The 72,089-nt window shown below is 39.0% G+C and overlaps 2 protein-coding genes across 4 annotated transcripts in view; both read right to left on the bottom strand.

Moving 5' to 3' along the window:
* Window positions 1-23,982, bottom strand: part of LOC132489079 (disintegrin and metalloproteinase domain-containing protein 20-like) — a 25,752-nt gene extending 1,770 nt beyond the window's left edge. Inside the window, exons 1-2 of one of the 3 annotated variants that reach the window (XM_060098018.1) lie at window positions 23,774-23,982; window positions 1-836 (exon numbers count right to left, since the gene is read on the bottom strand). The exon at window positions 1-836 is cut by the window's left edge and continues 1,769 nt beyond it. In XM_060098018.1, the coding sequence (XP_059954001.1) occupies window positions 1-695 (695 nt within the window). In that variant the 5' untranslated portion in view covers window positions 696-836; window positions 23,774-23,982. Of the gene's footprint in view, window positions 837-1,568; window positions 1,617-23,773 lie in introns of those variants that run through there. The other 2 variants (XM_060098019.1, XM_060098020.1) reach the window with 2 other exon arrangements.
* A 12,563-nt stretch (window positions 23,983-36,545) lies between these two features.
* On the bottom strand, window positions 36,546-60,633 carry MED6 (mediator complex subunit 6). The gene is made up of 8 exons (XM_060095921.1): window positions 60,562-60,633; window positions 57,281-57,440; window positions 56,113-56,204; window positions 54,411-54,493; window positions 53,996-54,104; window positions 52,451-52,566; window positions 42,732-42,759; window positions 36,546-42,129 (listed from the first exon to the last, which is right to left on the bottom strand). Exons 1-8 carry the CDS (start codon window positions 60,581-60,583, stop codon window positions 41,999-42,001), a joined length of 741 nt encoding a protein of 246 aa, XP_059951904.1. The 5' UTR covers window positions 60,584-60,633; the 3' UTR covers window positions 36,546-41,998.
* Window positions 60,634-72,089: the final 11,456 nt, after the last annotated feature.

Here is a 72,089-nt window from a genome sequence, read left to right as displayed (position 1 = left end):
CGCTGCACTACTGACACATTTCTTTCCGAGTGAATGAATCGAAGATTGTCCACAACCACTACCAACTCAAGAAAACGCAAGTGGGTCCACCAGCCTGTGTAAGAACTTTGCATCAGAGTGAAATTATGCAACTCTTGCAACTCCAATTGGCGTGCTATTTCCTCTTCTGTTAACCCACATCTCATAGGTGGGAACTGTGTATCATCACTGTCTATCTTATACACCCAGTGTTCAAATGTGGCAGAAAACCTAACTGGTTCAATTTCATAAGCAAGATCATTTATCTGTAGTATTCCTCGAAAACCTCCAGAACAAGTACTGAGGGCAACCAGGGACTTGGGAACCCCCTCCACATAACCATGATAGTAGCAGTCATCAGGAACAAAAGGATGATCCTGGCGGAGGGCATGCTGGTCTGTGTAGGTGAACACTGGGAGGTGTCTGGAAACCAAGAACTTCTTGACCCTCATGTGGGCAATGTGTCTCTGGCCCCCAAACCGCAGGCTGTAGGAGAGCCAGCCTGGAGCCTTGGCATTTCTGCCTCTGCCAGTCACCTTCAAGGGGATCACCAATTCTGGAGAGGAGAAGTGCTGGGAGGCCCTGGCCTGAGAGTGGTCAGAAATGAACAAAGATGCCCCAAATGAGAGCAGCAGAAGAGTGACTCTGATGTGCACCAGGGCCTCACCCACTGCCATTATGGAGCCACCTGTTTAGGGTAGAAGAGGGCAGGGCATCAGGCGTTACTGGTCTGGCTCCTCCCTCTAAGCTGTTCAGGGTGCAGGGCTGACCTTTATGGATCTGTGTCCTGGAAGAGGTGAACCATCAGAGCTTCAGTGCTGAAAGTGAAAATAGAAAGAAGAGCTAGGATGGGGTGGCTGGTGCAGGGAGGGTGGGGGGCTGGAGAGAGAGAAGAAGGTGATTTCAATTGGGACAAGGCTTGAATCAATAAAATTCCTGAGATTGTTTCATATATAAGTAAGGGCAAGGGGTGGGGGAAGAGCAGGTTTCCTGGGAAAGAGATGAAGGAAATGCATCATATAGGTTGGTAATGATTGAACCTGATAAAGATTCATTTATATACTGTTCTCTAAACATGTACACTGGCATGACATTTTCCCTATTAAAAAGATTGACATCTGACTCCCAATTTCTCCTCCACCCAAAAACATACTGATACTCTGCTAGCTTCAGTAAGCATGGAGACAGCCCATCCAAAGCTCACCATTTTTTTATCCCTTTATTCAGACAGTTTGATCCATCTTTCCTTCTCTTCTACAGACATCTAGCTCCCATTTCTGTTTGATGTTAGCAGTCAAACTAAGCCTCACTTAATGGACTCATTAGTTTTGTAAGACCCCCTCCAATCAAGACAAATTTTTATTTTATAATGCATTCTTACCTGCAGAAAACCCCTGGACATTCAAAGGAAGGCATCCATACTGACGGAGTAATAGGGAAAGGGGCTGCTATTTGGGGACAGCCCCATTGCCTCCAATCACAGCATGGAAGCAGCAGCCTTCTCTCCACCCAGCCCAGGTGCATCATGTTCTGAATCATAAGAGACTCACCTTGGCTGTGTAAATATAGATTCCATTCTATATTTTACATGGCTGGTGCGTTAGCTGAATTCTCTAGAGAAAGCTGGATTGAAGAATTTAAAACTAGAATCAGTTCACTAAAATGTTCAAAGACTACAATTTGAATGGACTTTCTTCATACCTGTTAAAAACATAAATTTTACCTCAGGTAAAAGCTAATTTCATTCATTTTCTGATTTTCAGTTAAAAGTATCAATAATTTGTACTTCCCTGGTGATGCAGTGGTTAAGAATCCACCTGCCAATGGACCTCGGGCATGGATTTGATCCCTGGTCTGGGAAGATCCCACATGCCATGGAGCAACTAAGCCCGTGTGCCACAACTACTGAGCCTGTGCTCTAGAGCCCACGAGCCACAACTCCTGAGACTGTGAACCACAACTACTGAAGCCCATGTGCCTAGAGCCTGTGCTTTGCAACAAGAGAAGCCACTGCAATGAGAAGCCCGCACACTCGCAACAAAGAGTAGCCCCTGCTCACTGCAACTAGAGAAAGCCCATGAGCAGCAACAAAGACCCAACACAGACAAATAAATAAATAAATAAATAAATAAATAAATAAATAAATAAAATTTTAAAGTATCGATAATTTTCTTAATATTTAAAAACAAAAGTTGAACAAAAATTAGAGACACATTTGAACACATATTGGTGGCTGAATATTCTAAATAAGGACACAAATGGGTTCAGTAGTAGAGAGTGTAAGAAATATCCTCAGCATTATGATGTCAAAAACACCTGTACACTCATGGATACTTTTCCAGAACTAATGGATGACTACTGGAAGCCAAGAATACTAGATGAAACCTCTTAGGGAAAGCATCTCTGATATAGGTGAAATCCTAGTGACCAGATTTCCTTTCCATGTCTCTCTTCATGATATCCTTGGTATCTGCTACAGATTTGGGGTATTAAGATGGAAATGTGTGAGTTGGAAGAGGATTATTAAAGCATTATAAAGAGGAAAACAACCTACATTAAGCTTCATCAGAAATATGATGTGGTAATAATAGAAAATTTCATTGCCAAGAATCTTTGAGTCATACCAGTCTTTGTCACTATTGCACTATTTGAAAGACAAGTCCTGAAGGACCATCACATTACCATTAATTATGTGAACTGGTGTCACACCAAAGCCCTTCCTCTCTAGCATTACCTGCACTTCAAGCAGTGTAAGAACCTTCTTCTGTATCAGTAATTAACTCTTCTATTTCCAGCAGCTATTTCAAACTCCTCAAAACCCCTATTTTACCTTGTCTCCACACACTCTTAGTCACAGCTAATTCAGTGTTTCAAAAACTTAGGTCACAAACCATTCAGGGTCATGAAGTCAATTTAGTGAGCCACAACTAAATAAAACAACAGAAAACATCAGAGAGCTTCACACATATCAGTATCACCTGCTATTACCTGTCACCACAGAAACTACAGCAGCATTCTGCTGACACATCTTACGATGATTATCAATTATTTTCTGAACCCCAAAACTAAAATTTATACTTTGTCTATGTAGCTGAAGATGGGAATCTGCACATTATATTACCCCATTTCTAGCTGGCTTCCTGAACAGTTTTGTCAAGAAGGGCATTAGAGGGAGAATGAAAGGCAAAATGAAAGGACATGGGGCTCTACCTGTTTGCCTGCTGTTACTTTCAGTGACCACCACCTGCAAAGGGATCTTGCTCTGGTGGACAGAGTCAGTTACCACATTCCCAGAACCAGCTCCATCAAGCCCTATCAAAAGTAACCAGGGGACAGTGCCCTCTCCTCAGAAGTCTGAAAAACAGATGTACAGAGCCATCTTCCAGTACCCTGGGCAACCCACACCAGCCAGCCAGTGTCTCTTTCTCAGATGTTCCCTGGCTATACCACAAATCTCCTTGATACAAGCCCCATAAAAGAGCACCCCCCCTCTCTGATATCTGAGTCAGAGTTTTAGAGGACCTTTTTCCAAGTCCTTAAGGAACCAGCACCAGCTCAGCATTACCTTATAGTAGGTACAGCTATCAAGTCCACAGTACCCCTTTTCTGAGTTCCAAAATTACCAACATCACCTGGGCTCATAATGCCCTATCTTCTACACTCCAGGTCCAGACATATGAGGCCCATTGTGACAGCTTCTAGGTTATGATAACCCCAACCTCTTCCCTTTGTTGCCCCAATTTTAGGGGTGGAACTCCTTCTGGCAACTCATACTTCTGTGTACCTCAGTGTTCCCTTTTTACCTTTTCAGTCCTCTATTACCTTTTCAAGAATTCCCTATAGTAATTGCTCTTGGTGGGTTTCTCTTTTCTGAACTAGATCTTAACAGATACATGACTTGGTACCAAGAGTGCTGCCAAGAGAGACAGACAAAATGGGACTCTGGGATTGGCTTGAGTATGTTCATGGCCTTAAGACAATGCTGAACTTTGTGTGTGTGTGTGTGTGTGTGTGGTACGCGGGCCTCTCACTGTTGTGGCCTCTCCCATTGCGGAGCACAGGCTCCGGACGTGCAGGCTCAGTGGCCATGGCTCACAGGCCCAGCTGCTCTGTGGCACGTGGGATCTTCCCGGACCGGGGCACGAACCCATGTCCCCTGCATCGGCAGGCGGACTCTCAACCACTGCACCACCAGGGAAGCCCTTAACTCCTTTTGAATGGGGAATGGGCACATAGTAACATCACAATTAATTAAATTACTACTCACGTTGATTGTGATGAAGTGCCCTACTGAAGCAAGTATGTGGGGGACAAAGGGAAGGCTGTGATGATGCCTATAAGTATCTCAAGGACTGAGATGTGGAATAGCTATACTAAATTCTAATGGAGATTTTTCAAAATGAGGTTCAAGGCTCTAAATTCTCAACTCAGATACCTGATAATGGTGGACAACGCCCACCCCCCAAATCTCTCTTTTAGCCACATGGCCAACTTCAAAGAAAATCAAAATTTAACTGTGGAGTTACAGAATCACAGAGTAAGTTGAATACAGAGATTTGCCAAGACTGTAGTGGGAAATCTGATTGAGATGGGAAAAAACCTTGACACTTGAAAAGAGGAATTCTAGGTGGACTGGATTGGTTCTGAGTATCTAGATGCTCTCAAGTATCCCTGACTCTCCTTTACCAGGATGGAGACTACACCTTTCCTGTCTGAGAAGTCTAACCACCTCTAGCTGGAGATGCTGTAATTATCTCAGCTGGGAAAATTATCCTGCTAGAGGATGCCTAGTATCCTCAAGATATACTCCTACTGCCCCTTATTGGCTCTAAATGCAAATCAGAATCTAATTCAACATGCTCCAGAGAAAAAGGTTCAACATCTGAACTGAGAGGAAAGAAAAGGTACTCTAAAATAATAACAATAGTTTACTAATTTATATTGGCAAAAGAAAGGAAACAAACCATATTAGTAGCAGAAAAGACGAAGCAATTACAGAGATAAAGATATATTTAATATGATAAAATTCAAGAGGAATTTGTATCTACTTAAAAAATAGCTTTGAAATACATAAAGCGAACACTGACAAAACAAAAAGGAGAAAGAGAAAAATTCAAAATCTACTTGTAGGTATTAGCATACTGTCAGCAATGGATAGAACAACACCCCTCCCCCAAAAAATGAATAAGGAAGTAGAAGATTTAAGCAAAGATAATCAAGTTAATCAAGTTAACCTAACTGACACATAAAAAACACCCATCAAAAAAAATGAGATGACAAAGAAATATGTTACAGATGAAGGAGCAAGGTAAGAACCTACAAGACCAAATAAATGAAGAGGAAATAGGCAACCTACCTGAAAAAGAATTCGGAGTAATGATAGTAAAGATGATCTAAAATCTCAGAAATAGAATGGAGGCATGGATCGAGAAAATACAAGAGATGTTTAAGAGAGATCTAGAGGAACTAAAGAACAAACAAACAGAGGTAAATAATACAATAACTGACATGAAAAATACACCAGAAGGAATCAATAGCAGAATAACTAAGGTAGAAGAACAAATAGTGAGCTGGAAAATAGAATGGTGGAAATAACTGCCGAGGAGCAGAATAAAGAAAAAAGAATGAAAAGAATTGAAGACCGTCTCAGAGACCTCTGGGACAACACTGAACGCACCAGTATTTGAATTATAGGGGTCCCAGAAGAAGAAGAGAAAAAGAAAGGGTCTTAGAAAATATTCAAAGAGATTATAGTCAAAAACTTCCATAACATGGGAAAGGAAATAGCTACCCAAGTCCAGGAAGTGCAGAGAGTCCCATACAGGACAAACCCTAGGAGAAACACACCAAGACAAATATTAATCAAAATAACAAAAATTAAAATCAAAGAAAAAATATTAAACATAGCAAGGGAAAAGCAAAAAATAACATAAAAGGGAATCCCCATAAGGTTATCAGCTGATTTTTCAGCAGAAACTCTGCAGAAGGGAGTGGCAGAATATATTTAAAGTGATGAAAGAGAAAAACCTACAACCAAGATTACTACCTGGCAAGGATCTCATTCAGATTTGACAGAGAAATCAAAAGCTTTACAGACAAGCAAAAGCTAAGAGAATTGAGCACCACCCAAAACAGCTTTACAACAAATGTTAAAGGAACTTCTCTAGGCAGGAAACACAGGAGAAGAAAAAGACCTACAAAAACAAACCCAAAATAATTGAGAAAATAGTAATGGGAATATACATATCGATAATTACCTTAAATGTAAATGGATTCAATGCTCCAAACAAAAGACACAGACTGGCTAAATGGAGACAAAAACAAGACCTGTATAAATGCTGTCTACAAGAGACCCATTTCAGACATAGGGACACATACAGACTGAAAATGAGGGGATGGAAAAAGATATTCCATTCAAAGGGAAATCAAAAGAAAGCTGGAGTAGCAATACTTATATCAGATAAAATACACTTTAAAATAAAGACTGTTACAAGAGATACGGAAGGACACTACATAATGATCAAGGGATCAATCCAAGAAGATATAACAATTATAAATATTTATGCACCCAACATAGGAGCACCTCAATACAAAAAGCAAATGCTAACAAAAATAAAAAGGGAAATCAACAGTAACACAATAATAGTGGGGGACTTAACACCCCACTTACACCAATGGACAGATCATCCAAACAGAAAATTAATAAGGAAACACAAGCTTTAAATGACACAATAGACCAGATAGATTAATTGATATTTACAGGACATTCCACCCAAAAGTTGCAGAATACACTTTCTACTCATGTGCACACAGAACATTCTCCAAGATAGATCACATCTTGGATCACAGATCAACTCTCAGAAAATTTAAGAAAACTGAAATCATATCAAGCATCTTTTCCAACCACAACACTATGGGATTAGAAATCAATTACAGAAACAAAAAACTGTAAAAAACACAAACACATGGAGGCTAAACACTGTGCTACTAAATAACTAAGAGATCAATGAAGAAATCAAAGTAAAAAATACATAGAAACAAATGACAGTGAAAACACAATGACCCAAAACATATGGGATGCAGCAAAAGCAGTTCTAAGAGGGAAGTTTATAGCAATTCAATCTCACCTCAAGAAACAAGAAAAACCTCAGATAAATAATCTAACTTTATACCTAAAGGAACTAGAGAAAGAAGAACAAAGAAAACCCAAAGTCAGTAGAAGGAAAGAAATCATGAAGGTCAGAGCAGAAATAAATGAAATAGAAATGAAGAAAACAATAGCAAAGATCAATAAAACTAAAAGTTGGTTCTTTGAGAAGATAAACAAAATTGATAAACCTTTAGCCACACTCACCAAGAAAAAAAAGGGAGAGGACACAAATCAATAAAATTAGAAATGAAAAAGGAGAAATTACAACTGACACCACAGAAGTACAAAGGATTATAAGAGACTACTACAAGTAACTATAGGCTAATAAAATGGACGACCTCGGGCTTCCATGGTGGCGCAGTGGTTGAGAGTCCGCCTGCCGATGCAGGGGACACGGGTTCGTGCCCCGATCCCGGAGGATCCCGCATGCCGCGGAGCGGCTGGGCCCGCGAGCCATGGCCGCGGAGCCTGTGTGTCCGGAGCCTGTGCTCCGCGGCGGGAGAGGCCACAGCAGTGAGAGGCCCGTGTACAGCAAAAAAATAAATAAATAAATAAATAAATAAATAAAATGGACGACCTCAAAGAAATGGACAAATTCTTGGAAAGGTACAATTTTCCAAGACTGAACTAGGAAGAATTAGAAAATATAAACAGACCTATCACAACTAATGAAATTGAAACTGTAATTAAAAGTTTTCCAACAAACAAAAATCCAGGACCAGATGGCTTCACAGGCGAATTCTATCAAACATTTAGAGAAGAACTAACACCTATCCTTCTCAAACTCTTCCAAAAAATTGCAGCAGGAGGAACACTCCGAAATTCGTTCTACGAGGCCACCATCGCCCTGATACCAAAACCAGAAAATGATATCACAGAAAAGAGAAAATTACAAACCAATATCACTGATGAACATAGATGCAAAAATCCTCAACAAAATGCCAGCAAACAGAATCCAACAACACATTAAAAGGATCATACACCATGACCAAGTGGGATTTATCCCAGGAATGCAAGGATTCTTCAATATATGCAAATCAATCCATGTGATACACCATATTAACAAATTAAGGAATAAAACCATACGATCATCTCAATTGAAGCAGAAAAGGCTTTTGACAAAATTCAAAGCCAATTTATGACAAAAACTCTCCAAAAAATGGGCATAGAGGGAACCTACCTCAACATAATAGGCCATATACAACAAACCAACAGCAAACATTATTCTCAATAGTGAAAAACTGAAAGCATTTCCTCTAAGATCAGGAACAAGACAAGGATGTCCACTCCCGCCACTCTTATTCAACATAGGTTTGGAAATCCTAGCCATGACAATCAGAGAAGAAAAAGAAAAAACAGGAATCAAAATTGGAAAAGAAGTAAAACTGTCACTGTTTGCAGATGACATGATACTATACATAAAAAATCCTAAAGATGCCACCAGAAGACTACTAGAGCTAATCAGTGAATTTGGTTAGGTTGCAGGATAGAAAATTAATGCACAGAAATCTCTTGCATTCCTATACATGAACAATGAAAGATCAGAAAGAGAAATTAAGGAAACAATCCCATTCACTACAGCAACAAAAGGAATAAAATACCTAGGAATAAATCTACCTAGAGAGGCAAAAAAACTTTACTCAGAAAACTATAGGATACTGATGAAAGAAATCAACGATGACACAAACAGATGGAGAGATATACCATGTTCTTGGATTGGAAGACTCAATACTGTGAAAATGACTATACTACCCAAAGCAAACTACAGATTCAATGCAATCCCTATCAAATTACCAAAGGCATTTTATACAGAACTAGAACAAAAAAAGTTTTAATTTGTATGGAAACACAAAAGACCCCAAATAGCCAAAGCAATCTGCAGGAAAAAAAAACGGAGCTGGAGGAATCAGACTCCCTGACTTCAGACTATACTACAAAGCTACAGTAATCATGACAATATGGTACTGGCACAAAAACAGAAATATAGATCAACAGAACAGGATAGAAAGCCCAGTGTTAAACCCACACACCTATGGTCAACTAATCTATGACAAAGGAGGCAAGGATATACAATGGAGAAAGAAAGTCTCTTCAATAATTGGTGCTGGGAAAACTGGACAGCTACATGTAAAAGAATGAAATTAGAACACTGCCTAACACCATACACAAAAATAAACTCAAAATGGATTAAAGACCTAAATGTAAGGCCAGACACTATAAAAACTCTTAGAGGAAAACATAGGAAGAACACTCTTTGACATAAATCACAGTAAGATCTTTTTTAACCCACCTCCTAGAGTAATGGAAATAAAAACAAAATAAACAAATGGGACCTAATGAAACTTAAAAGCTTTGCACAGCAAAGGATACTATAAACAAGACAACCCTCAGAATGGGAGAAAATATTTGCAAATGAATCAACAGACAAAGGGTTAACCTCCAAAATATATAAACGGCTCATGCAGCTCAATATTAAAAAAAACAAACAACCAAATCCAAAAATGGGCAGAGGACCTAAACAGGCATTTCTCCAAAGAAGACAAACAGATGGCCAAGAGGCACATGAAAAGCTGCTCAACATCACTAATTATTAGAGAAATGTAAATCAAAATTACAATGAGGTATCACCTCACATGGTTAGAATGGGCATCATCAGAAAATCTAAAAACAACAAATGCTGTAGAGGGTGTAGAGAAAAGGGAACCCTCCTACACTGTTGGTGGGAATGTAATTTGATACAGCCACTATGGAGAACAGTATGGAGGTTCCTTAAAAAACTAAAAATAGAATTACCATATGACCCAGCAATTCCACTACTGGGCATATACCCAGAGAAAACCGTAATTCAAAAAGACACATGCACCCCATTGTTCATTGCAGCACAATTTACAATAGCCAGGACATGGAAGCAACCTAAATGCCCATAGACAGACAAATGGATAAAGAAGATGTAGTACATATATACAATGGAATATTACTCAGCCATAAAAAGGAACGAAATTGGGTCATTTGTAGGGATGTGAATGGACCTAGACTGTCATACAGAGTGAAGTTAAGTCACAAAGAGAAAAACAAATCTCGTATATTAACACATATATGTGGAATCTAGAAAAACTGTACAGATGAAATAGTTTGCAAGGCAGAAATAGAGACACAGATGTAGAGAACAATTGTATGGACACCAAGGGGGGAAAGCCGGGGGAGGGTGTGACTTGGGAGATTGGGATTGACATATATACACTAATATGTATAAAATAGATAATTAATAAGAACCTGCTGTATAAAAATAAATAAATAAAAAAAATTTTTTAAAGAAAAAAAAAAACCCAAAACTTCTGATCTGTAAAGACCTTGTTAAGAAGTGAGAAGAGACACAGACTGGGTGAGAATGTTTGCAAAACACATATCTGATAATGGATATTATGCAAATTACACAAAGAACTGCTAAAATTCAAAAATAAGAAAATAAACAACCCAATTTAACAATAGGCAAAAGACGTGAACAGACATCTCATCAAAGAAGATATACAAATGACAAGTAAGCATATAAAAAGATGCTCCACATCATATGTCACCACGAAATAATGAATTAAAACAACAAGATACCACTACACACTTAAAAGAATGGCCAAGATCCAATCACTGACAACACAAAATGCTGGCAGCGAAGTAGAGCAAAAGGTACTCTAGTCCACTGCTAGTGGGAATGCACAATGGTACAGCCACTTTGGAAGACAGTTTGGTAGTTATGTACAATACTGAACATACTCTTACCACACAATCCAGCAATTGTGCTCCTTAGTGTTTGCCCAAAGGAGGTGAAAACTTATGTCCATACCAAAACCTTCACACAGATGTTTATAGCAACTTTATTCGTAACTGCCAAAAGTTGAAGGTGACCAAGGTGTCCTTCAGTAGGTGAGTGGATAAATAAACCGTGGTACATCGAAACAACAAAACACTATCCAGTGCTTAAATAAAAAAATTATCAAGATATGAAAAGACACAAAGGGAACTTAAATGCATATGACTAAGTGAAGGAGCCAATCTGAAAAGGCTGTATATTGTAAGACTTCAACAATATGACATTCTAGAAAAGGCAAAACTTTGGAGACAGTAAAAAACATCAGTGGCTGCACAGAGTTAGGGAGAGGGAGGGTGAACAGACAGAGCACAGAGGATTATTACAGCAGTGAAAGTATTCTGCATGATAAAATGGTGAATATATGTCATTATACATTTGTCCAAACTCAAAGAATGTATAACACCAAGAGTGATCCCTAGTGTAAACTACAGACTTTGGATCATAATGACATAGCAATGTAGGTTCATCGATTACAACAAATGTACACTCAAGTGTGGGATGTCGATGGTAGGGAGGCTGCACTTGTGTGGAGCCAAGGGAGTGGGGTATGTGAGAACTCTGTACTTTCCACTCAATTTTGCTGTGAACCTAAAACTGCTGTAAAAAAAAATCTATTGAAAATTTCAATGACTAAACAAAGGAAATTAAATACTATTTTAAATTAAAATAAAACCAAAAATCACAATATACAGAATGCCACTAGAGCAGTACTTAGAAGGAAATTTATAGTATTAAATGCCTATATTAAGAAATAATAGGGAGAAATAGACAGCAATACAATAATAGAAGGGGACTTCAATACCCCATTTTTATCAATGTCGAGATCATCCAGACACAAGATCAATAGGAAAACGTTAGACTTAAACTACACGTTATATCTGATGGACTTAACATACATATACAGAACATTTCTCCAAAAACAGCAGAATACACATTCTTCTCGAGAGTACAGGGAACATTCTCCAGTATAGATCACATGTTGAGCCAAAAACAAGTCTTAATAAATTTAAGAAAATTGAAATCATATCAAGCATCTTTTCCAACCACCATGGTATGAAACTAGAAATCAATTACAAAAAGAAAACTGGAAAATTCACAAATATGTGGAGATTAAACAACATGCTATAACAACCAATGGGTCAAAGCAGAAATCAAAAGAGAAATCAAAAAATATCTTGAGAGAAATGGAAATACAACACACCAAAATTTATGGGATGCAGCAAAAGCAGTTCTAAGAGGAAAGATCATGGCAATAAATACCTACATTAAGAAATAAGAAAAATCTCAAATAACAACCACCCTTTACACCTCAAAGAAACAGGAAAAGAAGAACAAACTAAGCCCGAAGTTCATAGAAGGAAGGAAACAACAAAGATCAGAGTAGAAATAAATGAAATAGAGACTAAACAGATAATAGAAAAGATGAATAAAACTAAGAGCTCATTTTTTGAAAAGATAAACAAAATAGAAGAAACCTTTAGCTAGATTCATAAAGAAAAAGAGAAACAGCACCCAAATAAAACTAGAAGTGAAAGAGGAGATGTTACAACTGATACTACAGAAATACAAAGGATTATAAGACAACAGTATGAACAATTATATGTCAAGAAACTGGACAACCTAGAAAAAAATGGATAACTTCCTAGAAACATACAATCTACCACCTACTAAGACTGAATCATGAAGAAACAGAAAAAGTAAACATATCAATTACTAGGAAGGAGATTGAATCAGTAATCAGGAACCTCTCAACAGAGGGCGGAGTCAAGATGGAGGACTAGGAGGATGCGAAATTCATGTCTCCACACAACTAGGGCACCTACCAGGCACCGGTGAGGGACCACAAACACCTAAGGGGATGGGAGGAATCCCCAGTGACCGGGTAGGACGTGGGGCATGGGGGGAGTGAAGGGGGAGGAGAAGTGGAGATGGGACAGGACTGACGCCCCTGAGGGGTGGCTGAGGGAGGGGAAGGGATCCCACGGCCGAAGGGGAAACTGAGGGACCATTGGGAGGGCTGATCAAAAGGGAGCATGGTCAGGTTTCCCCTGCCCACATGGGCCCCCGGGAGCCCGCTGAGACCCTGGACCTGATCCTCTGCCCACCAAGAACCCCTCCACCTGCGTGGGTCTTGAGGGAGTGGGAGGGAGGGAAGGGGGAGCAAAAGTAAAGGCCAGACCTCTGGGACTGGCATCCCTGAGGGGTGGCTGGGGGAGGGGAGGAGTTCTTACACCCAGAGGTCTCACCCAAGGTTAGGAGTTCAGTGGGGATGGGGGACACTCTGCGGGAGATGGCGGGGTGGGGCGTGGAGGAACAGAAGGGAATGCAGCCAGCGCTTTCCCCATCCACTTAGGCACCGGGGAGCTTGTTGGGCTGCTGGGCCTAATCCTCTGCCCTTGGAGCCTCCCTCCTGCTGTGCAGAGCCCAAGCCCTGCCCCGACACCCCCACCCAGGGCCCTACCTCTACACTCAGAGACCCCCTCTGACACCCCCCCTAATGAGCTGGGCCTAAACCCCACCCATGTACACTGACCCAGGGCTTTATCTCCAAACTCTGAAACTCCACACTCCAGAGGCCCTCCTTTGAAAGCACTGCCTCCCCTTCTGCACAAGTCCTAAGCAGAGGCCCCGCCCCATGCTTGAACATAGCCCTGCCTAGGCCCCGCCCCCAAGGCCTTTTCTGACTGCATGGGTCCTGAGCCTTGGTCCCACCCCACCCTAAACCCCACCCCTGCCTAAGTTCCACCCCCACTTAAACTCTGCCCCCATAGTCAAGGCTTTCTTTTTTTTTCTCTTTTTTCCTCTTTTAGATTGGGGTTCTGTTTTACCTTGTTGATTCATTTATATATTTATTTTTCCTGATAAATATTTTATTTTTCTAATTTTATTTTATTCTTTATACTTTGTTACTGTTCTCTGCTTTTGGCTTGTTCCCCCCACCCACCCCACCCACCCCCCTTTTTCTTTTTCATTTTTCTGTTGGGTTTTATTTTACCTTGTTGCAGTTGTTTCAATTATATTTTTATTTTTCCTAATATATTTTTTATCTTTCGAATTTTATGTTGTTTTTTATTCTTTGATACTGTACTGCTCCTTTTTTTCTTTCTCTCTCTCTTTTTTTTTATGCACCATGCAGCTTGCAGGATATTGGTTCCCAGGCTGAAGGTCAGGCCCAAGCTCCTGTGATGGGAACTCTGAGTCCAAACCACTGGACTAACACAGAACCTCAAAACCCAGGGAATACTAATCGGAGTGAGGCCTCCCTGAGGTCCTAATCTCAGCACCAAGACCCAGCTCTACCCAACTGCCTGAAAACTCATGCTGGATGCCTCAGGCCAAACAACCAGTAAGACAGGAATACAGCCCAGTCCATCAAAAAAAAAAAAAAAAGAAAGAAACAACAAAAAATATATTACAGATGAAGGAGCAAGGTAAAAACCTACAAGACCAAATAAATGAAGGTGAAATAGGCAATCTACCTGAAAAAGAATTCAGAGTAATGATAGTAAAGATGATCCAAAATCTCGGAAACAGAATGGAGAAAATACAAGAAACATTTAACAAGGATCTAGAAGAACTAAAGAGCAAACAAACAGTGATGAAAAACACAATAACTGAAATTTAAAATACTCTAGAAGGAATCAATAGGAGAATAACTGAGGCAGAAGAGCGGAGAAGTGAGCTGGTAGATAAAATGGTGGAAATAACTGCCAGGAAGCAGAACAAAGAAAAAAGAAGGAAAAGAACTGAGGACAGTCTCAGAGACCTCTGGGACAACATTAAACGCATCAACGTTTGAATTATAGGGGTCCCAGAAGAAGAACAGAAAAAGAAATGGTCTTAGAAAATATTCAAAGAGATTATAGTCAAAAACTTCCCTAATAAACTCATCAAGAAAAAGAGGGAGAGGACTCAAATCAATAAAATTAGAAATGAAAAAGAAGAAGTTACAACAGACTCCGCAGAAATACAAAGCATCCTAAGAGACTACTACAAGCAACTCTATGGAAATAAAATGAACAACCTGGAAGAAATGGACAAATTCTTAGAAAGGTATAACCTTCCAAGACTGAATCAGGAAGAAATAGAAAATATGAACAGACCAATCACAAGCACTGAAATTGAAACTGTGATTAAAAATCTTCCAACAAACAAAAGCCCAGGACCAGATGGCTTCACAGGTGAATTCTATCAAAAACTTAGAGAAGAGTTAACACCTATCCTTTTCAAACTCTTCCAAAATATAGCACAGGGAGGAACACTCCCAAACTCATTTTACGAGGCCATCATCACCCTGATACCAAAACCAGACAAAGATGTCACAAAAAAAGAACACTACAGGCCAATATCACTGATGAACATAGATGCAAATATCTTCAACAAAATACTAGCAAACAGAATCCAACAGCACATTAAAAGGATCATACACCATGATCAAGTGGGGTTTATCCCAGGAATGCAAGGATTCTTCAATATACACAAATCAATGTGATAAACCATATTAACAAATTGAAGGAGAAAAACCATATGATCATCTCAACAGATGCAGAAAAAGCTTTCAACAAAATTCAACACCCATTTATGATAAAAACTCTCCAGAAAGTAGGGATAGAGGGAACCTACCTCAACATAATAAAGATCATATATGACAAACCCACAGCCGACATCGTTCTCAGTGTTTATAACCTGAAACCATTTCCTCTAAGATCAGGAAGAACACAAGGTTGCCCACTCTCACCACTATAATTCAACATAGTTTTGGAAGTTTTGCCCACAGGAATCAGAGAATAAAAAGAACTAAAAGGAATCCAAATCGGAAAAGAAGTAAAACTGTCACTGTTTGCAGATGACATGACAGTATACATAGAGAACCCTAAAGAAGCTAACTTACTAACCAGAAAACTACTAGAGCTGATCAATGAATTTTGTAGAGTAGCAGGATACAAAATTAATGCAGAGAAATCTCTTGCATTCCTATACATTAATGATGAAAAATCTGAAAGAGAAATTAAGGAAACACTCCCATTTACCGTTGCAACAAAAAGAATAAAATACCTAGGAATAAACCTGCATAAGGAGACAAAAGACCTGTATGCAGAAAACTATAAGACACTGATGAAAGAAATTAAAGATGATACAAATAGATGGAGAGACATATCATGTTCTTGGATTGGAAGAATCAACATTGTGAAAATGACTCTACTACCCAAAGCAATCTACAGATTCAGTGCAATCCCTATCAAACTACAAATGGCATTTTTCACAGAACTAAAACAAAGCATTTCACAATTTGCATGGAAACACAAAAGACCCCGAATAGCCAAAGCAATCTTGAGAAAGAAAAATGGAGTTGGAGGAATCAGGTTCCCTGACTTCAGACTATACTACAAAGCTACAGTAATCAAGACAGTATGGTACTGGCATAAAAACAGAAATATAGATCAGTGGAACAGGATAGAAAGCCCAAAGATAACCCACGCACATATGGTCACCTTATCTTTGATAAAGGAGGAAAGAATATACAATGGAGAAAAGACAGCCTCTTCAATAAGTGGTGCTGGGGAAACTGGACAGCTACATGTAAAAGAATGATATTAGAACACTTCCTAACACCATACGCAAAAATAAATTAAAAATTGATTAAAAACCTAAATATAAGGCCAGACACTATAAAACTCTTAGAGGAAAACATAGGCAGAACACTGTATGGCATAAATCACAGCAAGATCCTTTTTGACCCACCTCTTAGAGAAATGAAATAAAAACAAAAATAAATAAATGGGACCTAATGAAATTTAAAAGCTTTTGCACAGCAAAGGAAAACATAAACAAGATGAAAAGACAACCCTCAGGGGCTTTCCTGGTGGCGCAGTGGTTGAGAGTCCGCCTGCCAATGCAGGGGACACAGGTTCGTGCCCCAGTCCGGGAAGATCCCACATGCCGCGGTGCGGCTGGGCCTGTGAGCCATAGCTGCTGAGCCTGTGCATCCGGAGACTGTGCTCCACAATGGGAGAGGCCACAACAGTGAGAGGTCCACGTACCACAAAAAAAAAATAATAATAAGACAACCCTCAGAATGGGAAAAAATATTTGCAAACGAAACAACTAACAAAGGATTAATCTCCAAAATATACAAGCAGCTCATGCTGCTCAATATCAAAAAACAAGCAATGCAATCCAAAAATGGGCAGAAGACTAAATAGACATTTCTCCAAAGAAGATATACAGATTGCTACCAAACACATGAAAGGATGCTCAACATCACTAATTAGAGAAATGCAAATCAAAACTACAATGAGGTATCAACTCACACTGGTCAGGATGGCCAACATCAAAAAATCTAGAAACAATAAATGCTGGAGAGGGTGTGGAGAAGAGGGAACCCTCTTGCACTGTTGGTAGGAATGTAAATTGACACAGCCACTATGGAGAACAGTATGGAGGTTCCTTAAAAAGCTAAAAGTAGAACTACCATATGACCCAGTTATCCCACTACTGGACATATACTCTGAGAAAACCATAATTCAAAAAGAGTCGTGTACCACAATGTTCACTGCAGCACTATTTACAATATCCAGGACATGGAAGCAACCTAAGTGTCCATTGACAGATGAATGGATAAAGAAGATGTGGCACATATATACAATGGAATATTATTCAGCCATAAAAAGAAATGAAATTGAGTTATTTATAGTGAGGTGGATGGACCTAGAGTCTGTCATACAGAGTGAAATAAGTCAGAAAGAGAAAAACAAGTACCATTTGCTAACACATATATAGGGAATCTTAAAAAAAACAATGTTTCTGATGAACCTAGGGGCAGGACAGGAATAAAGACACAGACGTAGAGAATGGATTTGAGGACATAGGGAGGGGGAAGGGTAAGCTGGGACGAAGTGAGAGAGTAGCATTGACATATACACACTACCAAGTATAAAATAGATAGCTAGTGGGAAGTAGCTGCATAGCACAGGGAGATCAGCTCACTGCTTTGTGACCACCTAGAAGGGTGGAATAAGGAGAGTGGGAGGGAGATGCAAGAGGGAGGGGATATGGGGACATATGCATGCATATAGCTGATTCAGTATGTTATACAGCAGAAACTAACACAACATTGTAAAACAATTATACGCCAATAAAGACGTTTAAAAAAAAAGAACCTCTCAACAAAGAAAAGTCAAAGACCAGATATTTTCACCTGTGAATTTTACCAAACATATAAAGAAGAATTAATACCAATTCTTGTCAAAGTCTTCCAAAAATAGAAGAGGAAGGAACACTTCCAAACTCATTTTACAAGGCCCTCATTACCAATACCAAAAACAGACAAGGACACTATAAGAAAAGAAAACTACAAGCCAGTATCTCTAATGAACATAGATGCAAAAATACTCAATAAAATATTAGCAAACCAAATTCAACAGTATATTAAAAATGTCGGGCCTCCCTGGTGGCGCAGTGGTTAGGAGTCCGCCTGCCGATGCAGGGGATGCGGGTTCGTGCCCCGGTCTGGGAGGATCCCATATGCCGCGGAGCGGCTGGGCCCGTGAGCCATGGCCGCTGGGCCTGCGCGTCCGGAGCCTGTGCTCCGCAACGGGAGAGGCCACAACAGTGAGAGGCCCGCATACCGCAAAAAAAAAAAAAAAAAAAAAAAAAAAAAAAAAAAAAAAATGTCATACACCATGATCAAGTGGGATTTATTCCAGGATAAGTCAGACAGAGAGAGACAAATATTGCAGGACCTCACTTATATGTGGAAACTAAAACCAAACACACTGATACAGAGAACAGATTGGTATTTGCCAGAGGCAAGGGTGGGGGGTTGGGTAAAATAGGTCAAAAGATACAAACTTCCAATTATAAGATAAAACAGTCCTGGGGATATAACATACAGCATGGATACTATAGTTAACAACACTGTATTGTATATTTGGAAGTTGCTAAGAGAGTAGATCTCAAAAGTTCTCATCACGGGCTTCCCTGGTGGCGCAGTGGTTGAGAGTCTGCCTGCCGATGCAGGGGACACGGGTTCGTGCCCCAGTCCGGGAAGATCCCACATGCCACGGAGCGGCTGGGCCCGTGAGCCATGGCCGCTGAGCCTGCGCTCCACAACGGGAGAGGCCACAACAGTGAGAGGCCCGTGTACCGCCAAAAAAAAAAAAAAAAAAAAAAAAAGTCTCATCACAAGAAAAAAATCTGTAACTATATGTGGTGAAGGATCTTAACTAAACTTTTTGTGGTAATCATTTCACAATATGTACACATATCACATCATTATGTTGTACACCTAAAATTAATACAATGTTATATGTCAATTACATCTCAACAACAAAAGAAAAGAAATAATAAAAGTCTCAAATCAATTATCTCAACTTTCACCTCAGGAAACCAGAAAGAGAATAGCAAATTAAACCAAAGCAAATAGATTAAAGGAAGTAATAAATATCAGAATGAAAAATAATGAAATAGAAAACAGAAAAACAAAAAAACACACATAAATGAAAGTTGATTTTTTTTTAAGAAAGCCAATAATATTCATCCACTTCTAGTCATACTGATCAGGAGAAAGAGAGACAAAAATTACCAATATGAGGAATGGTTGAAGGATGATGCCACAGATTCTATGGTTATTGAAAGGATAATAAAAGATAATATGACGAACTTTCTTTCTACAAATTAGACAACTTAGAGATGAAATGGACACACTTCTTGAAAGACACAAACTATGAAAATTAATGCAAGAGAAAATGGATGGCTTAAATAGCCCTGTATCTTTTCAAGAAATTGAATCTGTAATTTAAAACTTTCCCACAAAGAGAACTCCAGGCCCACGCTGATTTCACTTATGAATACTATCAAAAATATAAGGAAGAAGAGAGAACAATTCTATACAAAAAGTCTCCAAGAAAACTGAAGAGAAGGAATTATGTCCCAACAAGCCCTTTGCAGCCAGCATTACCCTGATGTGGAAATCATATTAAAACATACATTAATACAAAAATTCAGATCAATGTTCCTCATGAACATAGATGGCAAAATCCTAAACAAAATGTTAGCAACTGAATTCAACAATATACAGGGCTTCCCTGGTGGCACAGTGGTTGAGAATCCATCTGCCAAGGCAGGGGACATGGGTTCGAGCCCTGGTCCGGGAAGATCCCACATGCCACGGAGCAACTAAGCCCATGTGCCACAGCTATTGAGCCTGCACTCCAGAGCCCGTGAGTCACAACTGAGCCCACGTGCCACTACTACTGAAGCCTGCGTGCCTAGAGCCCGTGCTCTGCAACAAGAAGCCACCGCAATGAGAAGCCTGCGCACCGTGACGAAGAGTAGCCCCTGCTCACTGCAACTAGAGAAAGCCCGCACGCAGCAATGAAGACCCAACGCAGACAAAAATAAATAAATTTATATAAAAAAACAATATATAAAAAGGATAATACACCATGATCAAATAAAATTTATCCTATGGATATAGGGTTGGTCTGAAACTCAATCAGTGTATGTTACCATATTAACAAAGTTAAAATGAATAATCACATTGAGAAAGGAAGACAAAGAGTACACAGCCATTTTGGAAAAGGAGCAAGGGAACGGCCTGGAGCAAACAGGCCTAACAAGCCCAGTGAAACAAAGCACCTGAAGGCTTGGGTCTTTGAGACAACAGCTAGAGACCCACAGAAGCAAAAGATTATCTCTGTCCCACTGATGTATGTACAGTTTCCAAGGGACAAAAGCGGAACTATAAATCCACCAGACAGCAGAATCACTGAACTCCCAGCTCCCTAAAAGCTAGAGATACAGGCCTGACACACACTCCTAAGCTGTTGTTTCAGGAAGCAGACCCCCATCCGATGAAAACTGCTGACTGCAAGCACATGGACCCCAGACCGACAGAAACCAGAACGCTGATGACGCTCAAAACTTCACTTTGATGCCAACCAAACTGAGAACTGAGCACAAGCTTATCAGGCAGGCACCCTGTAGCCCCCGCCCTCATACTGCCTTTAAAACCCTTTCCCTGAACATCCTTGGGGAGTTGGCACTCTCACCATCTCCTTGTGCACAAGCTATCCTTTCAATAAAAAGTATTGCTTGCCTAAGAATCTTTTGGGAGTGATATTCATTTCTATGCTACTGCTGTCCAAGAATCCGGAGAAAGCCCAGTAACAATCTGATCACATCTATAGATCAGAAAAATCATTTGACAAAATCCAACATCCATTCCTAATAATAACTCCCAGAAAACTCTCAATAGAAGGGAACTTTTCAACATGATAAAGGGCATCTATGGAAGAATCTACAGTTAATGATAGATTCTAATGGTAAAAGGTTGAATACCTTCCCCCTAAAATCAGAAACAAGACAAGAGGTTCTGGCTAGTGCAATCAGGCAAGAAAGAGAAATAAAAGGATTCAAGATTAGAAAGGAAGATTTAAAATTGTCTTTATTTATAGATGACATTTATAGATGTCTATGTAGAAATCTGAGGGAATCTATAAAAAAAGGTACTAGAACTAATGAGTTTAACAAGCTTAAAGGACGCAAGATAAATATGCAGCAGTCAATTCTATTTTTATATACTAGCAATGAACAACTGGAAATTAAAATTTTTAAAGAATACTATTACACAGCAAAAAAAATTAAGTACTTAGCAATAATTCTGACAAAAGCTGTGAAAAACCTGTAACTTAAAACTATAAACATCACTGAAAGAAATTAACACCAACCTAAATAAGTGGTGAGATCTTATTCACTGATCTGAATAATTAACATCAAGATGTCAATTTTCCCCAGAATAATCAATCAGAAGGTTTTACTTGTAGAATTTGAAAAACTGATTCTAAAATTCAAATAGAAATGCAAAAGATCTAGAATAGCCAATCCACTTTGAAAAAGAAGAAAAAGTTGGAGGACTACCATTTTCTGATTTCAAGACATATGAAGTTACAGTCTCAAAACAGTGGGTTATTTGTGTAACAATAGACAGATCAATAGAACAGAATAGAAAGACTAGAAATACACCCATACAAATTTGGCAACAGATTTTTGACAAGTGTACAAAGGTAAATCACTGGAGAAAGGATAGTCTTTTTACATACAGTGCTGGAACAACTGAATGGAAAACAAAAGAACTTACTTTCATACCTTGAACCACATACAAAAATTAGTCCAAAATAGAGCACAGTCCAACATGTAAAACTGAAAACTATAAAACTTCTAGTTTAGTCTAAAAGTAAACAGAGGAGAAATTTTTTTTTTCTTTTTAGGAGAAATCTTTTAAACCTAGGGCCTAGGGTTAAGCAAAGATTTGTTAGATATGGCAGAGACTGCAAAATCCATAAAAGAACAAATTGATAAGTTGAACTTCATCAAAACTACAAACTTCTCTTTAAAATATTTTATTAAGAGAATGAAGAGACAAGCCACAAATTGGGATAAAATATTTTCAAAACATGTATTTGCTAAAGGACTATTCAAAATATATAAAAAACTCAAAACTCAGTAAGAAAAGAAACAACTCCTCAAGAAATAGGCAAAAGATGTGAACATATACTTTACCCACTCCCAAGTTTTTACCCAAGAGAAAAGAAAGATCAGGTTCATACAAAGATTTATACATGAAGGCTCGTAGCAGCTTCATTTGTAATAGCCTCAAACTAGAAACAAACCAAATGTTCATCAACAGGAAAACAGATAAGCAAATAATGGTGAAGGTTTCAGGGGTGTACACATATGTCAAAATTTAGCTTGTTACACAATTTAAGTATGTGCAGTTTATTATAGATTAAATAAACTACAATAAAGCTGTTTTATTAAAATAAAATTTTAAAGGGGTGAAAAAATGATACTGTATTAAATATTGGCAGTCCCTAACACACACACACTCTCTCTCTCTCTCTCTCTCTCTCTCTCTCTCTCTCTCTCTCTCTCTCTCTCTCTCTCACACACACACACACACACACACACACTTCACTATCTACTGCAGGAGTTTAGCAAAAATGCAGCAACACCCTCTTAGTCTTCCTCACAGAAGCTCACTTACGTTATATCGCTCTTACAGACAACCAGCTGCTGGCTTTAGGAAACTTTTATCAGCCCACAGTGGAAACAAGTTAATGAAAATTTAGTTTTGCTTTTTTTTTTTTTTTTTTTTTTTTGCTGTACGCGGGCCTCTCACCGCCGCAGCCTCTCCCGCTGCGGAGTACAGGCTCCGGACGCGCAGGCTCGGACCGGTGCACGATCCCGCGTCCCCTGCATCGGCAGGCGGACTCCCAACCACTGCGCCACCAGGGAAGCCCCCTAGTTTTGCCTTTTTGTTCAGGACCGACACCAAGAAGTGAACCAGGCTTGGGCTCTCAACTTCCATAGCCTCTGGTTCCAGAGTGCTAAGATTCCCTAAATTTCTCTCTTCTGAATTGAATTCCCATCACTCCAGTGCACCCTTTTGCTGCCGTCTCTCCTCTACTGTACACCCTCTCACTCCTCCCCTCCAAACCGAGTGATTGCCTGCTCAGTTCCCTCTTGTTCTCACTCTGCTTTCTCCCTTAAGTCTCTCTGTGGCCAGCTTCCAGACCCTGGAACCCTGGCGCTAGTTCCTTATAACGGACCAACACTGAGGAACCGCCCTTTTTCTTTGGGGCGGGGCGGCGGCCGCCGAACCCGTGAGGCTGGGCTCCCGTCTTGGAAGAGGATTTGCCTTGGAAGCAGAGTTTCAGACTGAAGTCCCCAACACCCACCTTCCTAGCACAGCTGACAGCTGCACCCAAGCTCTCCGAAAGGCCGCATCGTGGAAAGCGGTGTGGGCCGGGTGCCTGCTGCTGGGCGCCCTCCTGCGGCTCAGGCTCCAGGTACTCCTGGCCCCCAGCGGGCTCCTCGCAAACCCAGTCCAACTGGCACTTGGTCTCCCACGTAGTGCTTCCCTGGAAGGCCTCCAACGCCTCCAGAGCACGCGGAGCCTTTGATGTGTCCCGCGGGCCGGCCGACAGCTGCACCCACGTCATTCGTCTACAGCCTAAGAAGCTCTTGGTTTCCAGGCACCTACCTACATGGAGCAGGGTGGCTTCTATGAGAATCAGCCCTTCATCCAGAATAACTGCTACTCTCATGGTTATGGGGAAGGGCTCCCAATTCCCTGGTTGTCCAGCATTTGGGGGCCTTTCAAGGGATGCCACCGATAAATGATCTCACTTATGAAACAGAGCCCTTAAGGACTCTACCACATTTGAACACCAGTTGTATAAGATAGTAACAAGGTTCAATTCCCATGAAATGCAGCTTAGAAGAGGAAATAAATATGTCAGAAGCTGGAGTTCAAGGCAGAGAATTCAAAACTGCCACAATGCCACAAAACGGCCACTCCCATGGCTGGTGGACCCACTGGCCCTTTGTGGAGTGTGCTTGTGGTGGTGGACAATTACAGTTTCAATTATTCAAATAACAATGTCTCAAAGGCAACAGAAGATATATTAAATGTGATCAATGTAATAGATTCCATCTACCTATGGCTAGGCCTTCAGGTTTCTTTAATTGGGATTGAGATTTGGAACCAGAGGAATCTTATAAATGTTGAACAACACATGAGTCAACTTCTTGACAGCTTCAGTGAATGTTAAAGTATTCATCATTATCGCCGTCTGCCACCTGATCTGGGGGATCTGTTTGTGTACAAGGATTTTCCTAATATATTTAAGTTGGCCTGAATCTCAGGAATGTGCTGTCATTTTGGGCTAGCAGTTCATAAATTCCTCAAAGATAAATCGATTTCTTTCATTTTGCAGTGGTCATTAGTCACCAACTGGGTCATAATCTTGGTATGTCTCATATAGAGGAATTCTGTTCATGTAGGAAAAAACATTGCATCATGAATGCCTATAATACAAATACCAGTGCTTTTAGCAACTGCAGTTATGGAAGTTATTTTAACCTCATTAACCACAAGGGAGTCTGTCTGATGAATAGACCAGCTTCTAAAAACATTATCCCATGGTAACAATGTGGCAACAAGGTAGTGGAAGGTGAAGAAGATTGTTGTGACTGTGGATCAGAATGTCAGAGCAGAAGGGATCTGAAACCTTGGGCAGACTGTGCTTTTGGACCTTGCTATGTAAAATGTAAGTTTGCTTCTCTTGGAATGCTCTGTAGAGCACATGTCAGTGAATGTGACCTTCCTGAGTGGTACAATGGAAGTTCAAGGTGATGCCCTGACAATTTCTATGTGCAGGATGGGATGCCTTGTGGTGACAGCACCTACTGTTACCACAAAATGTACAACAGCCACAATAAACAATGTCAATATATTTTTGACCAAACAGCAAGGAGTGCCCCCCAAGCTGCTACAAAACAATTAATGTGCAAGGAGATTGTTGTGGCCAATATGGCGTGGAAATTCAACATACAAAAGATGTCTTCCAGGCTTCCCTGGTGATGCAGTGGTTGAGAGCCCGCCTGCCGATGCAGGGGACACGGGTTCGTGCCCCGGTCCGGGAAGATCCCACATGCCGTGGAGCGGCTGGGCCCATGAGCCATGGCCGCTGAGCCTGCGCATCCGGAGCCTGTGCTCCACAACGGGAGAGGCCACAACAGTGAGAGGCCCCCATACCGCAAAAAAAAAAAAAAAAGATGTCTTCCTTCAAATATTTTGTGTGAAGGAGTGTAGTGTGAATATATAGAAACAATTACCAATCTAAAATAATACAACGCCATAATTCAGATAACACTGTTAAAGGTACCAAGTGTTGGGAAACCAGCTACCACTTTGGGAGGGATACAGGTGGTATTGGAGAAGTAAAAGATGGCACCCTGCATGCTCTAGGCAAGATATGTATGAGAAGGAGCTGTGTCAATTATTCAACCCTCAACTCTGCAAATTATAGAAATGTCATGAGAGGAGTATACAACGATGAAAATCATTGCCACTGTAGATACGAGTGTGCTCCTCCCTACTGTGACTTTACAGCCTATGGAGGAAGCTCAGACAGTGGTCCCGCTCCAAGGGGCCGTGTCCTTCTCTATTAACAATTCTTTACACAGTAATTCTAGTCCAGCTCTTTTTCCTTGCCTCAGTATCGTATGTTTTTATCAGAGTACTACTGTGTTTTTAAGAGTCCCTACTCAAGAAAAGAGTAAAAGAACTTAAAACAGGAAATAGAGTATTGCAAAATATTCACTGATTTAAAGAAAATGTCTTTGGAAAGAGAAGATATTGCATGATCATTGTCCAACGACCCACAGTTCATTAATTTAGAAAGTCTGATTAAAGGCAGATATTCTTGGTTCTCTGCATTTAATCAAAAGATAAGCAGGTGCCTAACTTCCAAAATTAAATGTCTTTTGCTTTTCCTTAGTATTTAGTTCTTTCTATTTAAGGCAGGGTTGCTCTCAGCAGGAAAGCCTGGAAGTGTGTTCCAGTGCTTTCATTATATTAGCTCTGTGGCTACACCCTTTAACCAGGTATAAGGGAACAAGTGTGTGGCATAATAACTAAGACAAAGCATTAAAAGGTATAGGCTCCTTTGTAATATCTGAAGTAGAAATGGTAGAGGAAATCAGAGGAAAGAATAAGGCTAATAAACAAAGAGCCAGAAATGAGATGAGAATTACAAAAAGATATTAAAAGGCAAAACTCATGGAGCCAAAGGAAAGCACAGGAAAATGTGCTGTTTTTATGGTTTTCATAAAAGCAGGTAATGGTCTGAAAAGATCTCCAGTGAATTAGTTTCAGAAAGGAATCTGGCAAGGAAAAGTCTACTCTAAAATAAAAATAACAAACAGGTGCTAAACCTTATAGTTACCAACCTGGCTACTAGAAAGGAACCCTGGAGACTCTAGCTGCCTTTAGCACCCCATTAGATGTCTCTGGGTTAATTGTGCTGATGAATTATCTAACTTTCAAACAGAGGAGAGAGAGAGAGAGAGAGAGAGAGAGAGAGAGAGAGAGAGAGAGAGAGAGAGAGAGAGAGAGAGAGAGAGTGTGTGTCTGTGTGTCTGTGTGTGTGTGGACTCTCCTGCCCTCTAAAGTTGCTCCATGTCTAGCTGGGATAAATAGGTGTGAGAATTTACAGAATTACAGTACAGTAGGGTAAGTGCTCTAAGATGGTGAACACAGGGTTCTTGGAAGCATAAGTTACTGGAGGGGAGAAGCGGCAATCAGAAAGGTTTCCTAAAAGAGGTGACAGCTAAACTGAGTCACCTCAGAAGGAAAAGTGATAATGAAAGTAGCCAACCCTTACTGAACGCTTATCAAGTATCAGGTTCTAATCTAAAATAATATTAATTAACTTTCAAAAAACAATCCTGACATGTAGGTATTGCTGTTATCCCCATTTTATAGTTGGAGAAACCGGGCACAGAAGGATTGGATAACATACTCAAGGACACAGATGGCAAAAAGTGAAGTAGTATTTGAACCTAGGCTGTATTCTTAACCATTAAACTAATAGTTAAAAATCTGCATAGCACAGAAGACAGTGCACAGACTTTAAAGTTGGAGAATCCGAGTTCTGCCACTTATTAGCAATAGTACTTCCACATTTTAATCTCTGCAAATTTTTACTTCCTTGATTGTAACACCACTATCAGTTGCCTACAGGTTTGATGTGAACGTTAAAGACAGCCCATGTAAAACATCTGTCACATAGTAACGACGGTGGTGTTGCCTTCCACACTCTCTGCTGCTCCTCGTAGGCAAAAGTCAAGGGCAAGCATAGCACAGGGAGATCAGCTCGGTGCTTTGTGACCACCTAGAGGTGGGATAGGGAGGTTGGGAGGGAGACACAAAAGGGAGGGGATATGGGGACATATGTATGTGTATAGCTGATTCACTTTGTTATACAGCAGAAACTAACACACCATTGTAAAGCAATTATACTCCAATAAAGATGTTAAAAAAAAAAAAAGTCAAGGGCAAGAACTCAGCATTTTGCTTTGGTGTTACTCAAGTTCCAGAGTATGAATCAGGCCAAGAGTGTTAGGGTGGAGTTTTCTAAGTCATCCTAAAATGTGCTGGTCATAGCATACATGGACCTGGGTGTTTATTCATTCATCCTTTCATTCAGCAAACATTTAATGCTGTTGGGCACGGTGAGAAATGCTGGGGATGTAGCAACAATCAACTCTGATATTGCTTATGGAAGTCAAAGTCTAATACAGGAAGCAGACATTAAACAAATACGTACAATTACGTTGAGAACTCCCAAAAGAGAAAGTTAGGGCCTATGAAAATGTATAAACTAGTTTGAGTCAGAAAAGGCTTCCCTGAGGAAGAGACACTTGATCTGAGACGTGAAAATGAAGTAAAAATAAGCAAGCTGGGAGGCAAAATGTAAAAATTTCACGAAAAAGGAACAACATCTTCAAAAACTTATCATTGGCATTTGACAAAGTTAACCACTCCCTCTTCCTTGAATTGCTTTCTTCATTTGGTTTTCAGGGGCTCACCTCACTGGCTGCTGCTACTCATATTCATTGCTATTCTTTCATATCTCCACAACTCTGAATGTTGGAGTGTTTTAGTGCTTAGTCCTTGGATATTTTTCCCCTCTCTCTACACTCATCCTACTGGTGATCTCATTCCACCTCCTGGGATTAAAGACCATATACATGCAGATGACTCCAAAATGGGATCTCCAGCCTGAGACTTCTTTAATATCCAGATACATGCTTCCAACTGCCTACTTGTCATCACCACTTGAATGTCTAATTAACACCTCAAAATAAGTATGTCCAAACTGAATTATTTATCTCCCCCCTCCCACCCTCATCCCTACATCTGCTTGTCTCAGTCTTCCCCATCCCAGTTAATGACAAATCTATCTTTTGAGATGCTCAGAACAAAAATCTTAGTCATCCTTGATTCTCCTTTTTGTTACTTCATATCTAATCTGTGAGCAAATCCTATTGTTTCAACCTTCAGAATATACATAGAATCTGATTACTTTTCACCACCTCCTCTATTACCACATGGTCAAGGCTACCATCATCTTTCACCTTGATTACTTCCATAGCCTCCTAATTTGTCTTCTGCTTCCATTCTGATCCTCAACACTCAATTCCCACACAGGAGACGGAGTGAATTCTTCTCCAAGTAATGATGCGTCATATCATCATTCCTCTGCTCAGAATCCTCCAGTGATTTCCCATCTCATTCACAATAAGGGTCTGTAGAATGTTCTATAAAGTCCTACCCAATACAACTCCTACCACCACTACCCATCCCTCTCTCCTTATCTCTCTGATTCATCTCCTACCTCTTCAGCACTTTGTTCACTCCTTTTCAGCTGTTCTCCTTGCTGATCCACTAACACACCAAAGCATGACCCCCCCCTCAGGATCTTTTTAATCCTGTTACTTCCTTGACCCGAGCTGATGGAAGGAAGGAGAAACGGAGACAAAGTAAAGGGAGCACACAAAATCTCATACTCCTGGATGCAGAACAAAAGCAGTTATTTGAAAGGAGCCTGGGTCAGACCTACCTGCTGATCTTGGAGAGTCTCTGGAGAGGCAGGAGGCAGCTGGAGCTCACCCTGGGGACAGACACTGGTGGCAGACATTTGAGGGAGGTGGTTCTACCACATGGACACTGGTGCTGGCAAGCATCATTTTGGAATCCTCCCTCTAGCTTAGCAGCCTCAGCACCCAGCCTTGCCCCCGCCCAACAGCCTGTAGTCACCAGTACTGGGATGCCACAGGTCAAGCAACTAACTAGGCAGGGACACAGCCCCACCCACCAGCAGGCAGGTTGCCTTAAGAACCCCTGAGCCCACAGCTGCCCCTGGACACGGCCCTGCCCGACACAGGGCCCAGGACCCAGCCCCACACACCAGTGCGCAGGCACTAGACCTGATACCCCCAAGGTCCTGCAGCCAGAGGAACTGGGGCCAAGCACTTCCCACCAGTGGGCAGGCACCAGCTGCAGGACAACTGCAGTCCTGCAGCCTGCAGATGCAGCCCACCCACAAGCAGGCCAACACAAGCTTTAAGACCTCAGACACTGCAGCCAGCTGTGTCAGGAACTGGCTCCACCCACCAACAGTCCGACACCAGCTCTGGAACCCCTGGGCACTGCAGCCAGAGTTTAGGACCTGGCTCTACAAACCAGAGGGCTGGCACTAGCCCTGGGGTCCTGCAGCCAGCCGACTCATGACCCAGCCCCACCAAACAGCAGCCAGCAGCCTCTGCACAGGCAGGGCCTGGCAACCAAAGATACTGGAGGCCAACCAAGCCTACCAGACCACCCACAGTAGTCAGCCCACCACAACAGAAGGACCCACTCAGCCCATATAGGGGGCACCCCTAGAGCATACAGCTCTGACGATGGGAGGGGACTGCTGGGACACATAGGATGTCTCCTACAAAAGGTCACTTCTCTAAGGCTGGGAAACATAACCAATCTACCAGTAACAGAAATAAAAAAGCAAGCTAGGCAAAAATGAGGCAACAGAGAAACATATTCCAAATGAAGGAACAAGACAAAACCCCAGAAGAAGAACTAAGTGAAGTGGAGATAGGCACTCTACCTAAGAAAGAGTTCAGGGTAATGATCGTAAAGATGATCAAAGAACTCGGGAGAAGAATGGATGCAGAGCAAGAAGGTAGACGTCTTTAACAAAGACTAGGAAAATATAAAGAGCAACCAAACAGAGATGAAGAACACAATAACTGAAATGAAAAATACACTAAAAGGAATCAACAGTACAGTAAATGATACAGAGGGACAGATCAGCAAGCCGGAAGACAGAATAGTGGAAATCACTGAAGCTGAACCGAAAAAAGAAAAAAGAATGAAAAGAAATGAGAACAGTTTAAGAGATCTCTGGGACAACATCAAACATACTAACATTCACAATATAGGGATTCCAGAAGGAGAAGAGAGAAAGTGGCAGAGAACATACTTGAAAACATAACAGCTAAAAACTTCCTTAAGATGGGAAAGGAAACAGACATACAAGTAATACAAGTACAGGAAGCACAGAGTCCCAAACAGGATCAACCCCAAGAGAAACACACCAAGACACATTATAAGTAAAATGGCAAAAATTAAAGGTAAAGAGAGAATATTAAAAGCAACAAGTTACATACAAGGGAATTCCCATAAGGCCATAAAGCTGACTTTACAGCAGAAACTTTGCAGGCAGGGAGAGGCACAATATATTTACAGTGATGAAAAAGGAAAAACCTACAACCAAGAATGCTGTACCCAGCAAGACTCTAACTCAGATTTGATTGAGATCCTAAGTTTTACAGACAAGCAAAAGCTGAAAGAGCTCAGCACCACCAAACCAGCTTTACAAGAAATGTAAAAGGGACTTCTCTAAGCAAAAAAGAAAAGGCCACAACTAGAAACATGAAAATTGCAAAAGGAAAAAGGTCATCGGCAAAGGTAAATATACAGTAAAGGTAACAAAATCAACCACATACAAAGCGTGTAGGAAGGTTAAAAGACAAAAGCAGTAAAATCATCTATATCTACAGTAAACAGTTAAGGGATATCAAAACAACTAGATACAAAATATGTCAAAAACAGTAATCATGACGGGAGGAGAGTACAAATGCAGGGTTATTAAAATGTTTGAAATTAAGAGATTAGCAACTTAAAACAGCATAGATAGACAGATAGCTACATATAAAGCTCATGGTAACCTCAAACCAAAAATCTGTAACAGATACACACACAGAGAAAGGAATCCAAACATAACACTAAAAATAGTCACCAGACCACAAAAGAAAAGAACAAGAGAAGAAGAAACAAAAAAGAACTACAAAAACAATAAAAATGGCAATAAGAACATACATATCAATAATTACTTTAAATGTAAATAGTCTAAATGCTCCAATCAAAAGACATAGAGTGGGGCTTCCCTGGTGGCACAGTGGTTGAGAGTCCGCCTGCTGATGCAGGGGACGTGGGTTCGTGCCCCGGTCTGGGAGGATCCCACATGCTGCGGAGCAGCTGGGCCCGTGAGCCATGGCCGCTGGGCCTGCGCATCTGGAGCCTGTGCTCCGCAATGGGAGAGGCCGCAACAGTGAGAGGCCCGCATACCGCAAAAAAAAAAAAAAAAAAAAAGACATAGAGTGGCTGAATGGATACAAAAACAAGACTCATATATATGCTGCCTACAAAAGACTCATTTCAAATCTAAAGACACACATAAACTAAAAGTGAAGGGATGGAAAAAGGTATTTCATACAAATGGAAATCAAAAGAAAGCCAAAGTAGCAATACTTGTATCAGAGAAAATACACTTTAAAACAAAGACTGTTACAAGAGACAAAGAAGCACATTACATAATGATCAAGGATCAATCCAAGAAAATATAGCAATTGTAAAATATACACACCCAATGTAGGACCACCGAAATACAGAAAGAAAATATTAACAGACTAAAAGGGAGAAATTGAGAGTAACACAATAATAGTAGGGAACTTTAACACTCCACTTACATCAATGGACAGATCATCCAGACTGAAAATCAGTAGGGAAACAAGGGCACACTTAGAGCAGCAGAACACATATTCTTTTGAAATGCACATGGAACATTCTCCAGGATAGATCACATGCTAGGCCACAAAACAAGTCTCGGTAAATTTAAGAAAGTTGAAATAATATCAAGCATCTTTTCTGACCACAACACTATGAGACTAGAAATCAACTACAAGAAAAAAACTGCAAAAGACACAAACTCGTGAAGGCTAAAAATGTTACTAAATAACCAATGAATTGCTGCACTAAAGGGAAGTTTATAGCAATACAACCTTACCTCAGGAAATAAGAAAAGATCTCAAACAACCCAACTTACACCTAAAGGAACTAGAAAAAGAAGAACAAACAAAACTCAAAGTTAGTTAGAAGGAAAGAAATCAATAAAGATCAGAGCAGAAATACATGAAATAGAGACTAAAAAAAGAAAGAAAAGATCAATGAAACTAAGAGCTGGTTCTTTGTAAAAGAAACAATAATGATAAACTTTTAGCCAGACTCATCAAGAAAAAAAGAGAGGGCCCAAATCAGAAATAGAAAAGAAGTTATAACCACAGAAATACAAAGGATCATAAAAGATTACTATGAACAACTATATGCCAATAATGAAGAACCTAGATGAAATGAACAAATTCTTAGAAATGTACAATCTCCCAAGACTAAACCAGGAAGAAACAGAAAATATGAACAGACAAATTACCAGTAATGAAAGTGAATCAGAAATTTCTTATAACTCCCAAAAAACAAAGGTCCAGAACCAGAGAGCTACACAGGTGAATGCCACCAAACATTTAGAGAAGAGTTAACACCTATCCTTCTCAAACTATTCCAAAAAATTGCAGAGGAAGGAACACTTCCAAACTCATTGTTTGAGACCAACATCACCTTGATATCCAAACAAGACAAAAATTATCAGAAAAAAAATAAGAGGCTAATATCACTGATGAACACAGATGTAAAAATCTTTGACAAAACATTAGCAAACCAAACTCAACAGTACATTACAAAGATCATACACCATGATCAAGTGGGATTTATCCCAGGAATGCAAGGATGGCTCAATATCCATAAATCTATAAATGTGATACATATTAACAAATTGAAAAATAAAAATCATATAATCATTTCAATAGATGCAGTAAAAGATATTGACAAAATTCAACATCCATTTATGATAAAAACTCTCCAGAAAGTGGGTGGTATAGAGGGAACATACCTCAACATCATAAAGGCCATATATGATAAGCCCACAGCTAACATCATACTCAATGGTCAAAAACTGAAAGCATTTCATCTAAATCAGGAACAAGAAAAGGATGCACACACTTGCCACTTTTTAATTCAACATCGTATTGGAAGTCCTAGCCACAGCAATCAGACAAGGCAAAGAAATAAAAGGAATCCAAATTGGAAATGAAGAAGTAAAACTGTCACTGTTTGCAGATGGCATGCTACTATATTTAGAAAATTCAAAAGAAGCTACCAAAAACTACTAGAGATCATCAATGAGTTCAGTAAAGTTGCAGGATACAAAAGTAATATACAGAAAGCTGTTACATTTCTATATACTAACAACAAACTATCAGAAAGAGAAAATAAGGGAACAGCTCCATTTTCAACTGCATCAAAAATAATAAAATACCTAGGAATATATTTACCTAAGGAGGTAAAAGATCTGAACTCGGAACACTGACACTGATGAAAGAAACTGAAGATGACACAGATGGAAAGACATACTGTGTTCATAGGCCAGAAAAATCTATATTGGTAAAATGACCATACTACCCAAGGTTATCTACAGATTCAATGTACCTACTGAAATACCAATGGCATTTTTTCACAGAACTAGAACATATAATTTTAAATTTTGCATGGAAACACAAATGACCCTGAAAAGCCAAAACAATCTTGAGAAAGAACTGAGGTGGAGGTATCACACTCCCTGACTTTAGACCACACCACAAAGATACAGTAACCAAAACAGTATGGTACTAGCACAGAAAGAGACACACAGATCAAGGGAACAGAATACAGAGAAAGTCTAGAAATAAACCCATGCACTTATGGTCAATTAATTTACAACAAAGGAGGCAAGAATATACAATGAAGAAAAGACAGTCTGTTCAATAAGTGGTGCTGGGAAAACTGAACAGCTTACATGTGAAAGAATGAAATTAAAACATTTTCTCACACCATATACAAAAATAAACTTAAAATGTGTTAAAGACCTAAATGTAAGACCAGAAACCGTAAAATTCTTAGAAAAAAGCATAGGCAGAACACTCTTTGACATAAATCATAGATCTTTGGATCTGTCTTCTAAAGCAAAACAAATAAAAGCAAAAATAAACAAATGGGGCCTAATCAAACTTATAAGCTTCTGCACAGCAAAGGAAACCATTGACAAAACAAAAAGACATCCTACTGAATAGGAGAAAATATTTGCAAATGATATGACCAATAAGGGGTTAGTGGGGAGAAAGTGGGGAGGGGCAAGATAGAAGGGTATTAAGAGGTACAAGCTACTATGTATAAAAAAAATAAGCTACAAGGATATATTGTATAGCACAGGAAATATAGCCAATATTTTATAATAACTATAAATGGAGTATAATCTTTAAAAATTGTGAACCACTATGTTGTACACCTGAAATTTACATAATATTGTAAATCAACTATACCTTAATTAAAAAGTATTTTTATATGTACCAAAGGCTTGAATAGACATTTCTCCAAAGATATACAAATATTCTGCTTTAATTTTATAATTAATTTTATTAAAATATTTTATGTAAAAAAAATATACACAAATGGCCAATAAGCACATAAAAAGATGGTCAACCTCACTAATTGTTAGGTGTGGTATTGTGATTTATAATAAGAAATATATATTTGGTCTTCTTCTTCCTGGCACAGAACTCCTAAAACTCTTGGAATTTCCTGAGAGGAGAACCATAAAGGTGTCTTTTGTGATGTTACTGAGGTGACTTTTTGAAAGCCCCTATGTCACCTAAAAATGGGAGCTGGTCACCAGAGGAACCAACCTTGTGATTAGAGGGTTTCAATCCCACCCCACCCCCACCTCTGGGGATGGAAAGGGGGCTGAAGTTGGGTTTGATCACCAATAGCCAATAATTTAATCAATCATATCCATGTAATGAAGCCTCCATAAAAACCCTAAAAGGACAAGGTTCTGAAAGCTTTCCGGTCACTGAACATGTGGAGATTTGGAGACAGTGGTGCACCCAGAAAGGGCACGGAGGCTCTGCACCCCTTCCCACATGCATTGCCAGATATTTGTACATCACTGTTTGTAGCAGTATTATTTTTTTAAAATATTTATTTATTCATTTGTTTGGCTGTGCTGCGTCTTAGTTGTGGGAGGTGGGATCTTCATCGCTGCGTGTGGGATCTTTAGTTGCAGCACAAGGGTTCTTTAGGTGCGGCATGCAGGCTCCTTTAGTTGTGGCATGCGGGACCTAGTTCCCTGACCAGGGATCTAACCCGGGCCCCCTGCACTGGGAGCGCAGAGTCTTAACCACTGGACCACCAGGGAAGTCCCTGTAGTAGCATTATTTACAATAGTGAAAAGGTGGAAGCAACTCAAATGTCTATGGACTGACGAATGAATAAACAGAATGTGTGTGTGCATACATATATACATACAACAAAATATTATTTAACCTCAAAAAGGAAATTCTGACACATGCTAGAATATGGATGAACCTTGAAGACCTTATGCTAAGTGAAATAAGCTGGACACAAAAAACCAAATATTGTATGATTCCAGTTATCTGAGATACCTACAGCAGTCAAATTCATCAGGACGTCAGTAGAATGGTGGTTGCCAGGGGCTGGAGGAAGGGGAAAAAAGGGAGTGTTTAATGAGTAGAGTTTCAATTTGGAACGATGAAGAAGTTCTGGAGATGGATGGTGATGATAGCTGCACAACAATATGAATGTAGTTAATATCACTGAACTGTATACTTAAAGTGCTTAAAATGGTAAGTTTTATGTTATTTATATTTTACCACAATTTTTTGAAAGGTATACAGATTGAAGATAAAACTCTTTTTATTCCCAGATGACATTGATCATGGATGTAGAAATTCCTAAGCAATGCACAAAAAAACTACCAGAACTAATTACTGAATTTAGTAAAGTAACAGGATACAAGGTCTATATACTAGAGACAAACAAATGGAAATTTAAAATTTTTAAACATCTTTTACAACAGCATCAAAAAAACACGTTATGCTTAGGGGTAACTTTAACAAAACATGTACAAGACCTGTACTCTGAAAGCTCATAACTTTACTCTGAGAAATTAAAGAAAATCTAAATAAAAGGAGGAACATAACAAGTCAGTGGTTCTGAATACTCGATATTGCTAAATTGTCAGTTCTCCCCAAATTGATTTATAGATCAATCCCAACCAAATGGACTCTACTCCTGAATGTGAAATGTAAAATAATAAAGCTTGTAGATAATCACAGAGGAGTGTATCTTCATAACCTCAATGTAGGGAAAAACCTCAAACAAGACACAAAAAAGCATTAATGATAAAGGAGAAGAGTGACAAACTGAGCTACATTAAAATTAAGAACTTCTGATCATTTTTAGGTCACCATTAAAGGGTAAAAAGGCAAGCCAGAGTGGAGAGAAGATACATTTAAACACAATACATGTAACCAACAAGGGACTCTTATCCAAACATACAAAGGACTCGTCTTACTCTATAAGACAAACACAGACAAAACAGTAGAAAAATGTGCAAAAGACACACTTCACAAAAATGGATATTTAAGTAGCTAACAATCACAGGAAAGAATGCTTAACATCATCAAATCACCAGGAAATACAAATTTCAGCCTCAACAAGATCCCACTGTATACCCATCAGAATGACTAAAATTTTCTTTAGTTGCCAGTATCAAGGGTCAACAAAGGTGTGGACAATAGGAACTCTCGCACACTGCTGGTGGGAGTATAAACTGGAAAATAAAACAATAGAAATTTATTATCTCAAAGTTCTGAAGGCTAGAAGTCCAAAATCAAGGTATGTGCAGGGCCATGTTCCCCCTGAAACCTACAGGAGAATCCTTCCTTGCCTCTTCCTTGCTTTCGGTAATTTGGTGCCAATCTTTGGTGTTTTTAAGCTTGTAGATGCAACACTCCAATCTTCTATCTTCACATGGTGTCTCCCTTTGTCTCTTCATGTGGCATTCTTTTTATAAGGTTACCAGTCACATCAGATTAGGGTCTCAGCCTACTCTAGCAAGACCTCATCTTAACTAATAACATCTGAAATGACCCTATTTCCAAATAACATCACATTCTGAGGTACTGGGAGTTAGGACTTCAACATGTTGGGGGTGGAGAGGGGGGGTGAGATGACACAATTCAGCCTATAATATACACCAAAAAGAATATTCATAAAAGCAATTTTTCACAATAGCCAAAAACTACAAACAATCCAAATGTCCATCACCATTAGAATGGATTTTTTTAAGTTGTAATACATGTATGTAAAGGAATACTGTACAGAAATGAAAATAAAAGAACCACAATAACATGAAACAACTATGATAAATGTCACAAACATAGTATTGAACAAAATAAGTCATACATGAAATACACATACTGAATCTATTCATACTAAAAATAAAAAGTAGGCAATAAAAACTAAAAATTTATTTAGGGATGCAAGGTGATGTGGTAAAAATGTAAAGAAAAAAGTGATTACCATAAAACTGAGGATAAGTGTGACCTCTAATCAGGACAAACATTGTGATTAGGAGGGGACATAAAGGAGCTTCTGGGGTATTGGCAATGTTCAATTTCTTTACCTGCATGGTAAGTTACACAGGTACAATGAACTGTACTATTATTTTGTGTACTTTTCTGTTAAGTGATATTTTAAAATAATGTAAGTGAAAGAAAAAGGAGCTTTGCTGGAAATAAAAAGTTGAAAAAATACTAGAGTTAATATCTTTATGTCAAAGTTCATGCTTAAATAAGTGGAAAGTAAGCAAAGTGCAAAAGTTCATATAATATGCTGCCTTTTGTGTAAGAAGGGGAAATAAGAAAACATCTATTCATTTGTGCAGCAGAAATACAGTAAAGGTAAACTAGAGACTAATTACGTTCATGTCTTCGAGAGGGCCAGGTAGGAATAAGGTGGAAAAGATAGAAGAAATGAAGAAGGGGTATGATACTTAGAATCTCTTTTGGACAGGTTTGACATTAAGAACTATGCTAACAACTCACACATCCCACAGTACAACAACAAAACAAAGTAATCAATAATAATGAGGGGAAAAACTAAAATGGAATTCAAAACAGAACCAAATGAACTGGAACATCTGATAAATGAGTAGTGTAACCACACTGAAAAAAAAAATTAACCCAAGTAATTTTTAAACACAGTATCTGAACTATATATCTACAAACTAAAGACAAAAAGAACTCTAAGTAAATACTGAATTCTAATTAAGAGGTTTCTTTTTTTGCAGAGGTATAGGTTAGCAATTCTAAAACAACTTTGTTATTCTAGGATTAAGCAAATAAGTACAAACATTGTGTATAACAAGAAACAGTTCTAATCAATGTGGAAGAAAGTTACAAATGTGAAAGAGAACAGAGTGAACCCTGTGATGAATAAACTGGAATTGGTGTTATCAGTGTGAATTGGTTGCTTTTAATATATATAGAATAGACAGATAGATATGTGTGTGGACATATGTGTATTCACTCATGTCACACACATATGTACATATCTATTTCTTTTTCTTTTTTTTTTTGGCCACGCAGCATCCAAGATCTTAGTTCCCCAACCAGGGATAGAACCCATGCCCCCTGCAGTGGAAGCACAGAGTCTTAACCACTGGGCCACCAGAGAAGTCCCAGTATATATCTATTTCTTAACTTTATCAGCTGACAAAGCCCAGAAGCCATGACACCCCAGTAGCAAATGAACACACCTTGCACACAGATCTTGATTTCCAAATATATTCTCCACCAAAAGGAACTAGGGGTCCTTAGAGAAATGGCTGACTCCAGAGTTGGAATGAGCCTGGGATATCTTATTGTGCCAAAACATAAAGAAAATCCTCAATGAATGACAAGGTCATATCAAAAGGACCTAAGAATCAGCTTGAAACGGTTCCCATTGGCCCAATCTGGGACAATTTGAGCATCAATATAAATTAATGAGAGTAAAGAAATATAACTCATTGAATAAATAAGAATCCAAGAGTCTACAATGATATAAATAAATAAGTAGGGGGGAAAGGAAAGCTCTTCTTTATGGCAGAAAGCCAACTAATAAACACAGAAGGAATGAAGGAATTAGAAAATCACCATTTGGCAACCATAATAGCAATAAATGATTTAGACAAGAATTATCAGTGAATGCTACTGGAGGGTAAAAGTTCTGAGCAATAACAGGGTATTTATAGACCTCAAACTACTTCCCCCCACCAAAATACCTATAAATTACAAAAAGAAAAATTCTAACTTTACAGTGGAGTAACCTGACAAACACTACCTTAACCATATGATCAAAGTTAACATCACCAGAAATGGGACAAATTGACAGCATGTGCCTCCATAAGCATCTTTCCCATGGTATTCCTAACAAAAGTGTATTTTTGCAATTAATATGTTAATTAAGAGTAATAGATTCCAATTGTTGAATCATTCTCGCAATCCTGGAATAAACAATGCTTGGAATGTGAAAAAAAATGTTTTAAAGTACATGAGGTGAATTTAATTATGAAAATATATCAAACAAACCCAAATTAAGAGACATTCAACAAAATAACTGGCCTAAACTCTTTAAATATCAAGTCATGAAAAACATGGAAGATTAAAGAACTGTTCCAGATTAAAGGAGATTAAAGAGATAGGACAACTAAATCTAATGCACAATTCAGGATATTCTTTTGCTGTAAATGACATTCTTGGCACCACTAGCAAGATCTGAATAAGACCTACAGATTAGATAATGGTATCATACCGGTTTAATTCTGATACTTTTACCAAGGCTATGTAAAAGAATGTCCTTGATTTTAGGAAATGCACACTAAAGTTCTTAGGGAAAATGGGCATCACGATTGCAACCGACTCTTAATCCAAAATAAAAGGTGTATATATGTGTGTATTATATGTATATGTATACACACACACACATACAGAGAGAGAGGGAGAGAGAAACAGCAAATGACAACAGTAGTTAGGGACAGGGAAAGAGAGACAGAGATTAAAGAATAAGACAAATATGGAAAACGTTAATATACGGGGAATTAGGGCAAAAGGTATATATAGAGGAATTCTCTGTACTACTCTGACAACTCTTCTGTAAGCCTGAAATTATGTCAAAATAAAAAAACTAAAAAATCTTACACAATACAGAAAATCAGATACTTCAGAAAGGAATCAAAGATGAGAAATTATTCAACCACTTAAAATAATGAAACACCATTTTTTTGCTACGTAATTGGCACTAAAAATGTAGGTGACAGTACTCAGTGTCAGCGAGATTTTAGAGAACTTGGTACTTTCATATTTTGCCGTTAGAGTAATAACAGGTCTAAAAAAAAAAGTACAGATTCTAATGATTCTACGGCTGGGACTCTATACTAAGGAGATAAATACTAAATACTGAAAACTCATGATACACTACAGCCTTATTTAAATAATGTAATCACTACAGCCTTAATGCAAATTGTAAATTGGGAAAAACTTAAGTACAATACAGGGAGAGTTTAAGAAAACAGATATAATCACTCATAGGAATTATTCAGTTAACAAAGTATAAATAGTCCATAAAAACTAAGTAAACATGGAATAGCACATACAACAGACATAATATGATAAAGCAAAATTGTATGAACAGAATAATTACAAACTATGGTTTTAAAAATATCTACACACAGGGACTTCCCTGGTGGTCCAGTGGTTAAGACTCCATGCTTCCACTGCCACCACACTGTTATAGTATCTGTAGGGTGGTGATATTGCTTAATGAGGTTGTTTTCCTTTTCTTTACCTTTCAAATTGTCAGTAATTTTACTATTTTAATACTGAGGAATATGCTACTAATAATAGAAAATAAGCTTAGCTAATATTTTAACATTAATCCTTTGTGTTTACAAAATGCATCTGGAAATATTTCAGAGGGAAAATAAGGGGGAAAAAGTCATGACAAACTAATTTATACAAATACCTTTATCTTATCTTTAAACATATATCACAGTAAACATGTGAGGGAGGAAGCTGCTCAAGTCCAGTAGGGAAAAGGTTACAAAAGATACTTTAAAAATATTCAGACTGAAAGCGTGAGCATCCTTATATCCTTTCTCAAAGAACAAGCACATTCTATACAAATGATTGTGACACAGAATTTTAAAGTTCAAGAGCCTGTCACAGTAATGAGGTAAAATATGGACAAGAGGAGTCTTGCAAGCGTCTCTCTCGTCCAATACTCACTGAAGTCTCATTCGTTTTTCAGGGGGGCCTTTAGTGCCCACAGTCTGTTGAACGTTCTTTGTGGTCTCCTTCTCCTCAGATTTCACAGTTTCTGGTACAGGTTCTGCCTCTTTCTTTGTCTGATCCACTAGACATCAAAAGCAGATATTTTTTGGAGGGGGAGGAGGGTGGAGGGATAAGACCAATTTAGACAACAGTTAATGTGAATGGTTCAGACTCTCAAATTAATTTAGAACTACTTATCTCAAGTTCTAAGTTTAGCTGTTTCATCAGGCAGATGTATAAGAACCAATTTACAAACCAAAAAACCTGATAATACAAGCAAATTATGATACTAAACAAAAACACATGACATTTAAATAAGACATTATGCATAAAAAAGATACATAATTATTCTATGCCAGGTCAATGAATAGTCCAATACCTATTCTCAATGATGAAACAGAAGGCCTTTTTTCAAACTTTTGACAACCTAAAATCACCTCAGCTTCTCCACACACCCTCAATACCTGTTCATCCTACTCCAATGCATCTTTCAAATACTAATATCACTACCACAAAAGCACCACCTTTTGTCAATCAGCAGATCAAAGGTTAGGAGTAACAAACTGGCATTAGAGAGTCTAAAAGGACAAAATGATCATAATTCACCTCACATGTTATGATTGTTACTGAGTTAACAGGCTGGTCTTATTTCAAGTTTGATAAGAATTATCAGATGAACCATACCTGGGACAGGCTTTTCTCCAGACTTTTGCTGTAATTAAAAAAAAAAAAAAAGTGGGGAAGAGGGGTGGAGGAAGAGGAAGAAGAAAACAGGGCAGGTTAGCAAAGCTTTTTGCTTCTTGACGTCATAATTTTCATTAAAATTACACCTGCATGCGGATTATATTATAAATGACTTCATGAAGAGGAACTACTATCCATGTACCATAAAAAAGTAAATTTATCGTTTTCTACTTCTTATTCCTGTTCCAGAAAAGACACAAATCTAAAACTAGAACAAAAGAGTCAACCATAAAAAAAACCCTTGAACATCGACAAAGCCCTATGCCTCTGCACCGAGGCTACAATGCTTTATAAAAAGTAGCTAAGGAGAATCCAATGAGAGGGAATAACGGAGCCTTTCAAGACTCCAGAGGCTTATTTGCATAGGGGATATGAGCTATAAGTAAGTAGAATGAAATTTGGATGTCTGACTTTTAAAGTTGACTTTTAAAGTTGGCAGGTATGGGACATAAAGAAAAAGAGGTATTTTTCTATGAATATAAGGCTTCTGTTGAGTGTACTATTAGAAATCAAACTGCAGGAAAAAATGATGGGGGCACTAGGAGTCAGGAACAAGGTCAGATCCTTCATTCTGCACAGCAGTTCTGTTACTTCAGTGGGCCCTGTCATCTCCCTGTTCTCACTACCCAAGTTAAATGCTTTAAAACACTTTCCTCCTCCTCTCCCTCCTTCTTCCTCCTCAAGGCTCACAACCTACCCTTCACCCTCAGCCAATAAGGGTGTCAATGCCCCAAGTTCTCTCCCATCTATCTACCTCCAAACTTATACCTTTAGATACAGACATATATACATAAAAAATGAGTCTCTATACTTCCCTGTCATCTCAGAATAAAAGTGTTCTCTTTATTTTTATAAAGTTTAATGCCTTCATTTGTTTTCTGAATTTCTTTCTAAATTTACATGCCCTCCTTAAGCTTATCTATTCCTATGACTAGAGACTACATAATTTTCTGATGTCATGTGATCCAGATTCATGCTACAAACTGCCTACTAGCCCATTCCAACTACAAGTTCTGGGAACCATTACACTTAAGACCAAAACTGAGCTTTCCATTATTACCCATTGTACAGAAAAGGTTAACGTAGAAGGCCTGAGCTACTATCCTTAGAAGGGCCAGGCTGCAAGGTTGGCCTTTGGCTGGTATCTGGAAATTTGGATTTCAGGAGGGTTCCCACCATTTTGTAACTGATAATGGCAGTTCACTATGCCTAGACTGTTTGTATAAAAAATGTTGTTTTTGCTGAATACCTGCCTTCCTTCAAAGAATGTGCAATTTTGGTATGTGCTAGATACAAGGTACCTACGTGAAAAACCTCCCCCAAAAACGTGGGCACCAAGCCTCTAATGGACTTCCTTAGGCAGAAATATCACTTACATGTTGCTGCATTTTCACTGTTGAGGCAAGAGTGTACTCTGTATGACTCTTCATGGGAAGAAGAGAGTGTAAGGAAGCCTGCAGATGGATCCCTCCAGATTCCAGTAATGCCTTTTTTCCTTATATCTGGCTGTATAGCCCTACTATGTCACTGTAATAAATCCTGTGAGTCCTTCAAGCAAACCTCCAAACATGGGGGTGGTCATGGGAATCCACAACACAAAAACATTATTACCTGTTTTATGAACATATTAGGACTTAAACATGTCTAAACTAATTTGAGGGAACAAATAATTTTTCTTTAAAACAGGAGAGGAAATAGATGGTGTAACACTGAGGGATGAGAAATTGAGAGGGGATATTCTTATACTGCTAGCACTGAACCACTTGAACTATACTGGACACTGGACCATATCCAGACATTGAAATAATGTCATTACCTACCTAGTGCACACTGTCTAATCTTTTCTAGTGAACACTGTCACACAAACTAGTAGGATGTGGTCTAAGATGGGAAAATAGAACGGAGGTGGCCTTTCTGACAAAATTGATTAGGTAACTTAGGAGTAAACCTAACTGAAGCAATATCCTATGGTGTTCTAGCAGCTTCTGAAAACAGCACTGAAAAGACATTCATAATTAAAGGCACTGAAGGCCTGAACTCCTATCACATCAGTTTTGGTGTAACTTTCAGTAGTAACAAAAGTTAAAATATGGAAAAAGGAACTTCAAGGAAAAATGCAGGACTTCTCCAATATTCTCCTAAGCCCCCCATAAAGGGGCAACATCCCTCGGATCCAGAAGTCCTAAGCTACAAATGGTTCTGGGAGACAAAATGGGTAAATAGGAGCTCACAGAAGGCTTCAAGGAGACCAAGAATCTATTTTCTTCTCCAGATCTGAGGAAAAATGCTGTGGGTTGGAGAAACAAAGAGATTATTAAAAGTTCCAGAGAAAGCCTTCCTTCTCCTAGTTCTGCTACATAGAGTTGACATACTCTCTCTCTTTGTGAGTTGGCTTTTGGCCCCTGGATGGTTAAAAGAAGGTGAGGCTCTGGAAAATGACAACTTAAGGGTGACTACGGCTAAACCTTTACAAGAAAAATGTAAAAACTCACTGAAATGATATGTAGTCTGCAACCTGCTTAAAATAATTGGGAGGAAATAGGGGAAGAAGAGAGAAAACAAGATTGGCCATGCCTGATAACTGTTGAAGCAGGATAATATCAATAGGTATATGGGGGTTTCATTTTTTATTATTCCCTCTATTTTTATATGTGTTTCTAAATTTCCATAACTTTCTACAAAGTGAAGTTTCTTTGTTTTAAGATTCAAGGGAGTCTTTGAGCTTTCTACATTGTCCAGCCTAGTTCACCAGGATAGAACAGTATATGGAATTCAAGTCAGGACCCCTAGCCAGAGAAAAAGGAACTGTCATTCAGCTGGAGTACCACAGAACCCAAACATAGCAGTAAGCTATTGAATGTTCTGGAGGTTGGCTAATGAAAATAGAACCCCTAACAACTATATTTAACCCCAAGTCTGTTTCTTTTCCTATATTCTGAATTTGGGTTCAACACCAAGTTGATTCTAATCCTAGGCCTGAAAGCTCAGAATCATCCATAATGCCAATCTCTCTATATCCAACCACCAAATTTAGGCAATGCTAAATCTGAAATATATCTTGAATCTGTTTCCTCTCTATCTATGGCCACAGAATTAATTCAGGCTTTCCATAATCTAACTTCCTTGACTCCAAACATCACATTTTTTTAAAACATCTTTATTGGAGTATAATTGCTTTACAGTGGTGTGTTAGTTTCTGCTTTATAACAAAGTGAATCAGTTATACATATACATATATCCCCATATCTCTTCCCTCTTGTGCCTCCCTCCCGCCCTCCCTATCTCACCCCTCTAGGTGGTCACAAAGCACAGAGCTGATCTCCCTGTGCTATGCGGCTGCTTCCCACTAGCTATCTATTTTACATTTGGTAGTGTATATATGTCCATGCCACTCTCTCACTTTGTGCCAGCTTACACCTTCCCCCTCCCCGTATCCTCAAGTCCATTCTCTAGTAGGTCTGCGTCTTTATTCCCGTCTTACCCTTAGGTTCTTCATGACCATTTTTTTGTTTTGTTTTTTAGATTCCATATATATGTGTTAGCATACGGCATTTGTTTTTCTCTTTCTGACTTACTTCACTCTGTATGGCAGACTCTAGGTCCATCCACCTCACTACAAATAACTCAGTTTCGTTTCTTTTTATGGCTGAGTAATATTCCACTGTATATATGTGCCACATATTCTTTATCTGTTCATCTGTCAATGGACACTTAGGTTGCTTCCAAGTCCTGGCTATTGTAAATAGAACTGCAATGAACATTGTGGTACATGACACATTTTCCTATGCATCTTCTATACCATTAATGGTTATCTTCCTAAAACAAACAAATCACTACATTATTTCCTTGCAACTGTTTTTAAACATTGAATGGGTCCCTACTACCATCATCAATAATTCACAGCTAGTTAGTGCTGAGGGTCAAGAAGATGAGGTAGAGGATATCTAAGTTTACTTCAAGAGAGGGTGTATTTGAAAAAGAATGTACAAAAATTGCCACTGCTGGGCTTCCCTGGTGGCGCAGTGGTTGAGAGTCCGCCTGCCAATGCAGGGGACACGGGTTCGTGCCCCGGTCTGGGAAGATCCCACATGCCGCGGAGCGGCTGGGCCCGTGAGCCATGGCCGCTGAGCCTGCGCATCCGGAGCCTGCGCTCTGCAACGGGAGAGGCCACAACAGTGAGAGGCCCGCGTACCGCAAAAAAAAAAAAAAAAAAAAAATGCCACTGCTTTCATTTGTCTTTAATGATGATAGCTATTGTTTTAATATTTCAAATAACATTTAATGTACCTGGAAACGTATGTTTACAAGAGTGGGACCAGGTTATGGGTTTAAAATAGTGAATAAACACTAGACCATAGAACTAACCACAAACTCCTTTGTGGAGCATATACAATTCTTCTCAATATGACCTTAATCGAAATTTTAAGTCTCATATTTCACTATTCCTCCCTTCACAAACACATAAGAGTAATAAAACTTCAGAGTATTTTCTGGTTCCTTTTTTTTTTATAGGTACATTGAGGTATAACTGATACATGAAAAAAACCTGCACATATTTGATATACACAATTTGATGAGTTTGGACATATACATACACCTGTGATACCATCACCACAATCAAGGTAATAAACATATCCATCACCTCCAAAAGATTTCTTCTGCTCCTTTAGTTTGGGGTTTGTGTGTGTGTGTGTGTGTTAAGAACACTCAATATGAGATCCACCCTCTTACCAAGTTTTTAAGTGTACAACACCATATTGTTAACTGTAAGCAGTATGTTGTACAGCAGATCTCTACAACTTATTCATCTTATATAACTGTAACTTTACAGCCTCTTTAGAACTCCCTATTTTCCCCTTCTTCCATCCTCTGGCAACCACTATAATATTTTCTGTATCTGTAAGTCTGACTATTTTAGATTCCTCATGTAAGTGAAATCATATAGTATTCATCCTTCTGTGACTGACTTATCTCAATTAGCACAATGTCTTCCAGGTTCATCCACAACACCACAAATGGTACAATTTCCTTCTTTTTTAAGGCTGAATAATATTAAACTATATGTATATCCCACAGTTTCTTTATCCATTCATCTGTTGATGGACATTAGGGCTATTTCCATACCTTGGCTATTGTGGATAATGCTAAATATTCACAAAAATAATAAATGTGGGAATACAGATAGCTCAGGTTTCAAACGATATTACAAAGCTACAGTAATCAAAACAGTATGGTATTGGCATAAAAACAGACATAGATCAATGGAACAAAATAGAGAGTCCAGAAATAAACCCATGCACATATGGTCAATTAATTTACACCACACACAAAAATTAACTGAAAATGGATTTAAGACTGGAATGTAAGATCTGAAACCATAAAACTCCCAGAAGAAAACATAGGCAGTAAGCTCCTTGACATCAGTCTTGGTGATGAGTTTTTGGGTTTGACATGAAAAGCAAATGCATCAAAAGCAAAAATAAACAAGTGAGACTACGTCAAACCAAAAAGCTTCTGCACAGCAAAGTAAATCATCAACAAAATGAAAAGGCAACCTACAAAATGGAAGGAAATATTTGCAAATCGCATATCTGATAAAAAGTTAATATCCAAAATATATAAAGAACTCATACATCTCAACAGTGAAAAAACAAACAATTCAATTAAAAAATGGGCAGAGGACCTGAATAGATATTTTTCCAAAGAAGACATACAGATGGCCAACAGGTACATGAAAAGGTGCTCAACATCACTAATCATCAGGGAAATGCATATCAAAACCACAATGAGATATCACTTCATAGTTGTTATAATGGTTACCATTGAAAAGACAAAAAGTAACAAGTGTTGGTGAGGATGTAAAAAAAAGGGTACACTTGTGTACTGTTGGTGGCAATACAAATTGGTGCAGCCAATATGGAAAACAGTACAGAGGTTCCCCCGAAAATTAAAAACAGAACTACCATATGGTCCAGCAATCCCACTTTTGGGTATATATTTGAAGGGAATGAATACAGGATCTCAAATGGACACCTGCATTCCCACATTCACTGCGGCATTACCCACAATAGCCAAGGTATGGAAACAACTTACATGTCTGTCAACAGAATGGGTAAAGAAGATGTGAGATATATATATATGTGTGTGTGTGTGAGAGACATATGTGATACACACACACACACGTGTGCGCACACATATATACAGGAATATTATTTAGCCATGAGAAAGAAGGATATCCTGCCATTTGTTAAAGCATGAACCTGGAGAGCATTATACTAAGTGGAGTCAGACAGGCAAATATGATATATCACATCACTTATATGTGGAATCTAAAATGTTCAAACTCCTACAGAGAGTACAGCAGTGCCTGCCAGTGGCTGAGGGGGTGGGGGAAATGCGGAGATGTTGGTGAAAGGTATAAGATGAAGTAAGTTCTGGAAATCTAATACACAACATGGTGATTATAGTTAGTAACACTGTATTATATATTTGAAAGTTCCTAAGAGAGTAAAACTTAAATGAACTCACCATAAAAAAGAACAGTAATTATGTGACATGACAGAGATGTTCGCTAATGCTATGGCGGTAATCATTCTGCAGTATATAAGTGTATCAAATCAACAGGTTGTACACCTTAAACTTACACAATGTTACACCAATTATATCCCAATAAAGCTGATAACAAAAAGTTTATCCCTAAGTATGTTTTTGATGCTATTATAAGTGGGATTTTCTTGATATCCTTTACTGATAGTTGTTAGTATACACAAGTGCAACTGATTTGTGTGTTGATTTTGTATCCTGCAATTTCACTGAATTCATGTATTAGTTATAACATTTTTTAATGGAGTCTTTAGGGTTTGCTATGTATAAGATCATATCATCTGCAAACAGACAATTTTACTTCTTTTCCCATTTGGATCCCTTTTACTGCCTAATTTCTCTGGCTAGGTCTCCCAGCACTATGCTGAATAGAAGTATGGAGGGTGGATATCCTTGTCTTGTTCCTGATCTTAGAGAAAAAGCTTTGTTCTTCACCACTGAATATGATGATAGCCGTGGGTTTGTTATACGTGGCTTTTATGATGTTGAGGTACATTCCTTTTATACCTAGTTTGTTGTTTTTACCATAAAAAGATGTTGAATTTTCCCAAATGCTTTTTCTGCATCTATTGAGATGATCATGTGATTTTTATCCTTCATCCTGATAATGTAGTGTATCATACTGATTGATTTTAGTATGTTGAACCATCTCTGCACCTCAGGGATAAATCCCACTTGATCATGATATATGATCCTCTTAATGGGCTATTGCGTTTGATTTGCTACTATTTCATTGAGAATTTTTGCATCTATTTTTATTGGACTGTAGTTTTCTTGTCTTGTAGTGTCTTTTGGTCTTTGGTACCAGAGTAATGCTGGCCTCATAAAATGAATTTGGAAGTGTTCCCTCCTCTTTAATTTTTTGGAAGAGTTTGAGAAGGATTGGTGTTAATTCTCTTTAAATGTTTGGTAGAATTCACCCATGAAGTCATCTGTTCCTAGACATTTCTTTGGGAGGTTTGTGATTACTGATTCAGTCTCCTTACTCATTATTAGTCTGTTCAGATTTTCTATTTCTTCATGACTCAGTCTTGGTAGGTCATATGTTCTAGGAATTTCTTATAGGTTATCCAATTTCTTGGCATATAAACTGTTTATAGTAGTCTCTTATGATCATTTTACTTCTGTGGCATCAGTAGTAACATCTCTTCCATTTCTAATTTTATTTATTTGAGTCTCCTCTCTTTGTTAGTCTAGCTAAAAGTTGGTCAATTTTGTTTATCTTTTCAAAACACCAACCCTTAGTTTCCTTGCTTTGTTGTTGTTGTTGTTGTTGTTGTTTTCATTGAAGTATAGTTGATTTCAAATGTTGTATTAGTTTCTGGTGTATCACTGATTCTTTTCTATTGTTTTTCTAGTCTCTATTTCATAATTTTTAATCTTTGTAATTTCTTTCCTTCTGCTAACTTATAAGTGGAAATTAAACAACATGCTCCTGAACAACAAGTAGGTCAAAGAAGGAATCAAAAGGGAAATCAGAAATTATCTGGAGAGAAATTAAAATGAAAATACAACCTACCAAAACTTATGGGATGCAGGAAAAGAAGCACTAAGAGGGAAGTTTATAGCAATAAATCCTACACTGAAAAGAAGGAAAGATCGCAAACAATCGAACTTTACACCTCAAGAAACTAAACAAAGAACTAAGGGATTTTCCTGGTTTCTGAGTATGTGTTCATTAATAATCTTTCATGTTTTTGGTTTTGCATTTTCTGTTCCCATTTTCTAGATCAGCACTGCCCAAAATATAATGTGAGCCACAAATACAAGCTATATATGTAGTTTAAAATTTTCTAGTAGTCACATTTTCAGAAAGAAACAGATGAATTTTATTATTTTTAACCAAATGTATCTAAAATAGTATCACTGACATATAACCAATATTTTTAACTATTAATGAAATATTTTATAAATTTTTTTGTACTAAGTGCTTAAACCCAGTATGTATTTCACACATAACACAACTCAATTTAGACTAGCTGTGTTTCAAATGCACAATAGTCACATGTGCCTAGGGGCTACTGTACTGTGCAGGTCTAGGTGTTCTGCCATGAATGGCCAACCACACCTAACCTCTTACACTCTGTAGTCACTACTCATCATCTTACACACAGCTATAATTCATTTATTTATTTATTCAACAGACACTGTTTCATCTTCACACGCAATTCATGAGATTCCTCTAAACTGGCTTTTTGGTCCTGAGTTCCAGCTGTGGCCTCTGTCCCCTTCACTACCACGTCACCATTCCAACAGTACATCTCATCCAGTAGAGTCAGGGAAGGGGGAAGGAAAGGCCTATTCTAAAGTCATCTCAGGGTGTGAAAAATCTCAGTCTAAAACAACCCTTGAAAATCTCTTAAGTAGGCCCTCCACAGGAAAAACATGACCTTGTGTGTACACAGCCCTGTAAAGATTAGTAAGAGCTGAGGCAAACCATAAGAATAACATGTTCACATATTCCATCTCATACTACTTCTCTGCAAAAGCTCATTTAGTACCACGGTATGTGGACCTGCTATTGCTGTTGGAATGCCCAAGACAACATAATGGAATTCATATAACTCCAACACCAGTATATGTTATAAGTCTATTTATTATTACTCCTGCCTCCTCCATTTATCATGCCAAACCCTCCACATCAAATGTACTATTGTTTTTATTATTCTATCATTTAAGGACTTAAATACCCTCTACATCAGGCTGGAAGGCAGCATGTAGAGTAAAAACAGCATGAGTTTCAAATTCTAGTTTTGTTACCATCTATGACACTTTCAGCAACCTTCTGAATGAGAATATTATCTATATTCAGTCCTCATAGTTTACAAAGATTCAATGAGGAATTAAACTTAAGAGCACAGAACAGTACTAATTCCATTCCCTTTACCACCTCCTCCATTAAGTCCTTGAAAAACCTTCCTTTGATTCAGAGATCAGTTTTTTAACTAACAAGGAAAATCAGTATTTTTAGGTCACATCTGAAACAGTCCTCAATTAAAAATAAATATGCCAGGAAAAAGTGTTGAATCAAAATTAACCACATGCATTCTCATTACCTGCACAAATCTGGGTGGAAATTTTTGTCTAAGGTCTAGGAGTAAAGCATCCACACGCTGTCTCTGGAAAATAGAACTTGGTTCTTCTTTCCTTTTGACTTTAGGTTTGACTTTATCTATTAAAATATAAGGTCCAAATCAAAACATTGTCTAACTATTTTGGTGCCTTATATTTTACAAATCTTTGTCTGCCATGAATATATTCAAATTTCATTATTTTTAATGGCTGCTATTCCAAAGATAATCCCCCCAAATACGTTAAACATAGCATATACAGAGAAGCATTCAAACTCTCCCTCTGAAATGAGGTTAAAATTCTAACATTTAAAAAGCTGATATATCTTTTAAAGACATTTCAGTTTTAGCATGTAAACATGGATAAACATCGTTCTTATGTTTCCATAATTACTTAATTATGGAAAACTTTAAGGCTAAATTTTCCATAATTACCTAAGTCACATTCAGATTATTGGTTTGAAATTATTGTGTGTATATTTTAAGTGTATTAAACGGACTTTTCCCACAAAACCTAATAGGTACAAATGGAAAATGCAACTTTCATAAACTCAAGTAACCATACTCAATTATGAAGACTATAATCCACTGAAAAAAACAGGACAAACCAAACAACAGAAGATCATAAAGACAAGAGAGAAAAGAACTTGCAAGAAAAATTATGAAGCTAATCACGTGTGGGATTTTCCCTGGGAGGGGAGTGTGCTGGTGGACTGTCTATAAAGAAAGGGTTCCAGTTAAGTTTTACTCCAAACATTTCATTAGGGTAGGGGCAAAGAGCTCTTGGGAGAAGTTTATTCAACTGATGCAAACTTTCCTAAGTCAAATGTTGTCGCCGGAACCTACTATTACGAATAAATATAACTGTATCTCAAAGACCATTCATTCCACGGGTTTGAATTTTATTTAAAGGCTACCTTTTCCATAGTGATTCATTCTAAGTTTCTATTTCTCTAGAAAGAAATGCAGAATATAGGTATACTGCTATAGATACATTTCTAGAAGTACTTTTATTAGTAAAATATGGTACAGAACAAGTAGCAGATTAGCAGCTATGGCAACTAGAGGACCTGACATCACGACAGGCGGTAACATGGAAAGATGAGAAAACAGACTGTTCATCCGGAGATAGGGATTTAAGAGCATCTCCCCTATTTCAAAAACTTGGAAGACTTGGGTTCCAGATTTCAAGATGACTCAACAGTTTGGTAAGCAGGAAATATCATCATTACTCATTCCTCATCACTGATTTCCCCTACATGTCCTAAATATTTTAAAACCTTGCATCAACTTATCAAAGATTATCATGTACCAAAGAGATTAAAATTTGTACCTGTTCCTATGGGAATGCTATTACTACCACATCTAGTTACATGAATTATAGCTCTGACAATGTCATCATCCTATGAAACCTTCCCATGGAGAAGTAAAACACAGCTAGAAATCATCAATAGCCATTTTCCGAAAGAAAGCAGCTTCATTCTCTGAGTAACAAAACGTGTTTTAGGAGGGTCTCGGTGTCCCACCTACCTTGCTCTTCATGATCTTTGAAGTGCCACCAATACCCTTTGGAGGGATGATATCGACAGTATGACATAGCTTCATCAAAAGCTGACTGAATGCCATGTACCGCAGTAAGCTTATAAAAAGAAAACAAATTCTGAATTTCTCATCAATCATCCAAAATTTACAAAGTGAACACAAAATATTACATATGCAAAGACAGTAATTCTTCTGCTTTTCAGAACCTGAATCACTCTGTATCTAGAGGTGGTATATACTTTGAACATGGAGCTGGCCCACAGGAACCAATGCTTAAGATATTCTAATAGTCAACACTTTATACCAACTTACACAAGGGAGAGGAGTTCCTGTTTAATTCTCGGTAGCAAGGTAGTTCAGTTAGAAGTTTTCTTTAATGTTTAAAGTGTGTAAAGACACTCACCACTCTAGAGTTTATAACTGATCCCAAGTCTGGTGCCTGATAGATCACTCCGGCAATAATATAGTAATCAGCCAGGGGGATAACTAAAGCAGTGGGGGAAAAAAAGTTTATCAATATAGCTATGCACACAAACTGCTAAATATATTTCCATGAAAAGAACAACTAAAGTTTGACATTTTCCCATACTAAAGCTTAAGGTAAGGTTTGGCAATTCCTGTTTTTGTAAATAAAGCTATACAGGAAAATAGCCACACTCATTCATTTGCGTTACTATCTAAGGCTGCTATGGTACTAGTTGAATAGTTGTCTCAGAGACCATGAGGCCCACAAAGCCTGAAATATTTAGTCTCTGGACCTTCACAGAAAAAGTTTGCTAAAAAAAGTTTGCCCTAGGAGCAGTGCTTCTTAAACTTTAACGTGCATTTGAATCACCTGAGTATCTTGTTAAAATCAGATTCTTACTTAGTAGGGACAATGCCCTTCTAACAAGTTCCTAAGTGATCCGATGCTGCTGTCAGTCAACCACACTTTGAGGAATAAGACCTTAGATCAAGAGAGATTTAGGGTCCAGGATGAAGATACCAGACATACTGAACTTACCTCTATGCCCCAGTCCAAGGTCCTAAGCAATAAAACAGCGGCTAGTGAGGCTGGTGCCATCTTCTGTCGCTTCTGAACCTGGAACCCTTTCATCATGGAACTCTTGTCCCCAGCCTTGTCTTTGTTCTAAGTTTCTCTTTTTCTCTGGGCAGGGACTCTAGATCTTTGACTTTTTTTTTTTTTAATTTATTTATCTTTATTTATTTATTTTTGGCTGTGTTTGGTCTTTGTTGCAGTGCGCGGGCGTCTCACTGCGGTGGCTTCTCTTGTTGCGGAGCATGGGCTCTAGGTGCTCGGGCTTCAGTAGTTGTGCCTCACGGGCTCTAGAGTGCAGGCTCAGTAGCTGTGGCACACGGGCTTAGTTGCTCTGCGGCATGTGGGATCTTCCTGGACCAGGGCTCGAACTCATGTCCCCTGCACTGGCAGGCGGATTCTTAACCACTGCGCCACCAGGGAAGTCCTAGATCTTTGACTTTGAAAGTAAATTTGGATTCTTGACTCTGGAACCACCACTTCAGTAGCAAGTCATTCTCTGGAATCAATACTAGGGTGAAGGTTATTCTCAAAGGTCTTGATGAGAGTATCTAATTTAAGAGATGTAGCTGGTCATCTCTGGAATAGGTGACTAGCTCTTTGATTCAAAATCAAGTCTGAATTCTATACTTTTCAGTATGATTTCTAAAGCAAGATTTTGTCTGGTAATTTTGGTTGAATGTGTCAATGAGGATTTTCCATTGATCTTTTATGAATTTGGTGCAAGTGCATCTACCAAGAATTAAACCTGATTTCCTTCTGAGAGACTAGAATTTGAAAGGCAGAGGATGTCTACATGATCAGCCCTCAATAAAAATTCTGGACTCAGAGTCTCAAACGGTCTTCCCTGAGCTCTGAGCAGACATATTACACACTGCATTTCACTACTAGAGGGAAGGTGCACTTGGTGTGGCCCCTCACAGAAGGGAAAGCATAGGAAGCCTACACATGGATTCCTACAACTCCCTAAAACAGAACCCAATCCACAAAAATAAGAACATATAGCTCAGGAGTAAATAAATCATGGTATTTTAAGAAGAAAATAATGCCTAAAATTTACATATTTTACCTTGAGTAGGGGACTGCCGCTGTTGCTTTCGAATGATAAAAAGAATGGGCTCTTGAGCATGTAAAAGGATGTATTCCACTCCAACCATCTGACTGAAAACAGGACACAGACATTCAGAGATCTATGAATGCCCTACAAACAATTCTGTAGAACATTCAAATTATCACATAAAAGTATAGCAACATTGTAAACAGGATAAAACTGCCTATGTTTGATATTAAATATTGGCTGTTCAATAAAACTGGCTATTTTTCCCAGGTAGGTAGGGCACAGATAAAGTAAGATTTCGTTTTTAAACAACAACAAGATTTCTCTACAAAAATTCGATGAACTTGATTGAATCGGAGTATTTTCAGTCATGAAATACAATGAACCTACATTTCAAAAAAGGCAACCAAAATACCAGGATGCTTCCTGACCAAGGAGATCTATAAATATATATAAAACAGAAAAATATACATGAACAGTATACCTGTCTTAATATAGATCGCTACTATATATTGTACCCAACCAGAAAACATCAAAAACCTTATCCTCACCCCCAACATATTTTTTCCTGACATACTATGTTTAAAAGCAACACCAAGGTATCTCAGTAAATGTAAATATTAACCTCAAAACAAAAGCTATTTAAAATACCAGAAATTTAATTTCTTAGAACCCCTGCTCCCCATGTTTAGCTGACAGATGAAAAACTTTATTACACAGTTGTTTCAGAAACTTTTGTAACAGTAATAAATTCTTAATTATTTAGCATCCCAAGTCTGAAGAATCTTGCTAAATTTGGCTAAAATTTTATTTGTCAAACAAAGAAAAATCTACTATAAACTCGACTATGGTTTAAGACATCCAATTAGATGTAGAGGAGACAACATATATAGTTACCTGGTTAAGGACAACAGTTGGATTGCTGAAATCAATGAGATTTACATCTAAACCTCATAGTTGCATTTTAACTGGACAGTAATATGTGAAGTTATAAAGAAAAGACTTCCTAGGTTACAAGTGACTACTAATAATTCCTTTGCATGTCAAATTTGCACAAACCCAAACAAAACTCCAGTTCTTCCAAAACTTCTACTCTGTACTTCATGATTCACAGCTTGAAAGAACTATTCATTACAAAATCTGCAGTTGGCAAAGATGCTACCTTCTTATAATAACTTACTTTAAGTGTTCTAATGTTAGCCTCTGCATTTTGACCACTTCATTATTACATGTCCTGTCATAAAAAGGATTACTTCTTTCTGAAAAGTAATCCAGGACACTTCCACTGTTCAAAATAGGGATCCAGGAACTGTCAACCCAAGAGATTCCCAGCAGATTATCTATAGAAAAGAAACAAAATGATAAAGGATGAGAAAAGAGAAAAAAATCCAATCCAGCAAACATTTATTATGCATATAATGTAGGAGGCACTATGAATATAAGGATGACGTGGATCCTAACCTACACACCCTCACAGTCCGGCAGAAGAGATAAGTATGCAAGAAAGCAATGACAACATAAGATCCATAATAAAGGTATGAATAAATGTGTTATGAGAGCACAGTGGAGAGAGCAGAATACCTTACCTGCGGGAACCGGAATGATTTTTCATAGGGTGAGGAGGAGGTGGGTTTTAGCACTATATGTTAAAGAATAAATAGAGGCTCACCATGGAGAAAAGAGAGGCAAAGTAATTCCAAGCAGAGGTAATGCATATACAAAGGTAGGGAAATATAAAAGTATATTAATATGTTTAACTGGGAGATTCTGATTGACATATATACACTAATATGTATAAAACAGTTAACTAATGAGCCTGCTGTATAAAAAATAAATAAAATTCAAAGATTCAATAAATAAATAAAAGTATATTATATGTTTAAAGAATAACTCAATTAGGTGAAGAAGTTATAGGATTTGAAATCTAGAGGTCTTTCAAAATATTGGAAATCCTGAGTTTTTATAATGTTGGCAACTAATTCAAAAATTTTCAAACAATATGTATGCCAAAGAAAACACATCCATCGCCACTAATGGGAGAACTTCCAATTAAAGAGACAGAAATAAGTTAGGAATCTATTATTATAGATGAGATAATAATGATGTAAAAGGGGCAAATGAAAAGTAGAATGCCCTTAATTACAGCCATACAATTTCATATTTTAAAGAATTAAACCTTAAATTTTTCAAAATGGAAAAAGAAAAAAAAGACGTGATAAGTAGGGCTAGATAGCTTTAATTAATGAGCTTTTATTGGGTAGTGGCTGCAATGTTTCATACCACTGACAGTACTAAATCCCACTAGCTGTAAGTCATGAAACATCAAATTGCCTATATAATTACTGGTTGAAGGAGGAAGAATGGAAAACTTCAACCTCCCCATGCCTTAGTTTTCTCATCTATAAAATAGGGCTTATAATAGTATCTCCATGCTAGATTATATATGTAAAATGCTTAGTACATTGTAATAACCCAATAAATGTTCATTATGATGATGATGGTGGTAGTGCTGGTAGTCAATTTCTTTTAAGATTAATATGAACAAACTTATTTCTGGCTTAACCAAAGGCTGTCCTAGTTTGTGCCTCTTTTTTTTTCTAGTTTATGCACTTTAAAAAAAATAGAAACGTCTTTCATTCTCAAAAGGGTATAGGTTTACTAGATATTCAAATGGTCACGCTAGATTAAACTCATTTCAAATGTCACTAACCTCTGCAAAGCCTTTCTCTACTTTGCAAGGCAGAAATAATGGTTTCTTTCTCTATGTCCTCATAGCGGTTTCTATATAGTTTTATTATCAATTATTAATAACCCACAAATACAAATGTTTTCCCATTAAATGCTGAGTTTTTTAAGGAACTGGGGCTGTGGGTTACTCATCAGAACTAGCACAGGACTTGTTTGGTAAGAATTAGAAAATGTTTATTAATTCATGATTAAGGGCTAAGGACAAGTTACTCCACTGGTCATAAATTTACACACACTCCAGTATCCAAGGATGTTCAGTTACAAACTAGTTAACTGGGGTTAAGAGGGTGGTGTGTGGCTGTGAAATAGGATATATTAGTTCTCCCATATAGAAGCTACGTGTGACCACAGCCCAATAAAGAGAATACACTACCAAAACAAGCAGACTCCAACTATTCCTTACCATCTCCACTGTTACCACCCTAGTCTGAGCCACCTCCAAATCTCCATGCACTACAAAAGTGCCTTCCTAACCGGTCTCCCTAATTCTACCTTTGCCTTCCTACAGTGTTCTCAGCAGTCAAGGTGATCCTAAAAAAAAGTAAGTCAGGTTACGTTCATCCCCTCTGGTCAAAACCCTCCAGGGGTTCTCTATTTTACTCAGAGGACAAGCCAAAGGCCTTACCAAGGCCTACAATTCCTGTATGAACAAGCTACCACACCAATTCTCTCTCTGACCGCATCTACTTCCTGCCTCCTCTCTCACTGTGCTTCAGCCATACTGGCCCCCTTGCTGTTCTTCTGACATGTTCCCACCTTAGAGGCTTTGCAATGGCCCTAACAAATCTAAATAAAAAGTAAAAAGTTATGAAAGCTAAACAGCCTCGTGGACTAAATGTTTCTCTTTTTTTTTTTTTTTTTTTTTTTTTTTTTTGGTTTGTTTTTTTGCTGTACGCGGGCCTCTCACTGCCGTGGCCTCTCCCGTTGCGGAGCACAGGCTCCGGACACACAGGCTCCGCGGCCATGGCTCGCGGGCCCAGCCGCTCCGCGGCACGTGGGATCCTCCAGGACAGGGGCACGAACCCGTGTCCCCTGCATCGGCAGGCGGACTCCCAACCACTGCGCCACCAGGGAAGCCCTGTTTCTCTTTTTTATTCAGTAGCAAGGGAGAGCATATTGACATGGCTCTAATACAGCTCTCTAACAATCAGCAAGTAATGAAATTAGGTACTTGATATTCTCACTTATAACGAAAGACAAACATATAGTAAACATTATCCAGAACTGCTGAAGATCACTGGACATTTTGACAATATATAAATGACAATATATTTGTAATGTGTGTGCTAGACTCCAATTTGGTTAATATAGAAAAAGGAACCTCAAACGTCAGGAATAAGGTAAGCCCCAGGCCAAGTGCCAAGAATGAACCAAACACTGTCGGCTCATGACCCCACCCCCTTCTCTGTCGTTCCTTCACCTGGACAGAACAGCCCCAACACTGCTGTAGAGATACGTATGTAGGACAACACCACAGGGCTCAAAGCCCAGAGCTTCTTCCAATCCCCTCGTTTTGACTCTTCTAAGAGACTCCTGAAGAACTGCGAAAATCTAGGCAATTTTTCGACAGATTGGCGCTTTGGGTCGTTCACAGAAAACACTCCAAAGTGCTTGGGAGACATCACAAAGGAACCGGAATCTTGCCCCCAAGAGCTATAAATCCCTAAACCAGATCCCAAACAATCAGGAAACAAAGGGGACAGCACAGGTTACCTCGGATATCCACCGCCGCCATAGTCCCAAAAGCGTTCTCAGGTTCTTCTTCCGGCGCAGAGTATACGTAACAAGGCTGAGACGGAAGAGCTCTGCTGCAGAGCAGAGGAATGTTAACGAGGAACCAAAAGAGGGGAGGAGACTGCAAGGCCAGGAAGACAGGGCAGGGAAAGGGAAGAAGCGGAGAGAAAAGGAGGTGGGGCGGGGCGGGGCTGAGGGGCGGGGCTGAGAGAGGGTGGGGCGGGCTGGGAGGTGCAGCGGAGCGGGGAAGAGGGGAGGGGCGGAGAGAAGGGGTGGGGCGGGGCTAGGGGTGAAGCGGGTCAAGGAGGAGGGGGAAGGGATGGAGCCGGGAAGTAGAGCTGGGTGAGGGGGAGAGGGGTGGGACAAGGCCGAGAAGGGCGGGGCGGGGCTGGGAGGTGGAGCGCGGTGGGGAGGGAAGGGGTAAAAAGGGGAGGGAGAGGCTGGGAGCTGCTAGCAGGAAGGAGAGAGCAGCGCCAAAGGAAGGAGAGGTAGAGGCGGGGCGTACTACCGGGGTAAAAATTTGGAGACTTTGAGGAAAAACAGAGTGAGCAGAGCCCTGCCCAACGTCCACCACTGAGGGATTGGAAAATTCGACCTTGATCTCCTGTGATCGTTTATAAGAACAAATTCCGATTGTGCAGAGTTGGGGGTGGTAACATCTTTCATTTTAAAAGCTCTTTCAGGTGTATCCAATGAACTGTTCAGTTTAGGAGCTACTGGCCATTCTGTTTTTCACCCTGCCTCAAGTGTGGGGATGGGCAGGACTAAGCAGGAAGAATTTGACAGTCATTAGCTTTTATGTGACTAAGCCCATTAAAAGTCTAAACCCACTGAAGAAAATATTACATGCCTCTGAGACAAAATTTTCACAAGACAAGAAATGCTTCTGAGGCAAACTATTAACAAGATTAAAAGAAAGGGAATACCCCTGGGCCCCTGAGTAAAGACCTAATGTCTGCATTACGGCTAATCTGGGCTAGATAGCAAGATGCCAGAGAGGGAATAATTCTGCGAAATGCAGAAGCCATAGGAAGCCTTAGAAAGATTTTCAAGCTCCATAAAAGCAAAATGATGAGGATATCTGCAAGCAAGACACAGATGCCAAGAAGTGAACCCCCAAATGTGAAGAAGCCCTTTTTATGGTGATGAAGTGTTAGTGCCCGTATCTGTTCCAAAACTTAGGTACTATGAAGGTTCTCCCAGAATTTAACCACAAAACAGAGGTAAGGGGTTGGGGGACCATGAATTTATTGGAATTTTCTACCTCATAGACTGGAAATTCAAAAATTTTAACTCTAAGTGGCATAAAAATATATTGCTTTGTTACACTCCACTTTTTGAACTGGGATTTTATACTTGAGATGGTATGTATACAGTATGTGTCCCAACAAAAGTATGCACGTGCACAGAGCAGAGTTTTCAAAGGAGAAAGGCCTGATGGGGTCCTGGTGGAGAAGGCATTCCAAAACAGGGGTTATCATGTCCAATAAACAGAAGTGTGAAACATCAAGCTTTTTGTTTTGTTTTGTTGGTTCTGTTTTCTTGTGTTTTTATTAGAAGAGGATTAGGAAGAAGTACAACAGAACACAGATCTGTAGGTAATAAAACATATGGTAAGCATGGTAGGCGAGACCTGGGAGCTCAGCCTTTATCTTGTAGGCAGTGGGAGAAATGTAATTGGGCTCCATTTTAGAAAGATTGTCCGAGGAGCATGAGTTGGAGGCATTTATAAGACTAAAAACAGGGAGTTCGTTTAGGAGACTGCTGCAAACTAAATGATGTCTACACTCATACAAAGGCAGTAGTAGCTGAGGGAAGAAAAAGGATGACAGATATTTAGGAGATAAAATCAAAAGGGAATTAGTGACTAGTAGATGAGCTTGAGGAAGGAAAGGCAGGTAATAAAAAATTATTCCCAGGATACTGCTTTATAAGACTAAGTGTTAATCAAATTAGGAATAACAAGTAACAAGTAAGTAGGTGAAAAGGGGAGTAATTTTTTTTTTTTTTTTTGCGGTACACTGGCCTCTCACTGTTGTGGCCTCTCCCATTGTGGAGCACAGGCTCTGGACGCGCAGGCTCAGCGGCCATGGCCCACGGGCCCAGCCGCTCCGCGGCATGTGGGATCCTCCCGAACCGGGGCACGAACCCACGTCCCCTGCATCGGCAGGCGGCCTCTCAACCACTGCGCCATCAGGGAAGACCCATGATTTATTTTTGAACATGTCCATCTTATACATGAAGTGTCTGCAGGACATTCTGTATACTAGAGTTTCTTAGCCTTTGCATTATTGACATTTGGGTCCAGATAATTCTTGGCTGTAAGTATGGAGAGCTGTCCTGTACATTGTAGAATGTGTAACAGCAACCCTGGCTTCTACCCACCAGATGCCAGTAGCAGCAACTCCCTCCCAGTTATGATGACCAAAAATGTCTCTAGACATTGCCATATATCCCTGGAGGGCAAAACTGCCCCCAGTTCATAACCACTGCTTACAAAGGTATCTACAGTAGTATGAAGTCGAAGCAGAAAAGTTTCAGAAAGAGAGGAGTACTCACAGTGTCAAGCAGATACGCGAGATAAGGGCTAAGAAGCAGGCATTGGATTCGGTAAACAGGATGCCCCTAACAAGAATAGTTTTTGTGGAATGATAAGGGTCAGAGGAGAGTATGTTCAGGAGTAAAGGGAAGTGGCATTGGGTATAGTCTGTATTTTCAAGGCTGAGAGGGAAGCCTAGAATGCTACCTGGAAGCTGTATGGACATAATAACACTGAAATGTGAATATGTGGATAGGCTAAGGTAAAAGACCAAGAGAAGATCTTCAATCTTCAGCGAATGCATTCATTCATTCAGTCAGCCACCAATCATTTAATACCTACTCTATGTTTTGCTCAGCTCTAGTTGCAGAGGATAAAGCAGTAAACAAAGCCTCTGACTTCAAGGAGTCAACAAGCCTGATGGAAAAGACAGAGGATAAGCAAGTACATAAATAAAGAAGAGCATTACAGATTGTGATAACAAAAATGGGGGGAGATGAGATAGGGATTAACTGGAGGAAGCCACTTTGGATACAATGGTCAGGACACACCTCTCTGAGGAGGTGATATATCTGAGCTGATACCTGGAGGATGAGAATGAATCAGCCACATGAAGATCTGGGGCTCAAGCCTTTCAGGCAGAGAGAAGAGCATATAGACCCTGCAGTGGAAGGTGGCTTGGTCTGGGAACCAGGAAAAGGCCAGTATAAACTGAATCACATAAGTGAAGGAGGAATAGTGGGAAGAGACAAAGAAAGAAGGTAGGAGTCAGATGATAGATGGCCTTGTAAATAATTTATTTTTTTATTCAAAGGAAATGAGAAGCTATTAAAGACTTTAAGGGGTAGAATGCCACAAAGGTATTAGTTCTAACTGGAAATTTACACTGGATGTCAAAAATATTTGCTGTTTATTGAGCCACTTACTATGGATCAGGCACTGTGCTAAGCACTTTGATGAATTATCTAGTTTTCCCCTAACAATATTATGAGGCAGATGCTATTATTACTCCCATTTTGAATATGAGGAGACTGAATGAGGCAGATGAATTAGCTGCTCACAAACTTATTATCTATGTGAGTACATCATTAATCTACATCTTCCATTCCCCTTAAATCTAGATGTAGCTACATAGGTAGTTCTCATCAATGGAATATGGATGGAAGCGATTAGTGTCATCCCCAGGCCAAGCTGCTTAAAAGCATTGGTGCCTTTTCCACTATCTCTCTCTGCTTCCACTTGGTAGATATCAGAGAGACCTTCAAGTCATGGACTGAACATGGGGAGAGCCAGGATCTCTGAATGGCTGACCATGGTGCTGAACTCCCTGCTGACCTACATCGGACCTTGATAAAAGCAAGAAATTAGGTTTTATTTTGTTAAACCACCCCCCAACACACACACACAATTTGCTTTGTACTCTCTCTTCTATAAAGTCAGTAATGGTGATGTAATCTACTCCCTTTTCTGTAGGATATGCTAAAAATGTGTACCTGCCTCCCCTATATACAATATGGCCCTTTGAGGATTTGTGGTTTGTGGTCTTACATCATTTGATATGCAAGTGTTAGAGCGCAAATGAAAGAGAAAAACAAAAAGCTCTTCAGTAAGAGGGTAGGAATGATTTTCTGATTGGTTAAGAGAAATTAATAGCACATTAGAAACAATTACCTGCTCGCACCTTCCTCCATATGGCTACAATCCAGATTCCTCACATACGTGCCTTTTAAATACATGACACACTGCTCCTCTTTACTATGTTTTACTTTCTTTAACATTCTCTCCAATAGTCTAAATTTACACACATCATAGCCTCCCACTTCTTTACCTGTGTGCCCTTCTTTATAGGGATACCTCTATAATTCCAGGGCCTGAATTAAGACTCTTTCCTAAAAAGAAGTTCTCTAGACTGTAAACTCCACAAGGACATGGTCAGGTATGCGTTTGCGTGATATAATTGATCTAGTCCCTGGCATGGTGTCTTCCATGTACTAGGTGCTCGACAAATATTTGTTGAATTAACAAATCATGTATAAATGAATGGATGATACAATGGCCCTCAGATCAATAATAATCTTCTGCATTTCAATAATGGATAAATGTAATGAGATTGTTAAGTGGAAATGGATTTATGGTAAGTTATAAGAAAACTCCTTAAAATCTCTCTTGATCTTAGAACAAGGTAGAACAAACAACAACAACTTCATTTATGCTAATGTTCTGGAAATCCACAGAATAAAAAGAAAAACACAAGGTTGTATTTGGTGTCATATCCTACCAGAAAAATGTTCTAGAAAATATTAAACTTGTGTGAGTTTTTTCTCTCTTATTTAATGAGCAAAAAGCCAGCTACTTCAAAATACAGAACAGGACAGAAAATCACCTCAGAATTACTTAGGAGGTGTCTCTGAAAAGTTACCCTGGAACCTCTGGGAGTGGCCTTGATGGTCCACGGAGAGATATGGTACCAAATATTTTGTATTTTAAGGGTTGTGAGAAAATCTACACTACCCCTGCATGGCAAATACCAAAACCTTACCCTGGGCAGTACCTCTGAAGGCAGCTGTTCACCTTAGGAATTAGCTATAATTGTAGACCAAAAAACCCGATCACTAAGAGTTCAACCCTAGAATCCCAAACATAGAGTACAGATAAGCTTAGTCCAGAAGAAACAGAATCATCTTCCCTCCAAGAACCTCTCCTTGGATTTTGTTCCCATTGCAGGACAGTGGTCAAGTATCCATGAGATTGGGCAGTACTAAACCTCCAATAAGACTCCATGTAGCATCACAAAGCAATAGCAAAGGCTGACTGGGACTTCCCTGGTGGTCCAGTGGTTAAGACTCCGAGCTCCCAATGCAGGGGGCCTGGGTTCAATCCCTGGTCAGGGAACTAGATCCCACATGCATGCCGCAACTAAGAGTTCGCATGCACAACTAAGGAGCCCGGGAGCTGCAACTAAGGAGCTTGCCTGCCACAACTAAGACCCAGCACAACCAAATAAAAATAAATAAATAAATACCAAAAAATTATTTAAAAAACAATTGCAAAAGCTGACTAAATTGATTAGACTTCACTATGGCATTCAAAGATGGCTAACAAGTCTCATCCTGTTGGGCAGAGCATGCCGCTGAGCAGTTTTGCTAATTCTGGAGTGAAGCAAAGAGAGTATCCCAAAGAAGATCGTTAGCTAACCACTGATACAGCAAGTAGGGACCTAGAAAGTGATGCTGAAAGTCTAATTGCTATATCTCAAGTGACTATGCCAGCAAACCTTGGGAAAGGAGTGGCTGAGGCAATAGCTTGCAAATCTGCTGGTAGATTTTGCTTTACTCTTAGGGACTTACAAGTAAAGGATTTGGTAGTTTCCTCAATAAGATTACAGGAAAGAAAGAAGTAATTCCTAGGCCTTGTTAGTGATAAAATTGTTCATAGTATTCTCATATTGTCTTCTTAATCTAGGCTATAGCTGCACATATGTCCTCATTTTTAATCATATCTTTTCTTCTTTTTTGATTAATGTCACTAATGATTTATCCAATTGAATTGTTTTTTTAATATAATTTTTTTTTACTTATTTACTTTTGGCTGCATTGGGTCTTCGTTGCTGCGCTCAGGCTTTCTCTAGTTATGGCAAGCAGGGCTACTCTTCATTGGGGTGCGCGGGTTTCTCACTGCTTCTCTTGTTGCAGAACACAGGCTCTAGGCACGCAGGCTTCAGTAGTTGTGGCTCGCAGGCTCTAGAGCGCAGGCTCAGTAGTCATGGCACACGGGCTTAGTTGCTCCGTGACATGTGGGATCTTCCCAGACCAGGGCTCAAACCTGTGTCCCCTGCATTGGCAGGCAGATTCTTAACCACTGCACCACCAGGGAAGCCCTGGATTGTATTTTTTAAAGAACAACATTTAGCTTTATTAACTCACTCTGTGGTATTTCTATTTCACTTATTTCTGCTTTTATTTTTTTTCTTTCCTTCATTCTACTTTCTTTGGCTTTATTCTGTTGTTCATTTCCTAATTTCTTGGGATGAACATTTCGTTCATTCATTTTCAGCCTCTACTTATTTCTTCAATAAGCATGTAAGGCTATAAATTCTCCTTGAAGAAACCTTTTCACTGTATACCTCAAGATTTGAAGTATAGTGTTTTCATTATCATTTGTTCAGTGTTCTTTAAGTTTTAATTCAGTTTATTCTTTGACACGAGTTACTTATTTTATTTATTTATTTATTTATTTTGCGGTACACGGGCCTCGGAGGTGCAGGCTCAGTGGCCATGGCTCACAGGCCCAGCTGCTCTGCGGCATGTGGGATCTTCCCGGACCGGGGCACGAACCTGTGTCCCCTACATCGGCAGGTGGACTCTCAACCACTGCACCACCAGGGAAGCCCATATGTATTTTTTTAACTTCCAAATATATGGCATTTTAAATTTTATCTTTTTGTTGCTTGCATCTAACTTAATTGCATTGTTTTCAGAGAACATGTTCTCTGTAATACCTATTCTTTGATATTTGTTTAGGTTTGCTTTATGCCTTATATGATCATGTATGCTTAAGAAAGAAATGCATCCTTTGAGTGTTGGTTACAGAATCTGGAAGCATTAGACACCCCCAACAACTCAAAACTATCTTCTTCTGGTCTCCATAGCATTACCTTCCTAGCATTTTTGCTGCCTCTCAGACCATTCCTTTTCTACTTCTTACATTGGCTTCTCTTCCTCTGTTTTACCCTCAAACTCTCTAATCCTTAGTTCCATGCCTCATTGTTTCTATCTTCCTGCTTTTCACTCTCCTCTCTAAATGATCCAGTTCACACTGTGGCTTCAGTTTCCCTCTGTGTTATCATGGTTTACAAAGTAGCCTAATCTAGATCTCTTTCCTAAGTTCTAGGAACATATTTGCAACTGCCTTCTGGACAGCTCCAACTTGCTGTTTTGCATCCCGGACTGAAGGATATTCACTCCTGCCTGTATTCTTGATCTTAACCGAGAAACCTTGCCTCCCCTCTTCCTGACTTCACCAAATCTCGTCCATTCTCCTCAGGCACCTCTCTTGTATCAGGCTCCTCCTCTGCATCACCATTGCTGCGCTTTTCATCTCAACCCTCATTCTGTCTTGCCTGAGCACTGTTGCTAGGGGAACTTTTCCTTGGAAAGTGTTTTCTTGTTCTAAAATCTTTACTGACTCCCTATTTTCTGCCCACAGAATGAAATGTAAGTGGGCCTCAACTTGCTTTTCAGCTTTATCTCCAAACCACAAACCACCACTCACACTCTGAATCCCTCCTACAATACTGAGCTTGTCGAAGATTCCAGAACTGCGGAGGATGTTTATGTCTTTGAGCCCTTGGAAGTGGTTCTACCTGGAAACTTCAAATGCTATTCTCTCCCTTCCTTCACTCACACTCTCAGCTCAGTATACAGGAGAGCAAATGTGCATGGGTACATGTGCACACACACATGAACACACACATTTACCTGGAAAAATCTACCTATGTGTAAGCAAGATTAGAATGTGTGGAAAGGTTTATATTCTTTTTTTTTAAGTTTATTATTTTGAAGATGCTGTCAATGAGTGATGAATGTGATTTCGTTACAGCGGAGTAGGTACAGGGAAAAGTCAGGAAATGGTTAATAAAGTCTGTGTTGGCAGATAGTTCCCTTCTCTTTATCTTCTCTCTGCTGACTTAGGAAATTTTCTTTAGATTCCACGAAATGATAACACATCCATCCACTCCTTCTCAGACACCTAATTGCCCAGGCATTTAGATGACTCCATCTCCTAATCCACTTTCATGTTACTTTCTCTTGGGATTGGTTGCCTGGTAACTCTGATACCAAGCTTGCTTTCCTAGTAATTATGCTCTTCCTATTCTCCAATAATTATCTCCTGCTGAGTTTTCTTACAGTTTATGTTTTATTTATATCTAAATTTCATATATGTGGACCTAAGAACATAATTTTATTTTCTTAGGGTCATGTATAAAGTGTATTTATAAAGAACATTTACCAAAGGTTTATTGGTAGAAGGAAAATTTCTGGGTTCATGTTCCATTTCCTGCCAGATAAAGTGACCCTTTGCTTCACAGATTGTCTGTCCTGGTGAGTATGGCTTTATGTGAACCTGACATATAATGTGAGCTAATTCTTTACTTTCCTGTGAGTGCTCAAGTGTAACAGTCAATGTCATTTCACAGATCTGGATTAAAACAAGATAAAAAATTCACTAACAGCCAAATAAAACATAAAAACAGAAAAAAGGTATGAGATGGTAGACTTTGTAATAGTGTCTTTTCTTGTGTCTCCAGTCCATGCCAAAAGTTATTCCCAAGTTATATGCAAGAAAAGTATCAATGCATATACTATTTGGATATACCATATACCCATGTAAAATGTGAAATCAAATTATACATGTGCTAGCATTCAAGGCTTTGTTTTTTAACATGCTATATACAAACATGGAAATATCTGTCTGATTTGTGGACAAATCACTCAGAGAAACAATCTGTCTTCTCAGTGATCATTCATCTAATCATTTTTATTTATCTATTCAGCTGTCAGTTGTGGGTGAGTACAAAATGACCCTGTGACTCAATATTGTAATACACATTGAAAAGTGATGTAATAGATGTTACTATTACAGGCTTACAGAAGACAAATCAACTGTAAAGTTCATGGGGAGCTGTGGAATAATAGGGAAATCCTTTTATGCTTAAGACATTTAAGTCTGTGTTTTTAAAAAATATTTATTTATTTATTTATTTATTTGGCTGCGCCAGGCCTTAGTCAACACATGTGGGATCTTTAGTTGTGGCATGCAAGCTCTTAGTTGCAACATGTGGGATTTAGTTCCCTGACCAGGGATCAAACCCAGGGCCCCTGAATTGGGAGCATGGTTTCTTAGCCGCTGGACCACCAGGGAAGTCCCCTAAGTTTGTATTTTTAGATGATAAGACATAGTTGTACACACGTATACACTCAAAGATGAGATAAGTAATTCATAATTAAGTTGTGCTGCAAATTTTATTACCCTTCTTACCAGAAACTTACATTTACATAAAAGAGTTTGTCAGATCTCAAAAGCTAGATTAGGGCTTCCCTGGTGGTGCAGTGGTTGAGAGTCTGCCTGCCGATGCAGGGGACACAGGTTCGTGCCTCGGTCCGGGAAGATCCCACGTGCCGCGGAGCGGCTGGGCCCGTGAGCCATGGCCACTGGGCCTGTGCGTCCGGAGCCTGTGCTCCGCAACGGGAGAGGCCACAGCAGTGAGAGGCCTGCGTACCGCAAAAAAAAAAAAAAAAAAAAAAAAAAAAAAGATAAGACCCTTGTGCCCCATTTGTTTCAGATCTTATTTGCTTAAGAGTTTTGACTTGATCCTAAAGGCATCGGCTAGTCAATGGAGATTGTTATTTGATCATGGAAACTCAGATGTCAGTGTGGAGGCTGAATTGGATGAATACTAAGTAATAGCTCCTAACAATCCGGACAAGAACTGATTATGGACCAATCTAAGGCAGGAACTACCAAAGTAATGGAGATATAGACCTTGGAGGGGTAAAAGAAATTTGCTCTCCTCCTCCCAGATGCAAGCACTTCAATCAGCTGTTGAGTATGTGTAAAAATGGGAATGGTCAGCAAAAAAGTGTAGTCCTGAGTTTTTCACACATCAATAATATTTCCTGCTGTGGGTTCTTCTTTACCACTCCAGATGGGGAATTATCACTTGTAGGCTTCAGAGGAAAAGGTAATTATAAAATTCATTAAGCTTCCTGAATGAAGAAGTATAATTAAACCACCATGGGCAAAGAGCCTCGTCTGTATAATTTAAAGCTATGCAGTGGGTCATTGTTTATGTCTCAAATCTCATCTACATGTAGCTAATTCATAATCATGCTCCATCTGGCCAAAATTAGTTACATTATTCTGTAGGCCAAGCAAGAATATTTGTTTTTTTTAAAGAGGTTTCAATATCCTATCCAGTGTAGTCTCACGTGCATCTGAATTATCCATTCTCCTTTTCTCGAAATATTTGAACCTTGCTAGAGTGAAAAGAAAAAAATAGAATATATGAAATGTATAAGAAAAAATTCTTGTTTCAAGAGCCCAGCACCCTTAACAGAACGGGGTTAGGATAGGATATTTTTATACCTATTTAAAGGACAGAGAAACCAGGCAGATCTGTGCCAAGCTGCCAGATGTTGAGGTGTTCAATTAGGATAACAAGCCAAAATGAAAGTAACAATCAAACCTCTTTATTCATTTACTGCGACAGTGCAAGCAAGAGGCAAAAGAGAAAGGCATTGGCTCCCTAGTGTTGCATTTTCCCCCATGGAACGGCCCCAGGCAAAGATCAATGGAAGCACAGATGGGAGATATCATCTCACTGGCAAGGAGCCCTGAACAAAAAGCTCCTGCTCTTTTACAGACCTGTGTGTCTACAGGAAGGAAGAGGGGAAAGGGCTAGGTGTGAAAAGTACTAAGTCAAAGTGAGAAAAACGGCCTCAGCCAAGGGTCCCTGATAATGAGGTCTTGGTGGAGGGGCTTGGAAAATGTCTCAGCCAAAGCTCCGGGTAAAGAGACTTCCAAATGGAGGTGCCCGGGCTGGGAATGGAGATATGCCTATGAGCATGACTTGCCCAAGAAGACCTGAGTCATTGACTGCAACTCCCTCCAGAAAACTACAATGCACAAGTATGATGTGGGGAGGGCAGCTTCCCCCATGAGGCCTGCCAGGCAATTACCAAAGTCCTGTAATTCCCTGTGTTCAAACCTGACCACACATAGGATTTTGTCCTGGAGCCACACTACTCAATGTGAATCCAGGAGAATCCAGATCTGATAATAAGTTGAAATGGATTCATGTGTCCAGCATGCCAATCTGCCAAAAGCCATAAATTGTGAATAGAGAGAATAAAGGAAAAAATTTGGTCTAATGTTATGCAACTGCTAAGGGTATTTGGCAGTCTTGATT

This window comes from Mesoplodon densirostris, chromosome 4, assembly GCF_025265405.1.
Source record: "Mesoplodon densirostris isolate mMesDen1 chromosome 4, mMesDen1 primary haplotype, whole genome shotgun sequence".
In the NCBI taxonomy this organism is placed as follows: Eukaryota; Metazoa; Chordata; class Mammalia; order Artiodactyla; family Ziphiidae; genus Mesoplodon; species Mesoplodon densirostris.
The sequence above is the reverse complement of the archived record's forward strand: the minus strand, read 5'-3'. Positions and strand labels throughout refer to the sequence as shown.

What these genes read in the sequence shown, in the direction of transcription:
- MED6 (XM_060095921.1), bottom strand. Translation starts at nt 60,583, where the DNA reads ATGGCGGCGGTGGATATCCGAG. An exon ending in TTCCACCCAGATTTGTGCAG is followed by an intron (nt 42,760 to 52,450) that starts GTAATGAGAATG and finishes TTTTAATTACAG; the next exon opens with CAAAAGTCTGGAGAAAAGCC. An exon ending in TGGAGAAAAGCCTGTCCCAG is followed by an intron (nt 42,130 to 42,731) that starts GTATGGTTCATC and finishes TTTGATGTCTAG; the next exon opens with TGGATCAGACAAAGAAAGAG.